The 68,065-nt window shown below is 54.8% G+C and overlaps 4 protein-coding genes across 9 annotated transcripts in view; 3 read left to right on the forward strand and 1 right to left on the reverse strand.

Annotated features, from left to right (window-relative positions):
* Positions 1–1,633: 1,633 nt before the first annotated feature.
* On the forward strand, positions 1,634–22,044 carry ITGA5 (integrin subunit alpha 5). Its single transcript, XM_006203098.4, has 30 exons — positions 1,634–1,999; positions 8,305–8,435; positions 9,664–9,776; positions 9,892–10,012; positions 10,198–10,259; positions 10,351–10,396; positions 10,654–10,779; positions 11,015–11,059; positions 11,203–11,246; positions 12,982–13,038; positions 13,183–13,235; positions 13,524–13,732; positions 13,970–14,161; positions 14,381–14,426; positions 14,600–14,701; positions 14,896–14,951; positions 15,082–15,236; positions 15,514–15,651; positions 15,781–15,848; positions 16,226–16,376; positions 16,461–16,553; positions 16,700–16,779; positions 16,911–16,991; positions 17,103–17,208; positions 17,578–17,730; positions 18,647–18,733; positions 18,843–18,956; positions 19,539–19,640; positions 20,186–20,308; positions 20,942–22,044. Exons 1-30 carry the CDS (start codon positions 1,770–1,772, stop codon positions 21,023–21,025), a joined length of 3,168 nt encoding a protein of 1,055 aa, XP_006203160.2. The 5' UTR covers positions 1,634–1,769; the 3' UTR covers positions 21,026–22,044.
* Positions 22,045–25,620: 3,576 nt separating this feature from the next.
* ZNF385A (zinc finger protein 385A) lies at positions 25,621–45,993 on the forward strand. 6 transcript variants are annotated; one of them, XM_031682887.2, is made up of 9 exons: positions 25,621–25,737; positions 32,202–32,338; positions 37,351–37,410; positions 39,578–39,688; positions 41,354–41,516; positions 43,427–43,669; positions 44,050–44,219; positions 44,431–44,526; positions 44,662–45,993. In XM_031682887.2, exons 1-9 carry the CDS (start codon positions 25,728–25,730, stop codon positions 44,890–44,892), a joined length of 1,221 nt encoding a protein of 406 aa, XP_031538747.1. In that variant the 5' UTR covers positions 25,621–25,727; the 3' UTR covers positions 44,893–45,993. The 6 variants fall into 6 exon arrangements, with proteins under 6 accessions (XP_031538747.1, XP_072828798.1, XP_006203156.1 ...); XM_072972697.1 differs by lacking the exon at positions 37,351–37,410 and having other exon boundaries at positions 39,565–39,688; XM_006203094.4 differs by lacking the exon at positions 37,351–37,410.
* A 3,212-nt stretch (positions 45,994–49,205) lies between these two features.
* GPR84 (G protein-coupled receptor 84) lies at positions 49,206–51,171 on the forward strand. Its single transcript, XM_015238031.3, has 2 exons — positions 49,206–49,331; positions 49,752–51,171. Exon 2 carries the CDS (start codon positions 49,760–49,762, stop codon positions 50,951–50,953), a length of 1,194 nt encoding a protein of 397 aa, XP_015093517.1. The 5' UTR covers positions 49,206–49,331; positions 49,752–49,759; the 3' UTR covers positions 50,954–51,171.
* A 9,434-nt stretch (positions 51,172–60,605) lies between these two features.
* COPZ1 (COPI coat complex subunit zeta 1) overlaps positions 60,606–68,065 on the reverse strand; it is an 18,524-nt gene continuing 11,064 nt past the window's right edge. The window contains exons 3-9 of the mRNA XM_006203091.4: positions 67,838–67,919; positions 67,130–67,221; positions 65,675–65,730; positions 64,294–64,371; positions 64,083–64,134; positions 62,845–62,883; positions 60,606–62,044 (exon numbers count right to left, since the gene is read on the reverse strand). Coding sequence (XP_006203153.1) covers positions 61,997–62,044; positions 62,845–62,883; positions 64,083–64,134; positions 64,294–64,371; positions 65,675–65,730; positions 67,130–67,221; positions 67,838–67,919 — 447 coding nt within the window. The 3' untranslated portion in view covers positions 60,606–61,996. The remainder of the gene's footprint in view (positions 62,045–62,844; positions 62,884–64,082; positions 64,135–64,293; positions 64,372–65,674; positions 65,731–67,129; positions 67,222–67,837; positions 67,920–68,065) is intronic.

The raw sequence follows: 68,065 nt of genomic DNA on the forward strand, positions 1-68,065 counted from the left end.
AGCTGAGTCACACAGCTCCCTCCCTGCACCCCTCCCCACCCCCTCCCCAAGCTCCCAAATCCTGGGAAAATCTAAAAGCCTGTGCCTGGGCTGAAAAGGAGAGAGCTGGGTTCACACCCATGTGCTCTGCTGGGTTCTACAGCAGTCAGGCATCAGCCTCTCTCCTCGCAGAAGGGGTCTCAGCTCTTGGCTTGAGGAGTTTTCACCTAGCAGTTACCTTCATGGCAATGCCGTGCTTAAGATCCTGACCCAGAGAGTCCTTGGGTTCCTCACCTAAGAAAGGGTCAGGACCTGCAGATGTGAAAGTGGGATGGGAGCCAGCATCACCCCACAGTCTGAGCAGCTGGCGTCTGCCTTGGGCTGCATCTGGCTTGGGAGAGGGGCTTTTAAAAAAACAGCTGGGTGATTTGGGACAGGAAGTAGAGTAGCAGCATGAAGAGGAGACTCATGACAAGGAAAAAGCATTGATTCTGGGCACTTTCATTCTGAGTCCTCCCAGCCAGAGTGGGGCAGGGGCCTGGAAAAGAGAAAGTGCAGGGATCTGATTTGGAGGATTATTATTCTGGAAGGCGAGGAGTCCTGGAGGAAAAAGGCAGGAAGAAGGCCCGAAAGGAGAGGAGATTGGGAGAGAATCTAGGCCCCTCGGTCCCCCTCCCCCAGACTAAGATAAAGACTAGAATCCTGAAAGGTGATCTCATCACACAGAGCCAGGGCTGGGGGAAGGGTTGGGCAGGGGGTCACTGCCTTCTCTTGCTACAGCCCCTTCCTCTCCATCCACAGGGACTGTAGGGAGAATGGGGTCCTGGGCTCCAGCTCCCAGAGCCAAAAGACATAGAAGTTAAAGTTTGGGCCCCTTTGCAAGACACCACCACCACCCCACTCCATGCTACAATTCTCCAGGTTGTAGGAATCAGTCTAGTGTGATCAAGAAGACACTGAGACCCTCCCTACCACTACCAGACCCTTGGGCAACGCCAGATTCTAGGAAGGGACTCAACAGAGGTTTCCATATCCTACAGCCAAGAAGGGGGAGGCTTTGACCATAATCCTTCTGGTGAGTGACCCCCAAACTCCTGAGTTTTCAATTCTAGTAATTTGGGGTGGGGGGAAGGGCGGGGAGCGGAACTCCAGGAGCCGAATGTAGCTCCTCCATCAGATCAGACTGACTGTACCTCAACTCCTGAGTCCCAAATCCAGCTGGCTGGAACCCAGGCACCCCGTGGCCCCGGAAGGCAAGGGGGAATCCCAGTTGGCCAGATGCCAGGGGAGTCTCCAGTCTATTTAGACCCCGAAGTCCCCTCCCTGAATTAGTGAGGGAGACCCCCCGCACATATATAGACTCCCTCCGCCCTCCAGAGGTGATTCCTTTCCTCATTAGGAAATTCTCCGCTCCTTTTTTCCGACTCCTTTTCCGAGCGTTTACGTTGTACATCTGGAAAGGAGGCGGGAGGAAGGAGGGGGAAGCGGAGGGAAGGAGGGGGAAGAGCCCAAACCCGCCCAGTCCGACCCAGTCCAGACAACCGGCCTCCAGCTGGGGCTGGGGAGAGGAAAGTGGAAAGGTGCGGCCCCCCCACGCCCCTTCGGGGTGGGGGGCGCGGGCTCAGCGTTCCAGGGACCCAGGAATGCCCCCCCGCCCGCCCCCCCGGCAGGCGGGGGGAGGGCTCAGCCGGGAGTTTGGCAAACTCCTCCCCGCGTTGAGTCATTCGCCTCTGGGAGGTTTAGGAAGCGGCTCCGGGTCGGTGGCCCCAGGACAGGGAAGAGCGGGCGCTATGGGGAGCCGGACGCCAGCGTCCCCTCTCCACGCGGTGCAGCTGCGCTGGGGCCCTCGCCGCCGACCCCCGCTGCTGCGGCTGCTGCCCCCGCTGTTGCTGCTGCTGCTGCCGCCGCCGCCCAGGGTTGGGGGCTTCAACTTAGACGCGGAGGCCCCGGCAGTGCTCTCTGGGCCCCCGGGCTCCTTCTTCGGCTTCTCGGTGGAGTTTTACCGGCCGGGGACCGACGGGTAAGTTGAGGAGTGTTGGCGGCGGGTTGGCGGGGGGCGGAGGGGCGCGCCCGGAGACTGGGGGCGCGGCTGGAGTCTGGAGGGGACCAAGGCTTGAGTTTGGAAGGCGGAGTTTGGAAGGACTAGGGCTGGAGTTGGGGGCCCACGCTAGAGTTGGGGGCCCGTGCTGGAGTAGGGAGGGGACAGTGGCCGGCGTGGAGCGGGGCCAGGAGTTTGAGAGCGATCAGCGGGGAAACGTGTGGGGTGGGGAGAGGACACGAAGCTAGAAGCTGGAGAAGCCTGGGCAGGGGTCTCAGGGCCAAAGGAGAGGAGGGCGCGTGAATGGAGAGCAGAGGGTCTCTGGTTGAGATCCTTGAGCTGCCGGGACCGGAGGCGGATGGGGACCGAGAGGGGGCGCGGAGGCCAGGAAGAAGCTTTTGAAGCAGTGGGAGACCCCGGGAACCCTGAGGGCCATTGTGCGGGGAGAGAACGGGTCGAAGTAGAATGAGGTGTGTGTAATAAGAGGGGGAGTCGGAGACTGAGGGAGTCTGGAGGTTAAATGGGGGCCAGCCCCATCCTCCCCTCCCCCTCAACTCAGACTGGGAAAAACCCGGAGGGGACGGCGGCTCCCTCTCCTTTTTCCTCGGTCGCCCACTCCGCCCTTCACCTCCAATCTCTGTTCCGATGAGGGGATACGGGAAGTTGGGAGAGTCCCGGGACCCTGGTCCTGAGGGGGCTGGGGCTGGGGGCTGGCTCAGCCAAGGGCGAGCGCTCGGATGTGTCGGGAGGGGCGTGTGTAAGCGCGTGAAGCGGGGTGGGCGGTTTCCCTCTTCCTCTAGCTCTTGGGAGGAAGAGAGAGGCTGATTTCCTGTAGCTTGTCGGCTGGAGCTGAACTGAGACTGGGACTTCTGGGGCTGGGGTCGGGAGCTGGGGAGACGCGGGCTCGCAAGGCCCCAGAGCGTCAGAATACAGGACATCAGAGATTGGGGAAGTCTCAAAGGAGGATCCTCACTCCCAGCTCAGCAGGGTGACCAGCAGACTGGACCCTGAGTACCAGGAAAACGGGGAGACAGCAGGCTTGGGGAAGAAGCTAGGCAACCTTAGAGCAAGGGTGCTTGTTTAAATGTGGCCGGTGAGGGGAGTAAGAAGGGAAGGAAGCTGCTCCCCGACTGGGACAGGGACTCCCAGACGCCAGATGCTGACCCTCCATGGTAACTGGAGGAATCCTCTTTCTTCTACATCTCTGATCTCAGAGCTTGCCACTGCTCCCCACCACTACCCAGCAACCAGGTTTTTAGGACCTCTGCCGGAGGTGAGCTGTTTTTACACATCATATAGTTAAATGATCTCTACTCATTTCCTTTAATTTGTGGAGAAAATGGGTTAATCTAGGTAATTCAATTAGGGAACAGGGGCAAATTTCTCCTTTGTCTGGAGGACTTGGGGATGTGAAAAAAGAAAGACGGTTAGGCCCCAGCTGTTGGTTCTGGGCTATTCAAGGTCCCCACCCAACCCCCACCCACCCCCCTGGCCTCTTGCCCAAACCCCATTGCATCACCCTGGTCTAGAGCCTCTGCCAGGCCTGGCCTCCCCCAGGCCCCCTCAAACTGCTTACCACAACCCTAATGAAGCAGAGAAGAGGGAGGGAGGGGATGGGATCCTCCCCCACATAAGGGTATCCAGTTATCTGGCTCTTAACCTTCCTCTTCCTCCACCCCCACCTAACAAGAGTGTCATCTCCCTTTTAAAACACTCCTCTAAAACATCTGGACTTTCACACACTTCCGATTCCCTAGGTGTCTGTCTGGCCCCTAGCCTGATCCTGCAGTCCCCAAAGCCCTTTTCTCCAACAGGACCCAGCATTCTCATCCCTCCCCCCTCCCCTTCTGCTCATCTCTCCTCCCAAGAGAACCCAGGTGTCCAGCTTGCACACCTCCCCCTCTCATTTTCGCTTTACAATGCACTCTTAGAGCAGGACTCACTCAGAACATTCCACCTCCCCAGTGACCTCCCTCCCACCACAGCTGGGCTTTCAACCCCCTCCTCCCTGCAGGCGACAAACATAGCGCCTCACCTGGGTCTCTCACCGGAGAGGGAGAGCCTCAGTGTTCTTGGCCCCCTTCACCACCTCTCATCGGGCAGAGCTGGGTGTGCGTCCTGGCTCCACAACGTACTTGTTCTTTGTGTGATCTGGGGTGAGTTGCTTAAGTTCTTGGAGCCTGGTCTCCTCATGAAAATCAGACATCTAACTTATGCAGCTGTTCTGAGGACTAAATGAGACACTATACATATAAACGGTTCTTGGTCCATAGTGGATGAACAATACACAGGAGGCATGATTTTTCTGAGGTAGCTGTTTTCTGTTTCTGGTTCTCTCTTCCCTGGACACCACCTAGTTCTTTGTCTAAGTTTTCCCCCATGTCTTCTTACTTGCTTTTAATATTTGCTTATAGAAGTGACAGTAATAATAGTTCCTCACATTCCTTAGTGCTTTCATATCAATTTTTCTGTTGGATCATTACAAAAATCCTTGTGATTGTGTGTGCGTATATATATATATATATATATACACACACACATACATACGTATATATAAACTGAAGCTTCAGGAATCATAGACGTTTAGAACTGGAAGTTTGTTTATGGACCATTCAAAGGCAACCCATCATTTTATGGGCAGAGAATCCAAGTCTTGGAGAGGGGAAGTGACTTGGCCCAAGACACGAGCTTGAACCGTGCGGTATCCTTAGCCCAGCTCCCTAGTGCCTTCTGGTACTGCCACAGCGGAGGCAACTCTCCCTCTCCAGCCAGCCAGGCACTTCCCTTGAGAATACACTGGGGGACCCAGAACCTGCTGTCTCCTCAGCCCCGTCAGGGCTGCAGTGGGACCTGCAGGAATTGGCCCGGTCCACTTGCTGCTCTCCACCCCGACCTTGTCAGGACCACAGTCAAACAGTAACCATGTATTGAACAGGAACTTGGTTAATCAGAAGCCTGGCTGTGGAGATAGTGGGGAGAAGAGGAGGGGACAGATTGGCAACAGGGTAGACCAGGACACTGGCCTAGGTAGCAGGATTCCTAGCTTCTGGCTTATTTGTTGGGAAGGATTCTGAGTGACCCTGTACATGTTAGTTAACTTCTCTGGGACTCAATTTTCCCATCTGTATAATGAGGACATGGGGCTTGGTCAGCAGTTCTCTTAATTAAAGTTTTTTCTTTATTTCCTTTATTTGTGTATTTATCTCAAATGCAAATGATATCTTACCAGGGCATTCTGTATAAAATAGAGAAAAGAGGTTGCTTGAAAAGAAGATGGGGAAGAGGGGAGGGTATAGCTCAAGTGGCAGAGCACATACTGGGTATGCACAAGGTTCTGGGTTCAATCCCCAGTACCTCCTCCAAGAATAAATAAATAAATACACCTAATTACCTCCCTCCACCAATAAATTAAACAAACAAACAAACAAACAAATAAAAGACGATGGGGAGGAGTGTCAGGGCCATACTGGCCTCCCCTTACTCAGTGTCTGGTGGCTGCTCTCCACGGTGCCTGCCAGCTGTGGCAGCCTGGGTCTCCAAGAACGAACTCTATAGACTGTCAGGGTTCTGAGGCTTCAGAATAAATGGTGGCAATTATTTCTTCCCTTGGTCTCCATATTTTGGGAGAGTTTATCTGCCAAACTGCATTTAGGAAGGAATAATTAATTCCTTTTTCCTGTGTTTTTTTTTTAATCAGCTAGAAGTTAGAACAAGAAGACATCTATAGTTGCCAATCAGAGCTTCTGACCAAGATAAGATAGCCAGTTTCCCCACATGAGTTGATATAATTCCAGCCCAAAGCAAATACATTTGAGGTTTTAATTAGCCTGGGCTGCCTTATTGGGTAAATGCATGATTTCCGTTAGGCTTTCTGAAATATTGAAAATAGAGCAAGGATCCCCCATTGTTACCTTCTTGGACTCCTAGTAGGGCCCAACTGCTGCAGGATTTAGGAAGCAGTCACTAGGAGGGGGAGAATAAAGATAAGCTATGTGACGCGCCATCCCTGACACCGGCACCTCACTTGGTATGTGGGGGAGGGCACTATGTATCGGAATGACTTGAGGGATCTGGGAAGGAAGGGCCACTGAACCCTTAGGTATAAGGTATAAGGGTACTGAGGGGGTCTAGGCCTGGGTCTGTGTCCCTTGCCTGTGTGCCAGGTCTCCCAAACCTTCACACAGCTGCAGCAGATACCCGGCCCATCGGTTTGTGGAATTTATGAGCCTTGTGAGGTCTCTCTCTCTCTCACCTTCCAACCCTGGCAAATGCCAAGCTTCTTCCTCAGGCCATCCCAGGAGCCCTCAAGCTCAGCTCCTACCCCAGAGCAGGGAGTGGTGGGAAAATTGGGGATGGGAGCAGGGTCCCTTGGCCACAGCCCTGTGCTCTCCTGGAAGAGTATCGGAGCTCCCGGAGACTTCGAGATAACTTCTTCAACCTCTTCACCCAGAGGAAGAGGGACGGGGTACTGTCCAAGTCCACAATGAGCTAGTGCCCAACTCAGAACTCCTGTACCACAGCTGTGTTCTGGGGCTGCGCCTGCTACCAGAGGGTTGCACCCCTCTCTCCTCCCCCAGCCCCGAGGTGATACAACCTTTCCCCACCACCAACCTCACCTACTATGCCTGGCAGCCAGCCAGGTCACTGTGCCTCCAAATAATCGGCGTCCACCCCCCAACTGAATGTACTGCCTGAGTGAGAGGGGTGGGGCCCAGCAGGCGGGTGGGAGACAAATGGAGAAGTGAGAGGTTGGAAACAGACAGGAAGCCACAAGCAGTAAACATTTCCTGTCCCCAGGGGCACCCCACCCCCATCACTCCAGTAACTCTCACTGGGGGGGGTTCCCCCCTCCATCCTATTCCTCTGGAACCTGTCTTCTCCCTCCTCCATCCTCATCCCCTGGCCCTACTGGGCCACCCTCACTGCCTGCTTCAGTCCCTTGGGGCTGTTCCCTCTGCTGTCTCCATTCCTATTGGACCCCACCCCTCTCACCCCTCTCCCACTCAATGCATCTGTTGTCACCCGTTTTGCCTCCCCTCCTGTTCCCCATCACACCTACCCTTGCTTCTGTGACCTCTACCATAATCCCTGACTTAGGCACTCCTGGTAAGAAAGGCTGATTAAAGGATCCAAGTATCGGGCCGTAGTGGGGGTGGGTACAGGGAATGCTGAAAGCTGAAAGGGGCCAGAAACCAACAGAGAGGGAGAAGCCCAAAAACTGAGATCAAGATGGGGGGGGGCCTAAAACAGGAGCCAAGAGAGCAAGCAGTCTAGGGGCAGAGGGACAGACTGAGAAGCAGTGCCAGAGACAGATATGGGAGGAGAGCTGAGGTCAAGGCTGGCAGGGACACTGCTCCAGTTGCCCCGGCTGCCAGATGCAGTCCTCATGGGAGACTCTGGAAGAGAAAGACCAGAGGGCTGACAGCTGTGGAGAGGCCTCGTCAGCAAGGGACCCAGGGACGATGGAGGCAAAGCCAGAGGCAGGAAGATTGCCCAGGACCTTGGCTATGACCACCCCATTACATAGGACCCTCAGCAAAGGCAACCTTCTCCATCTCTGTATTTTTACTGTGTCCAGAACTAAGACCCCAGTAGAGCAGGATCTGAATTCAGACTCCTAGGGATGGTGTTTGGGAAAAGGATTCAGAGGCTGAGACAGACATCCAACCTGGATCGGGAGGTCCCACCAGATCCCAGGGTCAAGGCAGGCCCAGGCCCAGGCCCAGGCCTAGGCCCAGGGGAACAATCTGTTTTCACCATCCTCCAGCTCCTCTCTCCACTTCTGCGCCTGATTTCCAAGACTCACATTTTCCTCCTACACGCTGCAGGGCTGGGCAGCCAGGCAGCCGGACGCCTGGGTCTTGCCCAGTGAAGGGCTTTGGCTTGGGAGGAGAGGGTACTAGCTAGATAAGAGGACCCTGGGGTTTCGGGTGCTGTGCAGTCTTGGCAGGTCCATAGGGAGATGGAGGAGCTGGGGTCCAGGCCCTCTGGCCCCTGCCCCTTCCCAGAAATGACTCTGGTTCCTCCTCCTAATAACAGGGGAAAGTAGCAGAGGAGAGAGTCGGGGGAGGAGAGGAGGGGTTGTGTTAGTGACAGCGGCACATGGGGACCGCCTGACTCCAGCCTGTGAGTCTGGCATTTGTGGCATCTTCTGAGATATAAATACAACCCAGGGGGCATCTACCCCACCCCTAGCCAGCCCCTGACCAGCCGGGATCCTTCCTGCCTGGGGAGACAGGAAAAGAGCTGGGGGCCACCCTGAACGGCCTCTCCTTTCCCCTCCACAGGGTCAGCGTGCTGGTGGGAGCGCCCAAGGCGAACACCAGCCAGCCGGGGGTGCTGCAGGGTGGTGCTGTCTACCTCTGTCCCTGGGGCACCAGCCCGGCACAGTGCACCCCCATTGAATTCGACGGCAAAGGTAACCGCCTTCGTACGTCGGGGAGGTTCAGGGAGGGACTAAGGGGTGGGACTGCAGCTTGGGGGCGGGGCGGGGCGGGGCGGGGCGGGGCCTGAGTGAGGGGCGGAGCCTGACCTGTTCCAGAGCAATGTGCTTTGGGGGTCCGGCTCCAGCTCTGGGTAGCGGTGCAGCAGCTCCCCGTGGCACTCACACCACGTTCCCAGTCTAGCCCAGCCCAAGGAGGGAGGGCATGATTCAGAAACATGTGGCTCGCATTTTCCTTGAATCACCCGCAACTCAAGGAGGCCAGAGCAGTAACACAGACAAAGACAGGGAGAGTCACAGAGACTATTCGATTCGTTTAAGTACTGACTAAGTAATAATGCACGCCAGGCACTGTGCTGGTGCTGCCGGGGATTGAAACATGATTAAGCCATCGCCCTCAAGGGGCTTAAGGTCTGGGCTAGACGCAGAGATGGACGGGAGGGATCCAGGCAGACCGAGAGGTAAACAATAATGATAGCTAACACTTCAAGAGCACTTCCTGTGTGCTAGGCACTTTACATCTATTAATGCACTTTTTAATCCTTTCAACGACGGCGTGAGATACTATTACCCCATTTTATCGGTGAGGAAACAGACAACATCACACAGCTAGTAAATGGTGGAGCACAGACATGAACTTGAGCAGTTTGGCTCCAGAGAGAGGCTGGGGTGAGGGGACAAAAGAGGAGCGCATCCAAGATGGCGACAGTGCCGGGAGAGACGGTGTAAGAGCATGAAATGGACTAATTTTTTAAAAACTTGAAAGACAGAGGAATAGAAAAGGCTGTCCTATACCACAGAGGACAGAGAGGGTGTGGAAGGAGAGAGACAGCCAGACAGATGCACAGAGAGAGAGAGAGAGAGAGAGAGAGACAGGGGGCAGAGATCCAGAGGTGTGAGGAAGGTCAAGGTCAAGGACGTTGAACAGATGCTGCTAGAGAGCCAGGCCGAGGTACAGACAGAGAAGTGCAGCCAGAGGCTCACCCTGCTGGGAAATAGCCGTTCTTCCCCACTTCACCACATGCATCCTGGTCCCAGCTGGGCGGGGAGGCAAGTGGACCAGGGCAAAGCAACTCTAGGAAACCCCAGGTTCTGTGTGAGCGTGTGTGAGCTCAAACGTGTGCACATGAGGCTGGGGGTGGGGGGCTGCTCTAAGGCTCAGCTGCCCGAGGCTGGCATGCCTCCCCTTTCTCACTTCTCTAAGGCTCTCGAATCCTGGAGTCCTCGCTGTCCAGCCCAGAGGGAGAGGAGCCCGTGGAGTACAAGTCCTTGCAGTGGTTTGGAGCAACGGTGCGAGCCCACGGCTCCTCCATTTTGGTGAGGGCCCAGCAGGCTCAGTGGCAGGGTGGGCCGGGTTGGATACAGCAGGGAGGGAGAGAGGAGAGTCCCTGTTGGACTAAACCTGAAGCCCTCTCCTCCTGGGCCCTCCCAGGCCTGTGCACCCCTCTACAGCTGGCGCACTGAGAAGGAGCCCCTGAACGATCCCGTGGGAACCTGCTACCTCTCCACAGGCAACTTCACCCGAATTCTGGAGTATGCACCCTGCCGCTCAGGTAGGGCCAGAGGGGACATGTGAGTCCCCACAGCCCCCCACCCCCCGTTAGCCTGGATGCGGACTGTCCCGTCCAGGGAAGTCCTTTCTCTGTTCTCCTCCCCACCTCCTTCCCCAAGCTCTCTGTTTCTTCCCTGCACGACCCCTCTGTGCGGAGCACCTTCCCACCACCTTCTCCCCTTGCAGATTTCAGCTGGGCAGCGGGACAGGGCTACTGCCAAGGGGGCTTCAGTGCGGAGTTCACCAAGGTGAGAGGGTGATCTGGGAGGAAAGCCGTGGTGGGTGGTGGATACAAGGGAATCTGGATCAGATGTGGACATCCCTCTTCCCCCTCCACAGACTGGACGTGTGGTCCTGGGTGGACCAGGGAGCTATTTCTGGCAAGGTAAGTCCTCCCTCTGCTACCCCTTTATCCCTGGCACACGGCCTCCCATCCCTCTCCCAGCTCAAGATCATCATCCTTCCCTCCTCTGCCCCTGTCCCAACTCTCTCCCTTTCTTGAGGCTTAACCATCCTCTCCCACCACCCTCCACAAGCTTCACCTCCTTGAACCAGGCTTCTGAAATCCTACCCAGCCAGTCTCCAGGGCCCTCCTCCCTGCCCCCTCTGCCTCCAGCCATCCCCTCCTCATCCCTTCCCCAGGCCAGATCCTGTCCGCCACCCAGGAGCAGATTGCAGAATCCTACTACCCTGAGTACCTGATCAACCTGGTTCAGGGGCAGCTGCAGACACGCCAGGCCAGTTCCGTCTATGATGACAGCTACCTTGGTGAGCAAGCAAATGTGGAGGGAGCTGCAGGTGGAGAACCTCCCATGCCCCTTCTCATGTCCTCGCTCACCCCTTCGCCTCCCTTCTCCCGCTCAGGCCTCCCCAGCCCCCTGCCATATGTGTCACATTGGGGCTGACTATGAAGGCCCAGTATGGGTGGGGAAGGGATTGGAGGAGACCAGGGCAGAGGGTCCCCGAAGCAAGAACACCAATACCCCCCAACCCTGTCCCCCAGGATACTCTGTGGCTGTGGGTGAATTCAGTGGTGATGACATGGAAGGTGAGTTTGTCCCCAGGCTGGGGCCCAGGGAGGGGGGTGGATGGAGACCCGGGACCTGAGGCCACAGGAACTGAGACACCTACCGTTTTTGTCTGTCTCCCCTTTCCCTGCCCTCAGCCTACAACTTTATCTTCCCTTTGCAGACTTCGTTGCTGGTGTGCCCAAAGGGAACCTCACCTATGGTTATGTAAGACCCAGCCTGACCCTCCCTCCCCTCCCCTCCCCTGGCTAATCACAAAGACCGTGCATGGCAGCTTGGGAGGGTTGAAAAAGTGGATCAGAACATGGGCTCCTGGGTCAGGCCAGTGTTCAGGTTCTGGCACTTACTCTGGATGAATCAAGCTGTTATTTTTTCCTACCCCCACTTCATTCCATAAAAACCTTGGGTCTGCTTAACCTCTCTGAGCCTCATTCTTCTCTACATAATGAGATAATAATAGTTCTGACCTCACAAGGCTCTTGTAAGGATGATGTGAGATAATGCATATGAAAGTACTTGGTGAACTGTTAGGCAGGGTGCAACTGGTAGCTGTTATTATTAGACCCCAGCAAGTGCTTTTAAAAGGATATAGATAAGAGGGCCATAGGAGTCCTTTCAATTACCAACATTTATTAAGGCAAGGGAGGGATAAGCAAATGAATGAGACGTCACACCTCATCTCATAAGGCGCTTCTAATCAAGGACGAAAGATAAGACACACGCACAATTGGAATCTAAGGTGCATTCTGTTCACGAGCCCCTCAGTGCGTCAGTCACTGTCCACTCATGATTTCTTTTTTTTTTCCACTCGTGATTTCTATTCTTCACAACAAGCTTATCAGGGTAGCTATTACCATCCACATTTTACACAGGAGAAAGCTGAGGCTCTAAGAGACCAAAGAAGTCGTTTAAGATCACCCAGTTAGTAGGTGGCTGGTTAGAGATTTAAAACCAGATCTGTCTTATTCCAAAGTCAGCATTCTTTCTGCACTATAATGTGTTTCAGGAAAGTGGTAAAGATGATGAGCAGTGTAGGAGAAGGAATAACCGCCCTTCCAGGGCTGCGATGGATCAGCAGAGTTTCTCTGAGGTGTCAGTGGAAATGAGGAGAGAGGGCATCCTAGACAGGAGCATGGAAGGAAAAGGGGGAAATTTAGGCCAATTTAACAGACTCATGGGCTGACTGAGGACAAGGAGAATAAGGCAAGTTTGGGCAAAACCAGATAGGCTGGGGCCAGATTCTCCAGGACCTCAGAGGACCAGCCAAGAAGTTGAGACAGGGCAGTGGCTGCAGGGAACCAGCATGGGTTTCCAAGCCAGAGGTGCCCCTTCGAGATGGGCTCTGGGGCGATCCGTCCTGCTGCAGAGGGGGAAGGGCACCGAAGGCAAGGGGAGGCAGGGGGCCCTCCAGCAGCCCTGGGAGAGGGCTCACACCTGAGGAACTGCAGCTAGAGAGGGGAGGAGAGTGAAGAGTCAAGAGACTCAGGGGACTGGTAGGGCCAGTCACTAAGAGCGGACATGGTGACACGAGTGTGTGTGGTTTGGGAGGACTTGAGAGGTGAGGCCTCAATCATTCAGCTAATAACTGTTGAGGGTCTGCTGCTCACCAAGCACTACTTTAGGCTCTGGGGAGAAAGCCAAAAACAAAAACAAGCTCCTGCCCCCATCAATCTGACATTCAAGTGGGTAGACATGGACAACAGCAAGATAAGTGTGAAGTCTGTCAGTATGTGATAAGTGACATGGGGTAAAGTGGTGAAGTTGCCCTGGGATGGAGGTGCCCAGTGTAGAGAAGGGAATGCGAGGCAAAGCAAAGGAGGGAATTAGGGGACAAGTGGGTCTCCAAGGATTGCCTGCCCCTGGGTATCCTGTACCCATTTGTCTTCCGTCCATGGGCTAGTCTGGTAATCTGGGACCAATGGATGTATGTCCTCATCCCCAGGTCACCATCCTTAATGGCTCAGACATCCGGTCCCTCTACAACTTCTCAGGGGAACAGGTGAGGACAACCCCCATTTGCAGCCGAGCTTGGCACTCTGTCAGCCAAGTCCTGGCCCTGAGCTAGTAAGCTCAGCCCAAGTTCTCAGGCCCCCTGGTCTCTGCCTAGTTCTGACCCAGTGCTGCCTCTTGTCCCCCACCCCAGATGGCCTCCTACTTTGGCTACGCGGTGGCTGCCACAGACACCAATGGGGACGGGTGAGTAGTGGGGGAAGGGAACCACACAGTGCCCTCTTCACCTCTAGGAGGGAAGGGTTGTGGGGAGGACAGGAAAATGCAAACCTGGATTCTCCTCCTTGTGCCTGCATCCCCTCTGCTCAGGGGCAAGGAGAGAGCTGAGAGCTAGAGACCAGGAGACCTTGGGTCTCTCACTTGGGTGGGAGGGAGCCCGGGATCCGGGATGCCTGGGATTTCCTGGCACTGGGATCGAGGACGGGATGGGGCGAGGCAGGGTCTCAGGATGCCTGGTTTTTCCCACATCCCCAGGCTGGATGACTTGCTGGTAGGGGCGCCCCTGCTCATGGAGCGGACGGCAGATGGGCGGCCACAGGAGGTGGGCAGAGTCTACCTCTACCTGCAGGGCCCCGCCGGCATGGAGCCCACGCCCACCCTTACCCTCACTGGCCATGACGAGTTTGGTCGGTTCGGCAGCTCCCTGACCCCGCTGGGGGACCTGGACCAGGATGGCTATAACGGTGAGCACCGTGGGCTCCAGCTGGTGAGGAGGAGTCAGGGGCCTGAGTCAGAAGGGATGTGAGGAGAGATCGCTGTCAGATAAAATACCCAGACCCCCAGTGACGTCCCAGTCAAGTCTTGGGGCTTGAAGAGATTAGAATACTAGAAATGACAGATGGGGAAAATAGGGTCCTGGGGTCTGGTGGTAAGATTTGGACTCCTGGCCTGCTGACTGGTGTGTGTCGTGTGTCTTGCAGATGTAGCCATTGGCGCTGCCTTTGGTGGGGAGAACCGGCAGGGAGTGGTGTTTGTATTCCCTGGGGGGCCCAGGGGCCTGGCCTCTAAGCCTTCCCAGGTTCTGCTGCCCCTGTGGGCAGCCGGCCACACCCCAGACTTCTTTGGCTCTGCCCTTCGAGGAGGCCGCGACCTGGATGGCAACGGATACCCTGGTGAGTTGTGCCTGAGGCCTCTTTAGAACTCCGTGGTCACAGACCCCCAGCCCCTCCAATGCACTTTCCTAAGCTCCCGGGTGCAGTTCCAGGATGGTGCCACCAGACGGCGCTGTCCTGTCTCTTCGGCCTCCCTGAGCAGTGAAACTAGAAAGGGTTGGGAGGGAAGGATCCTGATTTGGGGCTTGCTGTAAAGGGTAGTTTCCTGGCTTCTTGCAGATCTAATTGTGGGGTCCTTTGGTGTGGACAAGGCTGTGGTGTACAGGTATGAACTCAGGCAGAGGGGCAGCCTGGGGGAAGTGGGGAACTGAGGGATTTCTCAATAGGGCTAAGTTTGGGAAAGTGTAGAAACTGGGATCCTGAGGCTCGGGCATCAGCTTCCTGTGCCCAGGTTCCCCAGGAGTCTTAGTTCTTTGACCCCATGTCGACTCTTGGCAGGGGTCGCCCCATCGTGTCTGCCAGTGCCTCTCTCACCATCTTTCCCGCCATGTTCAACCCGGAGGAGCGCAGCTGCAGCTTGGAGGGAAACCCTGTGGCTTGGTGAGCGGGGGTCCAGGAGATGGCGGGGATGGAGTCTGCAGTACCTCATCTGTGCCTAGGAGTGGGGAGGGAGACCAGGTCTGTGGAAGGGGACCAAGGGGGCTGTCCTAGTCTGGGTCTGTCTGGGAGGTAGGGAGAGGGGAGGATGCCTGTTTCCATTGGATACATCAGCTTTCCCTTCGGTCTTCCTCCAGCATCAACCTCAGCTTCTGCCTCAATGCTTCTGGAAAACATGTTCCCAACTCCATCGGTGAGGGAGACAGCCTGAACCTCTCAAGCACTTGGGACAGGAGATGGAGGGGTGGGGACCTGGGCACCTCTTCTCTGGATCGACTAGGAAGGTGAGGAAGGTTCTCCTTAACATGCGTGCCTGGCTGCAGGCTTCACGGTGGAGCTCCAGTTGGACTGGCAGAAGCAGAAGGGAGGAGTGCGGCGGGCGCTGTTCCTGGCATCCAGACAGGCGACCCTGACCCAGACCCTGCTCATTCAGAATGGGGCCCGGGAAGACTGCAGAGAGATGAAGATCTACCTCAGGGTATGGGTGACTGGGAAGGTGGCCACATAGATCTGGGGGCCCCTTCTGGAGGGAAAGATATTGGAAGATTCCCATGAAGGGCTTGGGACTTTGGGGGGCTGGCGAAGGGGGCCCTTCCATCAGAGGAGCTGGGAACCAGGCTGCCTCTGAAACAATGAACATGATCAGGTTTGGACACCTGAATTCTTGAGGGCCCCGAGTGGACAAAGATGTGAGAGGATGAGAAGCAGGGCCCCCAGGGTCCCCTGACTCTGTGAACCCTCTCCTCTGGCCCCAGAACGAGTCAGAGTTCCGAGACAAACTCTCCCCAATTCACATCGCCCTCAACTTCTCCCTGGACCCCCAAGCCCCTGTGGACAGCCATGGCCTCCGGCCAGTCCTCCATTACCAGAGCAAAAACCGCATAGAGGACAAGGTGAGGACAGGGTGGGGAGACGGGCTGGGAGGAGAGGGCCCGGGACCCCGGGGGTCAGGGCTCTGGAGAAGGGAGTCAACCGTCGGGAGGGGGTCAAAACTCCCCCTCTCAAGGCTCCCTGCCCCCCAGGCTCAAATCTTGCTGGACTGTGGAGAAGACAATATCTGTGTGCCAGACCTACAGCTGGAGGTGTTCGGGTAAGTGAAGGCTGACGTCATGTTGGGAAGTTCAGATGCCAAGGTCTTGTAGCAGGACACGTGGAGCTTGGAAGCACTTGGCTCGCAAAAAAGTAGAACAGGGACATATTAGCTGGCAGCGTGACCTTGGGAAATTACTCAACTTCTCTGAGCTTCAGCTGCTTCACCTGTATAGTGGGGCTAATAGCACCTATTTCTCTGGCTTTGTAGAGGGATCACATGAAATAATCTACACAAAACGTCTAGCCTGCTGCCTGCCATAGAGGCGGGACTCCATAAACGGTGCCTCATACTTAGTATATTATTACGGATATAGCCCACTGTCCTGGCTTGGGGGTTAATTCTTCACTGTCCCTGACCCTCTGTGTCCCCACCAGGGAGCAGAACCACGTGTACCTGGGCGACAAGAACTCTCTGAACCTCACTTTTCACGCCCAGAACGTGGGTGAGGGTGGAGCCTATGAGGCGGAGCTTCGAGTCACGGCCCCTCCGGAAGCTGAGTACTCGGGACTCGTCAGACACCCAGGGGTGAGAGGGGACTCCTGGCGGGGCTGGGGAGGTGACACTGCCAGAGAGACACCAAAACCTTACCTGCGCCCACCCCACCTCCAGAACTTCTCCAGCCTGAGCTGTGACTACTTTGCTGTGAACCAGAGCCGCCTGCTGGTGTGTGACCTGGGCAACCCCATGAAGGCCGGAGCCAGTGTGAGTCTGGGACGGGAGAGGCCCCGAGAGGACAGTAACGGGCTCATTCAGAGCAGAGCTGTGGGATCGGCAGGGAAGGCTGCCTAGTGAGGCTGAGGCAAAAACCCAATCTAACAGCCCCCTCATCCTCCCTCCGTGTCCCACAGCTCTGGGGAGGCCTTCGGTTCACCGTCCCTCACCTCAGGGACACGAAGGAGACCATCCAGTTTGACTTTCAGATCCTCAGGTAGGGAGTGGGTGGGGCCAGGCTGAGTTGGAGGCGGGGCTGAGGAGGGCGGGGCGGGGCGGGGCCTGAGGCAGATGGAATTCTTCCTGGCTTGGCTCCAGCACCTTCTCTGTCTCTCCTCCATCCCACAGCAAGAACCTCAACAACTCTCAAAGCGAAGTGGTTTCCTTCCGGCTCTCGGTGGAGGCTCAGGCCCAGGTCTCCCTGAACGGGTCAGTGCCCGGGCAAAATGGGCCTCTCCGGGAGGGGAGGCAGACTTCTAGGAAAAGATGTATATGGAATGGAGTCCCTTCCACTGTTCTCTAAACCACCTTCCTCTTTAGTGTCTCCAAACCTGAGGCAGTGCTATTCCCGGTCAACGACTGGCATCCCCGAGACCAACCACAGGAGGAGGGGGACGTGGGCCCTGCTGTCCACCACGTCTATGAGGTGAGGAGCAATAGAGGCAGGAAGGGCCAGATCCTAGGCGGGTGACCGCGAGTGGGGGGCGTGGCCAGATGAATGACAGGGAAGGAGGAGCTGGTATGAGTGACAGATGGCTGGGACAAGGACTGAAAGGAAGAGAGGGGGAGGGTGGAGGGAGAGGTAAACCCTGGCCAGTTGAATAACTTAGCAGGGAAGGATGGAGCCACCTCCAGGACTATTGCCTGGAGAAGAGTGTCTCTGCCTGTTGATTTCCTTCCTCACTCCTGAGACGGGAGACTCGCAACAGGGAAGAGGGGTCCCTCAGGACTCAGGTCTCAGTAGGGCAGAATCGCTACCTCCCTTCCCGTGATGATTGTGCCCTCCTCTCCTCAGCTCATCAACCTGGGCCCCAGCTCCATTAGCCGGGGTGTGCTGGAGCTCAGCTGTCCCCAGGCTCTGGAAGGTCAGCAGCTCCTCTACATTACCAAGGTCACAGGACTCAGCAACTGCACCACCAGTCACCCCCCCAACCCACAGGGCCTGGAGGTGAGGTGGCCTGGGGGTGGGGGGAACCAAGGCCGACGGTGGTTGGGGAAGATCGCTGGGGGCCTGGAAGAGCCAAAAAGGAAGGGCCTGGAGTGGAGCTAGGACTTAGGCCACTGGAAGGGGGGTCGGGGGAACACAGACACCTTGAGGCTGTGGGAGGGAAAGACTGTACTTCTGTCTTTCTACCTGAAATGTCCTCCCCTTACTTCTGGCCTGGGCATACTCCTAAGTCCCAGGTCGGTGCCACCTCCTCTGGAAGGCCTTCAGACCCACTCCCCTGGGCCCAATGCCTGTTTTAAAGTTTGTTTATTCATAAACAACATTTAAATTAAATGAGTGCCTGCACCAAATGATGCTACAGATGTTACAGGCTCGGGAAATAGCACACTGAACCAAACTCACAAGGTCCCCACTCTCAGGGAGCTGACATTTTAGTGGAGGATAATAGACAATAAAAATTAAAAAGAGAGGGAGAGAGAGGTACAGGTATTAAGATGTGTTGAAAGCACAGTGCTAACCTGCTGGGGTGGGGTGGGACCAAGCCTGTTTAAGTTGAGTTATCAGGGAGAAACCTCTTGAGGAGGGAACAGGGTGAACTGAGGCCTGAAAGAGAAGGATGAAACTGTTTGTGAAGACTCAGGGAAGAGCACTTCAAGCAGAGGGAACAGCCAGTGTAAAGGCCCCAAGGCAGGGACGGAGCCCTAATTACTTACTGACACATCCCCTCCTTGTAAACTGCAAGGACCAAGTCTTACTCGCTTCCGTGTTTCAGCACTGAACTTAATGCCTTGCCATAGGAGGTGGTCAGTTGGATGGATGGAAGACCAAGTCAAGGCTGCTCTGGACCCCTGGTGCAGGCTGACTGAGATGCTGTAATGAGGTGGGAGAGGCAGCTAACAATTGTTTCCTCTTCCAGTTGGATCCTGAGGGCTCCCAGCACCACCGGCTGCAAAGACGGGATGCTCCAGGCCGGAGCCCTGCCTCCTCAGGGCCTCAGATCCTGGTAAGTCGTCCTGGGACCAAGATCAGGGCCTAAGCGTTGAGTACCTTCCTGGGGCCTCAGAGCCATCAGAAGGGCAGGACTCTGGTTCCAGCCTCTGCTTTCTTCCCAGAAATGCCCAGAGGCTGAGTGTTTCAAACTGCGCTGCGAGCTGGGGCCACTCCACCGGCAAGAGAGCCGAAGTCTGCAACTGCATTTCCGCGTCTGGACCAAGACCTTCCTGCAGGTAAGGGAGCCTCACCTCAGCCCTGGCCCCCGGCCTGTGGGCCTGCCTGGACTGACCCTCCCTTTCCCCACTGCCCTAGCCACCCGCTTTGGTGACTGGGACCCAGACAGCCCAGCTCCCCTCCCTCACCCTTGTTTAGACAAGGCTGTGTCCTTGGCGCCCCCTAGTGACCACACTGGGGCTGACAGCTTCCCCTCCTGCCCATTCAGAGGAGGGAGGGCTGGAGGGAGACGTGCGGGAAAACAGAAAAGGAAGATGAATCCACCTTGAAGAGGCAGGCAGATGGAGGAACAGTAAAGAGCAGTCATTACTGAGTGCACACTATAGGCCGGGCATTTTCCTGGGTGCTTAACACATTAATGATTCAAAAAAATTTTTGTATTGATGTTACCTAATTATACATTATTCAGTTATAACTATTCAGTTATAAATTTATTATCTCATGTAAGGAACATAGAGAGGGATTCAGGAGAGAATGCGTCCAAAATAGGAAAAGACCATAACTGGAGCCAGACCATGGGGAGCCCTGTGTCCTCTAGGTGCCAAGAGGCGCTGCCCTGAACACCTTTCCCCCACCCGCAGCGCGAGCACCAGCCATTTAGCCTGCAGTGTGAAGCTGTGTACGAAGCCCTGAAGATGCCCTACCGGATCCTGCCTCGACAGCTTCCCCGAAAGGAGCTTCAGGTGAATTCAGGGGCCTGGGCCAAGGAAGACAGAATGCCAGGCCTGGTGCTAGGACTGGGGCATGAGTAGAGGCTGGCCTGATTATGGTAACAAATATTTATTGAGCCTCTACTATGTGCCAGGCACTGTGCTAGGTCACAGGAATGCGATGATAAGCAAGATGGACAGGGGAGTGAGACGTGTGCCAAGTGGCAGGATGTTTGTGGAAACACATCATAGGGACAACTGAACACAGGTTTGCAGGGTCAGGAAAGGCCTCCTGGAAGAAGTGATGTTTAAACTGAGACCTGAAGAATAAGTAGGAACCACCAGGCTAACCAGTGAGGAGAGGGATGTTCCCTGGGGAGAGGGAATTAGCCGGCGTGAAGACCCAAAAGTGAGAGACGATCATGCCCACTTTAGGAATTTGAATTTTGAAGTTCAGAATTCTGTTAGCCCAAGATGGGAGGGGAGAGGTGGGTCTCGGTCCAATGGCAAGTGGGAGCCGAGTGGAGGGGGAGAAGAACTAATGGCTTTTCAGTGACGTCTCCAGACTTGCTCCCCAGGTGGCCACGGCTGTGCAGTGGACGAAGGCCGAAGGCAGCCACGGCGCCCCGCTGTGGGTCATCATCCTCGCGGTCCTTGTTGGCCTCCTGCTCCTCGGTCTGCTCATCTATATCCTCTACAAGGTCAACCGCATCCTGCCCATGACTTGGCCACCCTCCCATCAAGTCCTGCCCTTGACCCAGCACAGTCTCCAGCATCTGCCTCCAGACCAGTTCTCTGGCCACACGCCCCCACCTCTCCCCAGCCACACGCATCCCATCTTGACACCGCCTCCAGGATCTTTTCCTTCATTCTACAGCCCCTAACTTAGAAAGAATTCTCCTGACTCAAGCTGATAAGTTTGCCAGTACTTTAAAAGTCAGTGTTACTCACAGGCGGCCAATATGTAGCATTTGTGCTGTCACTTCCTGCAGAAACCCATGGCAGCCATCACTAATTGATCATACCCGAGAAGTCACCTCAGACTCCTCAAGAGGCAGCCACTACGAGGCAATGAGACTTCAAACTTGAGTTCAAACCGATTTGCCACGCCTGGTTGAACTGGGGGCATTTTTATGGCACCAAAGCACCCTCACCCTTAGCCCTCCTGGCCCACCGGACTTCTTGGAGAGATAGTCTTAACAGCCTGAATATGGGTCAGTTTTTTCAGATGGGGAGATTGGAAGCACTACTCCTCTTCACCCCCTCTTGGAATCCATTCTGGGGAGAAATGGGAACCAAAATATCTCAACTCTTCCTCTTTTTCCCCTCATTAGGTCGGATTCTTCAAACGCTCCCTCCCATACGGCACCGCTATGGAAAAAGCTCAGCTCAAGCCTCCAGCCACCTCTGATGCCTGACTCCTTTCGATCCCAGACTCCCAATCCTGAAGGCCCAATCCGCTCACCCTCAGTCTACTGACTGGGAGGGGGCTGGGCACTTTCTGAAGGTGCTGAGGGCCGGGGAGAAGCTCCTCTCCCCAGCCCAGAGACATACTTGAAGGGCCAGAGCCGGGAGGTGAGGAGCTGGGGCTCCCCTCCCCCCACGCACTGTGAAGGACCCTTGTTTACACATGCCCTCCTCATGGATGGGGGGCCTCAGATCCAGGGACAGAGGCCCCAGGCTCCCTGCAGCCTTTGCATTTTGGAGTTTCCTGAAAGCAACTTGGAACCAGAACTGGGGAGTCCAATCCCAGTTCTCTGGCCCAGACATGCCACCAGGACTCCCTGTCCAGCTCCAGCCTGCAGAGATCTGTCCCCAGCCTTGCCAGAGAGCCACAGGAAGTCCCCAGCTAAGAACCTGGAACCTGGGGAGCAAGACATGGCAGCTCTGGACAGCCCGCACCCTGGTGGCCAACGAGGAACACTAACCGTGGATGGTGCCCCAGGCCCAGCTCAGGACAGATATCCCACACCAGGATCGACGCTGGCCTGGAACCAACCCCAAGGGGAATCAGAACTCTAACGGGGCCAGATCGAACCTGGGGCCCGGGGTTGATCTGGGACCCAGACTCAGACATTGGTAACCTAACGAGGCAGATCCAGGACTACATTTGAGCCTGCTCCAGACCTGGGCCTGGAGGCCCACTCCACCTCTGACTCAGGAGAAGTCAGGAACTGCCCGGGACCCTGAAGGGGCCGTGATGGCACCAGATCTGGTAACTTAACCCTGGCCAGATGCAGGCCCTCCCCAGTCCCCGGAGAAAGGGGGAGCCCACTGTCCTGGGCCTGCAGGATCTGGGTTCTGCCCGCCAGCTGCACTGACGCTGCCCCTCCGCTCCCTGCCCAACTCTCCCTCCACCTCGGCTCCAGATACCCAGGACTTATTTAAACTCTGTTGCAAGTGCAATAAACCCGGCCCAGTGCCCCCACTGACCAGAGCTGGAATCTGTCCTACCCCACTCTTTCCAGACCCATCCTGGAACCAGACCACTGGGTGGGTAGGAAATGCCTGTTTCTTACAGCTTCTTTCCATGGGGAACCAGGAGTATGACCCCCAGGAACTGTGGAGCTAGTTTTGTGGTTCCCTTTTCTTAAGTGAAAGAGATGATGGAAGGGGTGAGAGAGGGCTTGAATCCTCTGCCCATCACCCAGCCCCACCAGGTCTGGTCCCAAAAGGCTCCAGAAGAAGGGAGAGGAATCCCTTCTCTTTGTGTTGGAAGATTAGTGAAGAATGCAGAGGGGCAGGGGACCAAGCTAAAGGTGGGGGAAGATGGTCCAGAAGACTCACCTGGGCTTCCCTAAACCAGAGCAATGAAATGGGTTGAGAGAAAAGGCCACAGAACTAAATCAGAAGAAAGCTGGTTAGATTTTTGTTTTGTTTTAATTGCCTACTGTATACTGGTGGGTAGACATTATCTCATTTAATTTTTATCCATCATCCTGTGGAGTAGGTACATTTACACGAGGGGAAATTGAGGTCCAGAGAGGTTATGTAATTTATTCAAGGTCACACAGAGTCAAATTCAGCTTTGCCAGACTGTGAAAGCCCTCGTTCTTAACCAACATGGCATAGGGTTCGGGTCTTTGGGAGAAGTCAGAATGAGGGAACCCCTCAGGGTCCTCTGTCTCCTCGAGGTCTGTCCTAATGTCCAGCAAGAGAACGAAGAGGGGTGCTGAAATTCTAATGAAATTTTAAGAGGCAAAGATGTCCATGTCCTGCTAGACCAGAATTGAGCCACCAGAGGGCAGCACAACCACAAGTTCGTAGGAATTTGGGGAAGGGAGGGTCCTCACTCTTTCTCCATCACCAGGGCTATTCTTATTAACTTAGGCTCCCACCTAGCAGTGCCTGCATGATCTCAAAATACCTCTCCTGAGACACCAAGCCTGCTCCACACTCCAATCTGTGACTTCTGATATTTCCATACTGCAGGAACTTCTTCCCAGAACCCATGCATGCAGAGGGACCGATTGGGAGGGGGAGTCCTGATGAGGCAAAGAGCCACGCAGTATTCCCCAGGATGACAGCTGTGGCACATCAGGGCACTGGGAATTCTTGAGGAAGGAAATCCCATACTCTCCCCCTCTGGGGGGAGGGGTGGGAGTGGCATCAGTCAAACCCCAGGGGCCAAATCTGAGATGTCTTACACTATTGTGAGGAGGAAATGAGGAGGGGAAGTGGGCTGTAAGTATTGGGCTGTTCTCATGGGTGTGTCTGTGTAGTGCCTCCACCTCTGAGTCTCAGAGAGTGACAAGGTCTCCCCTGAGGATGCACAATACAAGGTAGGAATTCCTTGGGCTCAGAAATGCTGCAGATGTAACCTAGCACCAGCCTCCCTGTCCCTGAACTGTAATTCTCAGGCGCTGGTCTGTTTCCCCTTCCAAATCTCCCAGACCCTCCAGAGCATGTCTGCCTCCCATCTTGAGACTTCAATGATGCAGAGGGACATGAGGGTAGAGGGCTAGAGGGTCGGGGTCAGGCCTGAGTCCTAGCTGTGTCTGTGTCAGTGGAGACAGAAGGGAGGCCCCAAGAAGGGAACAGAGCAGCTGGGGGCGCAGGAGGGGGAGGGGGCGCAGAAGAGGCAGCTGGCAGGCGGGAAGCTGATCGGGGGTCTCAAGTTTCTTGACATCAATTAGAGCAGCCGGCCTGGGCTCATTAGTAGCCAGGGGTGCAGGGCTCATCAATAATGAATTCACCCTGCACCCTGCCCCCTTCCAGCTGCCTGCAAGGTCACCCCGCCCTCTAGCCAGCTGCCTCCCCTTGGTGAGCTAAGCAGCCCCTCTTCTGAGACCTCTCTAACTCCAAGTCCCCAGGGGCAGTGGGGGGGGTGAACAAAGCTGAGGGCAAAGGGGTCTCTATCACCTATCGGCCACGCCTGATGCTGACTCTAGTTTGTTCTCTGAGTCCACCCACGAGAAGAAAGAACGGGAAGAGGCAAGGAGGAGTATATGTGTGGGGGATGGATAACAAGGTCTGGGAGAAGCAGGCTTTGTGATTCTAGGGTCAAACAGCATAGTGGTAGGTCAGATCTGGAGCAAGAGGACCTCCTCTGATGGGCTTGGAGACCCTACCTTCTCCCCCAAGATCAGACTTGGGCAGCGAAGCCACAGTTCCCTGAGATCTCTGAGCCTCTGGATCAGAAAAAGACCAAGGCACTGGCAGCCCCAGAATCCTCTTGCCCTCAAGCTGAAGCACCTTGGCAGGTGCAGAAACATATCTTGTCTTCAGACCAGATCAGTGGGGTAAGAACAAGAGACTGCTGAGGCCCAGAAATAGGAACTTGAACTTCCTGTACCTTAATTAGCCATCTAGTCCCAAATTCCCTGCAGGACCCAGGAGTGCAAGTCCCCAGTCCCTTTCCAGTTTCCTAGACTGTTCCAAGACTCCAGTCCCACCCCTCTTCCACTGACTTCTTCCTCCCTGGCTCCACCTTCCCTAAGTCCCAAGCATTATAGTTCCTAGTCACAGCTCCTTTCCCTTTGGCTGGGGTTGGCCTGAAGCTGGCTGCCTGGCATTCTGGGATATCCTCCTGCTGCCCTCCCTCTTGGGCAGGTACAGACAGGTCCAGGCTGTAGCAGCTCTCTCTTCCCCAGACACCTTGCAGACTCCCAGACTCCAGCCTCTTGTTGCCATCCCAGCTGCCCGCCTCTAGCCAAGGCCCCCTATCAGTGCTTAGAATACATCCGGTGTGCTGTACTTCGCCTTCCCCCCGACATTCTCCCCAGCCCATACATTCTTATCCTCCGTCCTCCCCTCCACTTCATCAAAGACCCCCCAGCAGGCCTCTTCAATCCAAGCTCACCTTAGTAGGGAATGCCCTGGATAGATGCTCCCATCCCCACACCAGTCCACGACATGTCTACAAGGTTGAGCCTCAGTTCTGGATCTTCTGTCATCTTCTGGTTGTCCTAATGATCTCAGTTGCAAGCTTCTATTTCTACCTCTTTGGGTCCTTTGATTGCAGTCTCTTCCCTCAGACCTTCCCTAAGGACCTAAGCATTCAGACCCCAGCCAGAGATCAACCTGGGGTCCATCTTCAGCCCCACGTTTCACCACTGAGACCCAGCCCCTAGGCATCCAACTCCAAAGTCAGAGGAACAAGCTAGGACCCAAATATTCTCTGCCCCACCCCCTGCCCCCACCCAGCTCATCACTCTGGAGAGGATTCAGGTGTCCAACCCAGGCCCCATCCCTCCCCAGAGTATTTAGGCATCCCTCACCCCATATCAGCCCATGACCAGACTTCCCGCCCTCAGACTCAGCCCTTCGCAGAAACCCAGGCATCTTCGTTTCCAGCTTCCTGTATCAGCACACACCGTCTTCTAGATGACTTGCTCCCCTAGCCCTGACTGCAGTGACACTGTAAATCCAGGAGACTCAGGGGCAGCAAGCAGAAGAGACAGCGGGAGGGGGCGCGAGGAGCCGCCAGGACGCCCCCTCCTGGAGCCCTGGGTGCCCGGATCCCCGCTCCTCCCGTCTTCACCTGCTGCGGGCTCCGCCCCCGCTCCTCCTCGGCCGGCCTCGGCTCCTCCCCCGACTCCACCCCCCCGTACCCCCAGCCTAGCCAGAACGGCCCCCGGGACAGAGCGACGCGGAACCCCGGGCGCCAGGGTCCCCAGCATGATCCTCGGTGAGTGGGCTCTGCGGCTCCAGGCTCCAGGCTCCTGGGTCCCTCTCAGTAGGTCACCCCCGCCCAACCTCCGGCACCGCGGTGACTGCGGCCGCCCGTCAGCGACCGATTCCCCCTCCCCCTTCATCTGGCTCCACATCTGGGGCCCCCTCTTGCCCTCTTCCCCAGACTGCTGCTTCTTCTCCCGGGAATCTAGGGAGTGGTAAAGGGGGAGGCAGAGACAAGTGAGACCCCCTGCCCCATAATGAGAACATTGCGTATTCATGAGGCTCATGAATATTATATGACAGTCTACGAGAGGCTGGGGGAGGGGGCTGGTCCCGGCCTGGTGGAGTTGAGGGAAAGGTTCGGACCCGTCCTCTCCTCACCCCCCAGCGCCTCCCCTCACCCTTGGCTCAAACACTCCGACATCCTTCTGGGCCCAGGATAAGAGGGAAAGGAGGAAGTGGGGGGCGGGCGCGGGGGGGTGGGGGGAAGAAGATGGTGGGTGTAGCTTCGAGGTGTGTGCGGTGGGAGGTGGAACCTGCAAGCTGAAGATAAGGGGCCTGGGGAGAAGAAGGGGTGGGGAACTCTGCATCCCCGGGCCCCTGCAGCTTGGATCCTGTCTCCGCAGCCATCCTGCCCCAACACGCTGGGACCTGCCCCTCTCTCTCCCTGCTCCGGCTGCCTGGGCCCTTCCTTCCCGGCCTCCTTCTTCTCCTTCTTCCCCTACCCCACCCCCACCCCTGCCCTGGGCCGGGGGCACCGGGAGAGGAAGGGGCCTTGGAGAGAGTGAGGATTGGGGAGGGAGACTCCCGCCAGGCTCCCACATCCCTTCAGCCACAACCACCCATGACCTACATGGGAAGGGAGCCCCGGGTGGGGGCGGAGAGGGACTACTGCACACTGGACTCATCAGCTGGGCTCCAGGCCCGGGCCTCCACAGTAGTCCCTGGGTCTGCTCTGTCCTCTGACCTCTGACCTCTGCCCTGGCTAGGCCGGTTCCTGGGCCTTGTTTGTGGTAGGAGACCCCCCCACCAGGCCCAGACACCTGCGGTCTCCCTGCCCCCCACCGGGGACACTTGGCTCCAAGCTGGCGCCCCAGGGCTCCCCTGGCTCCCGCCTCAGCCCTCTGCTGGTGCCTCCTTGGCTCTTTTGCTTTTCTTCTTTCACTTGACCCCTATTGACTCCCACTAGGGGTCTCTCTCCCCTTCTGCCCTCCTTCCTCCATATCTTCTCTCCCCCTCCTCTATCTCCTCACTCTCTCACCGCTTTATGTCTGCCCTCCTGCACCTGGCACTCCATCAAATCTATTAAATGAATGAGCGGATGGAGGGATGAACACCGGCTGCCTGCCTCCTTCCCAAGAGTATCTCTGGCAGGGAAGAGACTCCCCACTTTTCTATGAAGACTGTCCCTACTCTAAAGTGACCCCCACCAACACACTGGGACTCAGGTCCCCAGAGGACAGGCTCCATATTCCTTTAAGCTGTGCAATCCCCACACCCTGGATCCACCCTGGGCACGGGCCCCAGAGGCAGCATCACGCTTGTTCAGGAAAGGCCAGTGTAAGCCATGCTCCCCCTGGGCAGTAGGCCTTGGAGAAGACCTCAGGAAGCTGCTCGGACCAGACCAAGACCTCCTACCACAGGCAGAATGCCAGGGGCCACCAGCTGGACCCCCCACCACATCTCCCTGAGGTCACAGTAATTAACTCCCTGCTTGTGCCTGGACAACGGAGGGTCAGGAAGCCTGGCAGGCCGCACACCTTACCCCTCTTTGAGGAAGGAAAGGAGAGAGGCAGGAAGCTTCCAGGCAGGGCTCGAGGCCCATTCTAAGGCTTTCAGGTTCCGAATGCTGAGGTCCACTGAACCTGGGTGCAGGTGAGGCCCAGCCCACCTGTTCAAGAACTAGTCTGTGGGCCAGGTTTAAGGTGGTGGTTTGGGGCTCAGGTTTCCCGTTCTGAGCCCTTCCTACCCTTCTCCCCAACTGGGCCCCTGCTGGGCTGATGTGGGTGGGTCGGGGGAGGGCATTGAAGGAGGCCTTTCCCGTCAGCCTGGGGAAGATTTCCCAGGGGTCTTCCTTCTTCCTTCCCAGGCTACCTCCTCCCTTTAGGCCCTGCCCCACTGACATTCACCCCAGGGTTATTAAGGATGATGGTTTGAGTAGTTGTTCATAATCATCCCCTTGTTGCTTTCATCTCTGACTTCAAAGCCTTCCCAGCACTCAGCCTGCCTCTTGGCAAGATGGGGGAAATTGAAGCAGAAGGAGACAGATACCTGGGACTTGGTGAAGACGGCAAGGTCCAGGATTTGAGGCCCGCCCTCAACCCCCAGCTTTAGGCATTTCTGGGGTTAGAAAAGGCCAAAAGGCCTGAAGAGAAAAAGAGATGGATTAGAGATGAAATTCCAGTCCAGATTCCAACCCCGTTTCTCCTGTGGTCCCGGAGCATAATTCCCACTTTAACCCAGTGCTGACCCTGTGCTTTTGGCCAGTTTGGGCCATAACATGACTTGCAACCCTAACCCCAATGCCTGTCTCTGATCTGAATCTCATCCCTGCCCGATCTCCAGGCCAGCGCTAACCTGCAGCCCTACTCTAACACCCTTCCTGGCTCCTGTTCCTACACAGACGCTGCCACTCCCTGAGCCAGCTCACAGCAGACACTCCCATGCTTTGCCACGAGGGCTTCAGGCCCCAAGCCCAACCTGAGACAGCCAAGGGGCTGGGACTCCCACCTGGGCAGAACTTCTGGGGGAGAGAGGAAGGAAAAGACCAGCCCTCAGTGGGATGGAAGGAGTCGGATGGGGCTTGTTGTGGCTTGGTCCTGGAGGGAAAACCTGAACAGGGTCAAAGTGCCCAGGGCTAGGTAGGGCGCCGAAATGGACAGGTGGACATCCATCCAAGGGACTGAGAGTTCACCCACTCTAAAGTGTGTTAGGAACTGTCTTTAATAAAGCGTTTGGCTGTTCCCCACAGAGCTGGGTGGGGCTCTAGCTGCTGGAGGTAAGTACTCTAATGAGCTTCCCTCTGGAGTGGCCTGTCCCAGCCAGACCCCAGCTCCTCCCTGCCCTGCCCCACATGTGTGTGCACACCTACACGCGCACACATACACACACACATGCACACTCCTGTTTGCTCTCCGCCCCCTCCTGCAAACCCACCTGAAGTCCTCATCAGAAGCCCTGAATTGCCTACTGCATTTCCTGCTTCTCAGCCCTCGGTGTATTCTTGTCTTTCACCCCTCCCATCCCTAGAAAAGTGTGGTGCGTGAAAGCCACGTCTGAAGCCAGACAGACCGGTTCAGATCCCTCACCAGCTGTGTGACCTTGGTCAAGTAACTCCCTCTCTGAGCTGATGGTCATCATCTATCAGATGAGGATTTGTTTATTCAGCAAACATTTATTGAGCTTTCTTTGTGGCAGGCCAGCACTTTATGTGGATGTATTCAATCTTCCCAACAACTCCACGAGGCAGGTACCATTGCTCTCATTTGACAAAAGAGAAATGAGACAGAGAGTCCAGAAAACGAGCTGGTTACCCAGCTAGTGAGCGGTGGAGTCGTCCACAGGGAGGCAGTGTGCATAAAGTGCCTGGCATACAGGCAGCCCTCAAAAAGTGACAATTGTTATTGTTCTCAGGAAGTAAGGGAGGGAACTGAGGCTTGGGCTACCTAATGCCAAGGGCCCTGCTTCTGCCCACTTGGTCCATAAGCTGCCACCTTCCCCCACCCCCTCAGATCTCAGTGGAGGGGACCCAGGGATCTTGGAAAAAGACACATGAATCTCCAGTTGCCCATCTTGCTTCCTTGCCTCACTGCATCCTTACTTCACCCCTTCCTCCCACTTCCCCTTCCCTGCCCCCACCCCAGGGCGCATGTCAGTGGAAAAGATGAGTCGCTGGCCAGAAGGAACTGAGTGGCTGCTACCTGTTTCCTTCCAACCCCAAGCAGCGCCTGGAACTTGTTCTCCCCTTCCTCTCCTCGGTCAGGATGGAAGCTTTGCCCAGGTCTCTGCTCCAGAGTTAGACTGGAGCCCTTTGGGGTTAGATAGCAAGAAAGAATTTACTACAGAAGGCAACAGATCTTGATTCAAATCCCAACTCTGATACTTACAAACTGTGTAACATCAGCCAAGTTGTTTGTTTTTAACTTCTCTGAGCCTCAGTTTCTTCATATGTCAAACGGTTAAACACTAGTATCAGCTGCGCCATAGAACAGCTCCCTCAGAGATTAAATGTGATAATACTCAGAATCCATTACCTGACACAGAGCGGCTCCCGAATACATGCTTTTCTGTTGCCTTTTGCAGAACTCACCTCTCCCCTCTGAGATGGGTGTTTGAGGGGTGGGCGTCTAGAGCCGGGAAAAGGGTCAAGGAGCTGAGCTGCCACCCTCTCTGGGCCTGGAGCTATGGGGCGAGAGCAAGTGCCAGCCCCCAACCAGCTGCTCGGGGTGGGTGCTGGGTGCCGGGGACTCTGGGAGTGCTCAGGTTTCTGTCACCATTCCTGATGCCGCCTGGGGCTCGTTAAGGCTGCCCTGGCCTTGTGTGCCAGGCTGGAGGGGGCGGGGCATGGAGGGGAGAAGCCATGAGGGGACAGACAGGAAGGGGAGATGGTCACCCTGCCCCATCAGTCTGTCTGTCCCTCCCTCTCCTCTCTCCCTCTCTTGCTCTCTGTTCTCTGTCCTTCGGGCTTTCTGCCCTGGTCTCTAGCTCTGCGTCCAGCTTTTCAGTGGTGTCTCTGCTTTTCTCCCTCAGTTCAGTGCCTCTTCATCTCTCCATTGTCCTCTGTCCTCTTCTCTCTGTGTCTATGTCCCTTTTCTCACTCGCCTATTCCTGCTTCTGTCAGTCTTTCCCATTCTCTCTCACTCACTTTTGTCTGTCTGTCTGTCTGCCTCTCTCCTCTCCCCTGATCCCATCCCAACCCCGAGGTGGCGGAAGAGGGACTGGCCATGGCATACAGACCCCCAGCTGCCCAAGGGCCAAAGCCAAGCATCCTGCCCCTCTCCTTCAACCCTTTGATGTCTGGAGCCCAAGCTCCCAGGAGCCTTGACCCTTCTCTGCCTCAGGCCCCCTGGCCGCCCAGTCCTATCAGTGGGTGGAAAGGACAGACCCCTCCAGACCTTCCTGGACCAGCTCCCTGCCCCCAGCTGTGCCTGAGCCCTCCCCACCCCCTCCCTCTCGCCTCCGATTCCCCTAATCCCTGCTCCCCCGCCCTCCCCTCTGCCCCAGTTTTCCAGGACTCTGATTGGCTGATCCTACTGACTGGACTGGGGGGGGGGCTGGCAAGGGAGGGGGCAGGGGGCAGAACCAAGGGAAGGGGACGCTGTCAGGCCCAGGCCCCTGGGGGGCCAGGGCCAGGCCACTGCCTGGGGGCAGCGGGCACCAGACACTGAAGGTATGGAAAGGGACAGTCTCTGGAGGGAGCAGGAAAGGATCCTGGGGGGGACCCTCTGCCCCAGTAAGGTCAAGGGAGGACGGGGCTAAGCTTGCAGACTCCTGGGTTTGCCTTTGTTCCTGGGAACCCCTGTTGCTGGCAGGGGCTTGCTCGAGCAGTGAAGGGCAGCCAGAGTTCCCTGACTGCTTGACAGCGAGGTTGCAGAAGGGAGCTGGACCGGCAGAAGCTCAGAGGGGTCCTGGGGGCTTCTGGGCTTCCCCTGTGGAGTCTGGCAGGGTTCCTCCCATGGGTCTAGGGGAGGAGGAGAAGGTTTCAGGGGAGGGGAGTGGAGTGGCTGGCCTGGACTTTCATTTCCCCTTCAGGTCAGACCCAGGCATTCCCCTCCCAGAGGCCAGGTCGCAGTTCCTCCTGCAGAGCTGGAGCTGAATGTCCCACTGCTGCCAGAGTGGCGTGGGGAAGACAGGAAGGCTGGGAGAGGGGCGCTGAGAATGGCCCCAGGCAATCCACCTCCCAGAGCAAATGTTGCTCACCTACCCCCAGAGATGTCGGCAGTTAATTAAGAATTATGACTGGGACAAAATCATAACTCTTGAAGGAGCCTTGAAAGAGTCAGTAACCCTCGTCCAGATCTAGGCCTCAATATCTCCCCCAACTCCTCAGGCAGAGAGATGAATCACCCACCTGACTGTTCTCCCTGGGGTGCGACTAAGGCTTTGGGATTCCCTGGGGGAGAGCAAAACCGGAAGAGGGGAGTGGCCAGGAGCCTGGGACTCCCAGGCCTGCTGGTCCAGCAGGCGGCCCACAGGGAAGGTCCCTGCTCTTCCTTGGTCTGTAAAAGGTCTTGGGGGAGGGAGGCTGGAGAAGGGGGAAGTGAAAATCACCCAGAAGGGAAGAACGATGGGTCTGCACCCTCCCCCAGGCCCACAGGGCACCGTGCTCCATCGCTCCGGAGCCAGAAGCAGGGGAAGTGTGTGTGATGGGGGCTTCTGAGCATCGGGGCCCCAGCTGGGGAGTGGGACTGACAGACCTGGGTGGGGCTCCCAAGCTGCAATCTTCCTACCCCACATAATGTTTTCTTTGCCCTGTAGGCAGCTTGAGCCGGGCAGGGCCCCTCCCTCTGCTCCGGCAGCCCCCCATCATGCAGCCCCCGCTGGACCTCAAGCAGATCCTGCCCTTCCCATTGGAGCCCGCACCCACCCTGGGCCTCTTCAGCAACTACAGCACTGTGAGTAGCAGCCTGCTTGCCGGCCCCACTCTCCTGTGCCCCTGCTCTTTCTCTCCCTCGGATCCATCCCTGCCCTCTTCTCCTCTTGTATCTAATTCCTCATCTCCTCTTAGGACCCCATCTCCCTCACTTCTAGTCAGTTATGAGGGTCGTTGGCTTCTGGTATGCCATGGACAGCAATAACAGCAATAGCTAATATTTGCTGAGGTCTGGTTCTGGGCCAGACAGTGTGCGAAGCACTTCATATGAATCATCTCATTCAGTTCACCATCAGAAAAGTCATGAGACCTAGGCTGGCAGTAGTGACTACAGGGAGGTGGGAAGACGGGCGATGCAAAGGCATAAGCAGCCTGTCTGTAAGTTCCCACTCTCCGGAGCCCACAGTTGGGTGGGTCAGGTCAGTGGGGTAGGGCTTGGAGGGCTGGCAAAGTTGTCTAGATTTACTGTAACATGAAATAGGAAGCCATGATCTGTTCTTGAGCAGGAATGTGACTTGGTAGGGGCAGTGTTTGAGGAAGGTGAATGGAGCAGCAGGATGGAAGGGAGGAGAGGCTGGAGGAGGGTGGCCAGTTGGAAGGCTATCCCAGCAACACGGGCCTGCAGGGGAGCCTGGAGCACCAGACGGGGCCCATGGCAGCGGCAGAGTGAGTGGAGAAGAAGGAAGATGGACGAGGTGTTTCCAAGGAAATATTGACAGGCCATGGTGACCAACCAGTGTTTGGGGGTTGGGGAGAAGAGAGAGGATGAGTCAAGAATGACTCCAGGGTTCTGGCCTCTGCGGATGGGAGAAAGAAGTCACCGTGACAGGGGCAGGGGGTTGGAGGAGGAAGCTGGCCTGGGATGAGGCTGCTGAACACGTCTAGGACATGGTGCGTTGGTGGACCAATGGGACACTGAGCCAAAAATGTCCAACAGACAGTTGGAATTCGGGGCCTGGAGAGTGGGCTAGAGCTAAAGACTTGGGGGGAAATCAGTTTATTCAACTTAGGTAACCCACCATCAAACCAGATTCAGCTGCAAGCATGCACTGAGCATCAACTACGTACCAGGCACTGCAGTAGATGTTTTTATACGTGATCGCATTTAACCTTCGCCACTACCCAAAGAGGTAGATGTTATTATTCTATTTTGATATACTGGAAGACAGAAACTAAGGCGCAGAAGGGTTTAGAAATTCATCTAAGTAGACACTGTACGTGCCTAAGGTATGGTTTGAACCCACAGCGTCTGACTACAAATAGAGTCCTCTTTATGCCACAGCTGTTTCCTCCAAATGTCTCCCAGAGAATCCAAACCAACATTTGCATTGCACTTTGAGGTTTACGAAGCATTTTCCATATCTCAATCTTTTTAGCAACCCTATGGGGTAGCTGTCATTTTATCCTTGTTTTACAGATGAGAAAATCGAGTACTGATCATAAGGAAGGCACTGTCCTAGATACGGTGGAGACATGAGGGTAAATGTGATACGGTCCGATCCTGAAGGTGCTTATGTTCAGGGAAGAAGTATAGAAACGTACACAGCGATCTATAAAATACTGAGGCAGAGACACTAACAAAAATTCAACTGAACAAAAAAAATTTTGAGCACCTACTATGTCCAGGGCACAGCGCCTTGTGTCAGGGACACAGGACTCAGTCTGTGCTTGGAGAGCTCACGGTTTAGTAAGAATGATAACAAATTAACAGCTACCCTACAGTGTGGAAGGAGCTGTGTCGGAGGCAGATAGCTTGTAGGGGAGCCCAAGTGAGTATCAAGAAAAGGCTTGCTGGATGCGGTGGTGCCTCAGGGATCAACCAGAGCTGAGCAGAAAAAAAAAAAAGAGCAGAGGAAAAGGGGATTGAAGCTGGACCAGGTGATGTTATGATTTGAGCTTTGAGGAATTATTAGCAGGACTTTAAAAGGGACCTTAGAGAATATTCCAAGTTGAAACAAGGGCTAGAAAAGAGCATTTGAGAATGTGCAGTTGACTGGGCGTGACTGGAGCAGAAGGTGCTGGGAATACTTCCCACCAGCTGCGTATTTGATTTACACTTAACCTCAGGTCTCCCACCATTGTCCCCGTTTTATAGATGAGGAAACGCAGACCCAGAGAGGTTGTGACTTGCCCAAGGTCACAAAGTTACTTAGACAATTCACGTGGATAATCCAGGGTGTCTGAGTCCCTCAGGGTTCATGGCTCCAGCCTCTAGTGGGGACAAGCTATTTAAAGCCAGGAGCGTGGATAAGCTTGGAGAGTGTGACCGAGTGTTGAGCAGCATCAGCCTTGGCATCTGACTGGCAGGATTTGAACTGATGTTCCAGAAGTACTGGCTGTGTGACTTAAGGCAAATTACTTAACCACTCTGAACCTCAATTTTATTAGCTGTAATAGTACCAACTCACAAGGTTGTTGTGAGAATCATAATGCATATCATAACGCCTAGCACAAAGTTTTCCATCAGTGTTAGCTGCTATGGTTATTGTGTTATTTCTATTATTTTTTTATTTAAGAGAGGATCAGGGAGAGAAAGGTAGTTTGGCCAAGGTCTGAGCCTTGGGGAATAAGCAGAATTAAGCAGTGGGAACAGGAGGAGTCTCCAGCAAAGGAAATGAAGGAGCCACTGGAGGGGGTGGGGACACAACCATGTTCCTGTAGAGTTGGAGAAGCCAAGGGAGAGAGTGTGGCAGGCTGCATCAATAGTGTCAAATTCTGCAGGGGAACAAGGACTGCAGAAAAGCTGCAGGCGGGCCTTGGCAGTTCCGTGCAGCAGTTAAGTACATGGCTTTGGAGTCAGGCTGCCCAGGTTTAAATTCAAATCCCAGTTCAGCCACTTACTAGCTTATGACCTTGGGCAAATTATTGAGCCTCTCTAAACCTCAGTTCCCTCATCTATAAAATGAAGATAATAATAGTACTTACTTCGAATAGTGGTTGTGAAGTTTAAATTAGATAATCCATGCAAAGAGCTCAGTACAGAGGCTGGCACATTCCAAGGGCTCAGTCAACATTAGTCTGTGGTGGTGATGGTATTATTATTCATGGCAGAGTCTCTCCTTCCCTGCACTAATGCTTCCAGATCTCTCTCCTACTCCGGCTGGTCTAACCCCTTAGACCCCTCCCTGCTTTAGGCTTCCCTCTGTCCTTGGATGTCCCTCACTGTCTCCCAAAGACAGCCTCTCTCTGCATCCAGTGCCCTGTTTCACTCACCTCTTGGCCCTAAGTGGAATGGAGAAGATGAGATCCAGAGATGAGAGCGGGAATCCTAGAACCTACTCAGAGAGAATAAGGAAGTGTTTTGGGAGTGGGCTGCTCTGCCCTCCTGTGCCTCGAACCGCGGTGCTGCCCCCACGCGACCGCCAGAGGGCAGCAAGTGCACGAAGCATAACTCTTCGCGAGCCTGGTTCTCCAGCAGGTGGCGGGCGAGGGGAGGAGGTGGGAAGAGGTTAAGGACCGTGTCCCCAGACTGAGGTCGCTTCTGCCCTGGGCGTCCCCAGCTCCACCATTCAGAGGAGTCACTGACAGAGCAGTGCCTGCCACCTGGGTACCTGGGCTTGGTTTCCCATCCCTAGCAGAGGAAGTGAGGTAAAAGGGGCACCGGGGCCGTGTGCAGGAGGAGCAGGGGAAGGGTCGTCTGGGGACTCGAAAGAGAAGCTGTCAGCAGGGGAATTAAGTGGAAGGGATGAAAGAAAGGAGAAAAGTCCTCACTAGAGAACAGGGTCGGCCACTGGATTGGTGGGGATACTGGACCCTGCAAGGGTCCCCAGTGGAGGAAGCCGAGCTCATCTGGTCCATGCTCCGTCGTTCGGCCCAGGGGCCCCTGTCCAGAACCAGGTCTTCCTGGAACGAGTGTCTGGACATAGACACCCCCTCCCCTCCTTCCCTCCTCTTTTCGCCCTAGGGCCCCTTCATCCCTCCCAAGCTCCCTATCCCCGCCCTCATGTTCGGCCCTCCCTCGGCCCCGCCTCTGGGGCGGGCTCCGGTCCCGGCCGGCGCCGCCTCCCCTTCTCCCGGCCGGCCCGGCCGCACAGCCCCGAGCCACCCGGGCAACGAGCGCCGCGTCCCCGGCCTGCCCGGCCCTGCCAGGCTCGGCCCCTCTGCCCGGGTCCGCTGTCCCGGGCCATGGAGACGCGTCCCCCGGGGTCCCGCAGGGTAAGCCACCCGGCCCCTCCTCTCTCCTTGGCTCCCGCCGCTGCCGCAGAGCCCCCACCCCCCACCCCATCCCCGCCCGCCCCTGCCCGGCTCCCTACCTCTCTCTTCGCCTAGTCCTCGGGTTATCCGGCCCATCCCCCACTACCGGCGCGTCCCCAACCAGTCTCTGGGTCCCAGCTGGCGCCCCCAGACTGCTGCCACCATGCTGGATACCCCGGCCTCTGTTTCTCAGATCCTCGGAGTCCCTCAAATCTTCAGACTTCCCATCAGGTCCTACACCTACCCTCAAATTGCCATGCCGCTCAGATCCCTTATCCAACCCTGACCCCATCTCAGCCTCAGTCCCCTCCGTAGCATCCCTCCCCCACCAGCCTCCACCTGCTCTTTACACAGCCTCTAGCTACCTCTCTTTCCTGTTTCAATCCTTCCTGTCCCTAAGGTCTTCCCATCCCTGAGATTTCACCCCCTTCTCTTTTTGCCTTTATTTGGGGGGGGGGTGAAGAAGTGAGGTGGTCACACAGGGGCAGCGGTGCCATCAGATAAAAGGCAATGGAAGGAAATATAATCATAGCCCCCCCTTGTGTTCCTGATCTGGTTTCCCCCTTCCCTCCCCTTTGCCCTTCCTGATTCATTTTGCCCCAGCTTCGGGGAGCTATTCCCTTTCATGTCTGCTGTTGGAGGGCAGGTGGGAGGGGACTGTTTCGTGAACCTTTCCAGACAGTGTCTAGGCCAAAATCCTAGGGAAGAGACTCTGGAGTGGGATGAGCTCTGGGAGATGCTGGCCTCCACCCCTCCCCTGAGAGCCCTCATCTAGGTCACCAGGGCCTCTTGACCTTGGCCTGGAGCAGCACTTCAATGGCTCACATTCCATCTGCGCAGGGATTGGGACCAGGGGCCCTCACCTTCAGCCTGGTATCTCCTCAGTTCCTGGAGGAGAAGGTGAGAAGGACCCACCTGACTGGGTTGCTGCTTTCTTCCCTGCCCACCCCCACCCCTTGTCGGTGTTTATGGACTTAAACCTGAGGAGGGGGTTGTGCAAAAGAAAAGGCTCTCACCCTGGAGAACTCAAGTGGAGCAGGGATCATTTGCAGGGGGTGGATGTTGGGATGGTCAGCCCACAGGTCATCCTCAGGGCACCGGGTCCTCAGCCACTCCAGGGAGCTGGCTGAGGTTCTGGCGTGGAACAGAGACAGAACCAGGGGCCTCTGGTCTCCCTCTACATCCCACTCCTCTCTCCCTACTGTTTTCATCGACTTAGGTTTCCTGGCCCAGATTGGGTTTCTGTTTGGGCTGAATTCCATTCCCCACCCAGGATGTGAGGATGTCCAGGGGCTGAGGAGAACCCTGGGGCAGAGCTGGGGGTCTCTGGTTAGGGAGGACTGATGCTGGGAGACTGGGAGCTGAGAGCAGTCATCTGCCTTCCCCTTTCTGATTAAAGCCTGTCTCCAATTCGGTCTGTCTGTCTTTCTGCCAAACACATCATACAATCACACCAATAAACACACAGCTGAAGATTGCACAACCAGACCATTCACGGCTTCGGCAGAGCCCCTGACACAGAAATGTTGATACATAAGTGATGTACACACAGCACATGACATGCCTTCACACCCCACCCCTGCACAGATTGATCGTACCCTGCCTAGACACATACTGACACACCCAGTCTTCCCGTGTTTGGCTTTTCGTTGAAAAGGACCTGGGCTTCCAGAAGGTGAAGAGCAAGCCACTAAGAGGGGCTGCTTCCAGCCAAGGGCAGACCGAGAGATGGACACTTGTCAGCCAGACTGGTTATCTGAACTCCTGCCTCTGTCACTGCCAAATGGGGCAGCCCCTTTTCCAGGGATGCTAACGCCCCTCTCCTAACATTAACCCAGCCAGCCAGACGACCTGGGGGGGAGCAGAGGGGAGCCGGGATGTGTGGGCTTTCCAGACCACCTTCTTCCCCTGCTGCATGTTCCTGTCTCTCACCAGTGTCTCACTGGGAACCATGAAGACCTGGGCCGAGGAAGGGCCTCAGCTGAGGAGCTAAGGACCCCCCAAGTCTCCAGCAACTATTTTTACTTGATCCTTCTGCCCAAAAGATAAGGTTTCAGCTCTAATTTGGTTCCCTGCTTCTGAGAGATCCCAGCCATCACCCAGTCTTGCTCAGCCTCAGCTGCATTCCAGTCTCGCCTCTCCCTGGCTGCCTGGGGGCCAGAAGGGAGGAGGACTGAGCAGGGAGGCAGTTTTCATGCCTCTAGGCCCCTGGCTTCATCCCCTGATAGCAGAAGGCTTCAGAGAGAAACTCCCAACCCCTTCCCTCCTCATGTGAACTCTTGGCAGGAGACTGCAAAGACATCTGCTGACCCAGGGTGGGGGCAGAGGCTGTTCCTAATCCCGCCCAGCCCCGCAGCCCTGCCCTAGAAGCCCTGTGATCAGGGACAAGGAGTTCAGAAGATCTCCGGGCTGCCTCAGGCCAGCCGGACTTCTTAGGTTCCCCCACTTATTCCCCATTATTCAGTGGAGCCACCTCCCCTCTCCTGAGTTCTTTTACTCTCTCTGGAAGCTGCTGCTTTAAGAGGTCCAGGGAGTGAGTGTGTTAGGGCAACCTGGGGCCAGGGATGGGAAGCTGGGAACATCTGTCTCCTGGGACCAGGAGTTTGGCTTGAAGGTTTTGCCCCATAGTGAAGGCCAAAAAAAGGCTTCAGCCGAAGGCCCTAGGATCCAGGGTGCTTTGGGACTTCCTGTCAGTGGGCCTCTGGTGGATCGACCCAAGGGATCAGTTAAGGTGACAGGGTTGGATCTTCGTGGTATGTTGGATGGAGAAAGGGGTCCAGATTCAAGTTCCAGTTCTGCTGTGAACTCATGCTGTGACCCTGGGCGAACGACTTCTACATTCTGTCAAATGGGAGCATTGAGTCAGTGGACCCCTCAGCTTCCTTCCAGCGCTGTGAAGACTGGGCTGGGAGAGAGTCAGGAGGCTGAGGCTCACAGCCCTAGGGCAGGCTGGAGGGAAGAGGGGAGGCTCTGGGGACTTGGCTTCAACCCAGCCGCCACCAGTGGGGGGATGATGGACACGAGTTTTGTGCTGGGGTCCCTGGCTCACCCCAGCCTGCCCCCACAGATGGACCCTGTGCAGAAGGCTGTACTCTCCCACACTTTTGGGGGACCTTTGCTCAAGACCAAGCGGCCCATCATCTCCTGTAACGTCTGTCAGATCCGCTTCAATTCTCAGGTAAGAAACCCAGCCGCTCACCCATCTCACGGGTGGGGCAGGGGCAGCCAGAGGGGCCTGGGGGAGAGCAGAGACTGGGAGCTCTGGGTGAGGGGCAGGGATTAAAGGGAAATCAGGGGAAGAGCAGGGAATGGGGATGCTGTAGAGGGGGCAGGCTGATGGAAGGCACTGGGAGGGACAAGAGATGGCTGTATGACAACATGAAGTAGCCCAGTCCTCTAAGGCTGACCCTTCCCCCACTTGGGGACTGAGGCATCCCTAGCTCCGAACTTAGAACACAGGTGGCTGTCATTGTCTGGGTGAGAGTGTGGCCTCTGGCCTCCTGGTCTTGGGTGCGGGGCTGAGTTATGTCATTGGCTCCCCTGCAAAGCCTGTGCCTCCTGGGCCTCTGCTAAACTCCTCCCCGGCCCACCCACTTCCCTCTAAACCTCATGGCTTCCCCATCTCTCCACCATCCTCCCTCCAAGTCACACACAAGGCCTGGCCTGCACTGCTCTCCCATGGGGCTTTCCCATGGGGAGAAGCCACGCAAAACTCAGAACCGAGGTGTCTGGCCTCCCAGATGGTCTCCCTCTGATGCTCCCTCAGGGCTTCTGTGTCGGTCTGGAGGGGGCTTTGTGAGGTGCAGGTTCTGAGAGCTTTTGGAGAAAAACAGCAGAGCCTCATCCTGCTGAGTAGGGGAAAATAAAGCATGTTCTGTTTCTCTACCCAGTCCCCCGGCGCGCGCACGCACACACACACACCCCCCCCCCATGCTGCCAGGCTCTGCACACCACTGCCCCACCCCTGGGCTGTCAATCTTCCTTTCCTGCCTATCCACACCTTTTATTTCTACTTTACCCCTGTCTGGGTGACCTTGTGGTTCCAGGATTGTGTGTTCTTAGCAGAGGGTGCACACGGTGTGGGGGTGGGGCCAGGACCAACCCAGCTGCAGACCTCCCCTTTACCTCAACCCCAGGCGTCCCCTCTCTCAACCCTGGCTCCCCTCACTGGTGGTGAGTGGAAGACTGGAGGGGCAGGCGATCAATAGCAGGCAGCCCCCCCTTTTTGCCCTCCCTTCTCTCCCCCAAAGTGGCTCTGTTTTGACAGCTGTCTCTTCTGCTGTCTCTGTCTCCAGAGCTGGGCTTGGGGCCAGGGTCCTCCAGGGTGTCCGCAGAGGCTACAGGGAAAATGAGACCCAGGGGGGAGTAGTCAGGGTGGACTGCAGGCCTCAGAGCTCCTGGGACTCCCGGCTTGAGGGTGGAAGCAGCGAAGACTGGATCCTGAGGCCAGGAGACACAGGCACATTAGGCGCTGGGTGAAGAGGAGGCGGACTGGCTGGATTGCAGGCCCCTGCCATTGGGGGCTCCATCATAGGTGTGAGATCCCCTCCTTTCACCTCAAGACTAGGTGGGAAGCCTGAATCAGCAGCCAGGCCCTGAGCATGGTGGTGCGTGGAGCCTGGGCGAAGTGGGGATCCAGGCGCCCAGCAACTCAAGCTTGAGAAGCTAGTCTGAAACCCCAGGAATCACGAGGGCTCCTCGCATGGGGCTTTACATCTCCCCAGTGTAGGGAGAAAGTCACTGCAGCCTGCTGAGGCCACCCCAGGACCCGAAGGAGCTCCATGGGGAGAATGGTCAGATACGAGGTGATCTCAGATTCCGTTTTCTTCCTCCAACCCTAAAGAGCCAGGCTGAGGCCCACTACAAGGGCAATCGCCATGCCCGAAGAGTCAAAGGCATCGAGGCTGCCAAGACCCGAGGCAGGGAGCCTGGTGTCCGGGAACCTGGAGACCCAGCCCCCCCAGGTGGCAGCCCCCTCAGTGGAGATGGTGGAGCCCCCCGTCCAGGTAGGTCTGACTCCTCCCGCATCCTTCAGCTGATCTTGTCTCCTCCATCCTGTCCTTATGTCCCAGAACTTTCCTCTGCTTTCATCTCTCTCTTCCTAAGCCCCCACCCCACCCCCGCCCAAGGTGAGTCCTAGAGCCAAACACAGTGATGCGAAATTTCCATCCTGTCACCCCCACTCCCGCCCCAGCTCCTCTCAACAGAGTCCCCACTGTCTGTCCTCCCCACTGCCCAGTGACTCAGAGAGGGGCTAGGGTGAGGCCACCTGGCAAACTTCCCTTTCAAGAAAAAGGGAACCATCCAATCCAGGGAGAGGCCCCTTCGTCTTGAGGAGAGGGGCAGAGGAGGGAATCAGAGTGTCCGAGGACCTGCCCGTGGGGGCAAGCCAGGCACCTCCCTAGGTAATCTTGGATAGATTTTCTGACCCCTTTGGACCAGAGTTTTCTTTCCTGGGAAGTAAAAGAGTGAGACTTGAAGATCTGAGAGGTCTTTTCCAGGTGTACAAAAAGCAGCTCTGAAATTCTTTCTCCCTCATGGCTGGTGGCCCTCTTCAACCATATTCCCAGTCAAGAAGCTGGAAAGAAAGAACATTAAGACAGGAAGTAGGAGCCACCCCCATCCTGGAATTGCCACCTCAGATGTCAGGGCCAGCCTGCGAGGGGCCCGGCATCCCCGTGTCCTCCTTTTCCTTGCCTGTCCTTCCTGCTCCAGCCTAAGTAGAATGAGAACCAAGCTTGCACCACTAGCTTGGGGGGCAGGCGCACACTCTTACCACTCACCACACACACACACACACACACTGTCCCTCAGGGATGCACAGATAGGGCAAGTGGGTGAGCTGAGTCCTAATTGTGTTCTGGCTGCTTCTTAGCCCGAACTTCTTGGGTTGACTGGGTAATGTCTCTGCAAGACGGGGATAAGGATGGTGGCAGTGTAGCCAACAGTTCTTGCCTAGCCCTGTTCTAGGTGCCTGATGCATATTACCTCACTTTGTTCCTACGGTATCTCTCTAAGGAGGTAACCATACCTGCCCTGCTTTTGAAAGCCAGGAGGTCCTGTCCAGATTGAGATGTGAATGTGCTATCTGGATTGGGATGGAGGTGAAGGATGTCACAAATGAGGAAGACTTAAAAAAAAAAAAAAGGGAGACATGAAAGGAGGGATGAGCAAAATGGACACCTATAGGGGTCAGGAGGTTCCCTCCCACCAATTCCACACCCCACCCCCACCAGCCTCCCCCTGACCCGGAAACTGGATCGGCTGCTGGAGCAAGAATGGGAGCGCTAGAGTTTCCCCTGTGCAGAGGCCAGAGCCCAGCGCTGAGGCCTGGGGCCTGTGCATCTTTAATCGAGCCATGAATTATAGAGCAGCCCACATCCCTGCTTCTTCCCTCTCTGGTTCTGCTGTTTTCTGTTTCCCTTTTGCCATGTCTGTATCTGTCTCTCCCAACCTCCAGTCACCTTGCTTCTGCCCCTTCCTCGAGTTCTTTGGCATGCCTCCCCGGGGACTGCCCAGCCTCTGGGAGGGAGCCTGGCCAGGTGGGAGACCCAGGCTGGCTGGCAGGCCTTGGAGGGGTGAATCCCTGTTCCACGCCTCTTCCCCCTGCCACCCTCCCACCCCCAGGCTAGGCTGGCTGCCAGCTTCACCGTGGCTGAAGGGGAGGCCAGTGTGGCTGGCCCCCTCAGCCCTTCCCAGCTTATGGGGAATGAGCCAGGCATCGGAGTCTCACACCCAGCCTGCAGCAGCTGGACCACATCTGGCTCCAGCCCAGGGCATGAGAGCATGCATGTTGTCACAGGGTGGGGACTCCTGGGCCCTCGCCCTCAAGGAAATGGGGGTAGTTCTCCTTCACATAAAGAATCTTCTCCGAAAGCCATCTGGGGTGACCCCTATATTTCTCCCCCAACAACAGTTTCCATGGAGAATGGACTGGGTCCAGCCCCAGGATCCCCAGAGAAACAGCCTGGCTCCCCATCCCCTCCCAGCGTTCCGGAGACTGGTCAGGGTGCGACCAAGGGTGAAGGGGGAGCTCCAGCCCCAGCTTCCCTGCCTGGAGGTAGCAAGGAAGAGGAGGAGAAGGCCAAGCGGCTGCTCTACTGTGCTCTGTGCAAGGTGGCAGTGAACTCCCTGTCCCAGCTTGAGGCGCATAACAAAGGTATGGGCTCCCCGCCCACCCCACCCCCACCCAGTCCTCAACCTGCTCCTGCTCCCCACATCCTAACTCTCCTGGCTCCCAACATCCCTGGGTCCTCCCAGACCTACCAGCCTATCTCCCTCCCTAATCATCTTCTTCATTCCTCAGCCCCTTACCTCTTCAGTTCCCTCCCCACCCCACCCCCACATTATTTCTTGTAACTGTGACTCTCCCCTGATCCACCTTGTGTTTGGACGGGTCCCATGGGGCTTGAAAAAAACCCACACTTGATGCACCCTCCCCCCACCCCCAGTATTTTAATTGGAAATGTGGGCATTTGAGGCCTAGTAAGCCTGGATAATTTTTCTCCCCCCTTACCTTCTGCCCTCTGTGGGCTCCAGGTACTAAGCACAAGACAATTCTGGAGGCCCGAAGTGGGCTGGGCCCCATCAAAGCTTACCCTCGGCTGGGGCCTCCCACTCCCGGGGAACCCGAGGCCCCTGCCCAGGACCGAACCTTCCACTGTGAGATCTGCAACGTCAAGGTCAACTCGGAGGTCCAACTGAAACAGGTGGGTTCAAGGCCCTTCCCAAGAACTCTGGGGAGTCCACCCGCTAAGAGCGGAGGGAGAACAGGGAGCTTGGGTGAGGGCTCTTCTTCAGGGCCGTCCACTGGGGCCCCGGAAGGAGCGGGGCTGGGTTCTGGGGTGTGATTTCTCTGCTCGCTGGTGGTCCCTTTGTTCCCCGTGTGGCTCACAGCCCCCCACCCTCTGGTCCCTGCAGCACATTTCCAGCCGGCGGCACCGAGATGGCGTGGCCGGGAAGCCCAACCCGCTACTGAGCCGTCACAAGAAGCCTAGGGGCGCCGGCGAGCTGGCGGTGAGGCCTGGGCGCTGGACAACTTGGCGACGGGGGACTGGAGCCGGGAGGACGGGCCGGCCCTGGGAAAAGTGGAGTTTGCAGGGCCACAGAATGACTCTTCCCTCTCTCTCCCTGCCCCTCTCCCCACTGCAGGGCACTCTGACTTTCTCCAAGGAGCTGCCCAAGTCCCTGGCCAGCGGCCTGCTCCCCAGCCCCCTGGCGGTGGCTGCGGTGATGGCAGCGGCAGCAGGCTCCCCGCTGTCTCTGCGCCCGGCTCCAGCCGCTCCTCTTCTCCAGGGACCGCCGATTACCCACCCCCTGCTCCACCCGGCCCCCGGGCCCATCCGAACTGCGCACGGACCCATCCTCTTCTCCCCCTACTGACCTGAACCCTGAACCCCCTCCCATTCAACCCCCCCCACCTCCAGCCGGGACCCAGGCCTCCGGGCTCCCAGCCCGCCCCTCCTCCCGGCACTCCCTGAATGATCTCTCTCCTTCCCCCCCACCCCGAGGTACGGGGTTCCAGGAAAGGGGAGGGGTAGCGGGGGAGGGGGGCTTCAGAAGGGGGGGAACACCCCAGATCTCAGGGAACCCCGCCCCCTGCCCTTCCCTCTCCTCTAGAAAAGGGGGGGCCGTCTCACCCCCGAGCCCCCTTGGAGACACCCCCCTCCCAAAAGCCATGTCCATCCAGCCCTTCCCCCCTAAACCTAGCACAAAACGGGGTTCACAAGCCATGGTCGGGGTCCAGGGGGCAGAAATGGATTTTCTTGGCAATAAGCGGACTCTGGGACTCCGGCCCCCTACCCCCAAACTGAAGCGCTTCCGTGAACACCCCCGTCCTCCGCAGGGGGAGGGGAGCAGGCGGGATCCTGGGTCCCTCATAAGCACTTTGGTTTTACCGCCTGCAACCTCACTGTGCCCGCCCCGCATCACGCCCCAGCCCAGGTCTAGCCGGGCCCATGGGCAGCACTTGGCGGCATCTCTGGCACTTGGGTGGGACCAAGTAGATGCCCCTATAGACCCTTCCCTCACCTTTGTCCTCCCCAGTCTGGATTCCATTCTTTTCACCAGCACCCATCGCCCAAGGGGTACCAAGGGGGGCAAGGGGTGTCCAGTCCAAGCCCACCCCCGCCTCGCCTTCCGCAAAACTGTGAGCAAAAAGCAATAGAAGCCTCGCCCCCGCCCCGCCCCATTCCGCAGGATTCGCAGTCTGTAGCCTCCCCCATCCCAGTTCCTAGACCTCATGGCTGTCCCCTCCCACCAGACACCTCCACTGCACAACTCGGGCGGGGTCGTGACCTCCCCCTACACCCCTGTGGTTTCCGTATCGTCAGCCCTTCCAGCACCAACCCGGGAGGGGGACGGGCCCCGCTGGCCTTCCCCTCCCCATCAACTCTTTCTGCTTGACGATGTAGCAACCCTGGCCCCCTACCCACGTCTCTCCCTTTTCCCTGACAATAAAGTCTGGATTCGTTGCCCTCCGTCCCCCAGACTCAGACTCTGAATCTTTGCCCGCTGTTTTGGGAGCAATTCCGCCAGGGGATGTATCTGTGTGATGAGGGGGGCCGGCACACAGGAAAGAGGGCCAAATGAGGAGGGGGACGGGAAAACGGAGGCGGGAGGAGGCAAGATCCGAGGCTTGCGCCAAGCGAGCAGAGCTCCCCATCCCTCTCACCCTAACTCCGGCCCGGCTCAAGTGTCAACTTGGCCCTGGGGAATCATTTCGAGTCCAGGTCTCGGATTGCAGCCATGGCTGTTGAGAATTCGCCGCAACTCCACCAGGCGGCGCCAATGACATGGAAAAGAAGACTCCCGTAGGCTAAGACGCTCCTGTGTGTGTCTGGAGAGTCTAGGGAGACGGGTCTAGACCCGGTCTCAGACAAAGAAAAGAATCCAGGCTTTTGTGGGGAAAACCCACGCCAGCGACACTCAAGGAGTGGGAAGAAGTGGAGTCAGGGACTTGAAAATCTGAACCAGGCTCTGCTCAGTCCTATACAAATAGTAACCTTGGGTTAGTAAGTCCTTATTCTCTCAGAAGCTCAGTTTTCCCATCTACAAAATGTTTGAGTCTCTTAAAAGTTCATTGAGACTTCACAGATCCAAGACCAAAGAGCTGGGACCGTGCCATTTACAGATATACTAGAATGCCTTCTTATCTGATTCCCTAAATGGTCTGCGGAACAGTAGAGCACACTCTGCATGCTGCTTTGCAGATCATGTGAGGGCAAGGGGTCTTCTCTTTATCTCCAGAATTCCATTCAACCACACACTCCCAAGAGCAGCCAGTGATTCTGTGACCCCTTGCCTCTAGCCCTGCTGGGTGGCAAGAAGTTCAAACAAGAAAGGCCAGACCAGAACCCAGCTACGTGGGGTCTTCCTGAATTGCATCTTCATTGCTCACTTCCACCTCTCTACCCACTTCCCAGTCCTGCAGAAGAAAGGGGGAAGGAAGGTGGAATGAGGACTGTTAAAGAGGAAGGAGGGGGGAATATGGGCCTCCTGGGTTAGTCAGTGATGAAGTTGGGGGTCGGAGTTTGCTGTAGGTTCAGAAATGAAGCCAACAAGCAGTTTAGGGGTTGTGTTTGTGTGTGTGTGTGTGTGTGTGTGTGTGTGTGTGTGTGGTTTTTTGTTTTGTTTCCCCTTTTTTTAACCCAGGTCGATTTAGCTAAAAAAAAAAAAAAGCAGAGACTGCAGATCTAGAAGTCTGAGAGACTGGAGTGGCCGGATAGGAGAGTAGACAGAGAAAAGCAGAAACTAGGGTCACATGTGGGAAGAGAGAGGGGGGCTGGAAGAAATTGGGGTTAAAGGGGCTGAGATATTAGCATGTCCCACTGGCACCTCAAAACTGGTGTAAAGCTGAGTTGTGATTTAGCCATTCCCTAAGCCTGCTCTGCATCCCACATTTCTGATCTCTAAATTTTTTTAAATAATTTTTTGGAGTGGGGAGATAATTAGGTCTATTTATTTATTTTTTTAAATGGCGGTACTGGGGATTGAACCCCTGACCTCATGCATGCTAGGCACACACTCAACCACTGAGCTATATCCTCCCCCCCAATCTCATTGATTAAGAGAACCACCATCTACCTGGAAAATGGCATCCGTCTAGTCTCCCCTTCTCCTAACCCTTCACCCAATAAGTCATTAAATCACTCCTATTTGAACTCTTAATGACCTATGGATCCTGATTGTTGTTCTCTGTTCCCACAACTACTGCCCTAACCAGAGTCAGCTACATCATTTGTGGGGCCCAGCGCAAAATGAAAAAGCAGGACCCTATGTTCAAAAAGGATCTCAGGGCTAACAGCCTAGTATTAAACCAAGCACCAGACCCTTCTTAGTGCGAGGCCCTGTGCAATTACAGGCTCAGGTGCTCATGAAGCCAGCCCTGGCCCTGACTCAGGCCCTGCCCACCCCTCATCTGAACTAGTGCCTCTTTACCGCTCTCTCCCTTCTGGCCTGCATGCTTTCACTCCTTACTCACAGCTAGCTGAGTGTTAATCTCCCCATCACCTCTATGCGTCTTATTCCCTTTGTCCCGGGTGTCCTTCTACGTGTCTCCTCCAAAAACTCCTGTTCATCATTCAAAATCCAGTTCAGGTATCTCTGTGAACCCTTTCCTGATCCCCTTGTAGGCAGTTCACTCCTTCTCCCTACATACTCTGATATACTCTACAGCAAGAGTCAGCAAACTTGTTCTTAAAGGGCCAGATAGTAAGTATTTTAGGTTGTATTGACCAAGAGGCAAAACTGAGGGTATCGTGTAGGTACTTACACGACCATTTAAGGTGTGGGTACAGCTCAGTGGCAGAGCATGTGCTTGGCGTGCACAAGGTCCTGGGCTGAATCCCCAGTGCCTCCCTTAAGGGAAAAAATAATAATATATTAAATTAAAATAAATATGAAAAAAATTTAATAAACAAAATGTAATCATTTTTAAATGAAGGAAAACATTCTCAGCTCACGGGCCATATAATGACAGAGGGTGAGGCAGATCTGACCCAAAGGCCAAGATTTGCCCACCCCTGGTTTGGAGAACCAATTAGGCATTTATATATTTGCCTATCTGTCTCCTCTGCTAGACAGTGCACAAGCCCACATACCATACCTTCTTGTATCCCCAGGGTCTAGTTCAGAATCTGACACATAGTAGGCACTCAATTCTTATTTTTGGTGAGTGAATGGATGAACAAATCAATGACTGAACGGGAGCCTGAGCCCCTGTGGGGATGGAAAGTCAGAATCCTAGCTGTTTCATTTCCCACCTTTCTTCATCTGATTCCTCTTCTCAGATGTGAACCATCTCCAAGTTCTGGACAGACAGAAGGCAGGGTTCTCCCAAAACAAACGCAAGGCTTCTGGGGTGCCTAAAGTCACACCTGGAACTTGGTCTCGTCCTTTGGCCCCCTAAGAAGTGGCCCAGATATTCTGATGTTCTCTGTCTCTGTGTTCCTACAATTCTTGACCATGATCTTATAGGTGTTCTGCCAGGCAAAGAGAGGAAGGAAACAGAGCTTGGGTTTCAGGAAGGAGAAAGGAAAGAGTGAGCCACCTCTGAGGTAAGTAGTAGGGAAATTTCAACAGGGAAGCCCAGACTTCGCTAGCTAAAATCTAGATGAATAGAACAGAGGCAAGGGAGGAAGTGGCTGAGGTTGAGTAACTGGGGAGTTTCGTATTATTTCTGTCCAGTATAATAGGAGACATGAGAGCAGAGCACCTCCTTGTCTGAAGCCTGGCTGCCCACCAGAAAGAACTGCTCTTGGGCGCGGTGGACTTCTGGAGAGAGATTTGAAGACTGGGAGACTTGGGTGACTACTTTTGTGGTGGGTGTACTTTTACATTCCCTGACTCCTCATCTCCCAGGTGGTAAAAACAGAAAAAACTGAGGCCTGGATGTGTGTGTGGCAGAGCAGGGCAGAGTCAGGGCAGCATCCTGACTACAGAGGAGAGGGAACTCCTGGGTGGTCTTAAGGGACAAGGAAGGAATTAGAAAGGACAGAGGGTGCTGGTATTACTGAGAGGATCTGAGTGGATATTGAGAAGGCCTGGAGTATGGAGTAGACAGAAACTAAGAGTTAGATAAAAATTGGGGAAAATCTTTGAGAATGGGAAAGGAAGGGGTTAGGGATCCTGTGATGAAGAGGCCTGGGAAAGGCTCCAGAGGCTAGTGAGCTCCCGGAGCAGTTCCGGTTCAAGGTTAGGTTCTGACTCCCTCTTCCTCTTCTGTCCCCCACCCCTTCTAGCCTCCGTCATGTGGAACACTTCTGATGCCAACTTCTCCTGCTACCATGAGTCCGTGCTGGGCTATCGTTACGTGGCAGTTACCTGGGGAGTGGTGGTGGCTGTGACGGGCACCGTGGGCAACGTGCTCACCCTCCTGGCCTTGTTAATCCAGCCCAAGCTCCGCACACGCTTCAACCTGCTCATCGCCAACCTCACAGTGGCCGATCTGCTCTACTGCACCCTTCTCCAGCCCTTCTCTGTGGACACCTACCTCCACCTGCACTGGCGCACCGGTGCCACCTTCTGCAGGATCTTTGGGCTCCTCCTTTTCACATCCAACTCCGTCTCTATCCTCACCCTCTGCCTCATCGCCCTGGGACGCTACCTCCTTATTGCCCACCCTAAGCTCTTTCCCCAGGTTTTCAGTACCAAGGGCGTAGTGCTGGCACTGGTGAGCACCTGGGTGGTGGGTGTGGCCAGCTTTGCTCCCCTCTGGCCTGTCTATGTCTTGGTGCCTGTAGTCTGCACCTGTAGCTTTGATCGCATACGTGGCCGGCCCTACACCACCATCCTCATGGGCATCTACTTTGTGGTTGGGCTCAGCAGTGTCGGCATCTTCTATTGCCTCATCCACCGCCAGGTGAAGCGAGCAGCGCAGGCGCTGGATCAGTACAAGCTGCGCCAGGCGAGCATCCGCTCCAACCATGTAGCTGGGACAGACGAGGCCGTGCCTGGTCGATTCCAGGAGCTGGACAGCGGGTTGGCATCAGGAGAGCCCAGCGAGAGGATTTCGTCTGAGCCAGCTAGTGCTGCCACCACCTCCCAGACCCTGGAAGGAGACTCATCAGAAGTGGGGGACCAGAGCAACAGCAAGGCAGCTAAGCAGATGGCAGAGACAAGCCCTCCGGCAGCGCCTGCCAAGGCCAGGCCAACCAAAGGAGCCCAGAGAGCTCAGGACTCTCCTTCAGAGTTTGGGAAGGTGACACGGATGTGTTTTGCTGTGTTCCTCTGCTTTGCCCTGAGCTACATCCCTTTCCTGCTGCTCAACATCCTGGATGCCAGGGTCCGGGCTCCCCGGGTTGTCCACATGCTTGCTGCCAACCTCACCTGGCTCAATGGTTGCATCAACCCTGTGCTCTATGCAGCCATGAACCGCCAGTTCCGCCAGGCCTACAGCTCCCTCCTAAAACAAGGGCCCCAGAGTTTCCGTAGGTTCTACTAGAACCGTATCTCCAGTCACCAGAATCTGGGACTGTCTCCTCCAAAACTAAAGGAACCGAATGGTATGGAAATAGATGAAAGTAAGACGTGTGGGAATTTTCATAGACAACCTCTCCCCAACCCCCCAAACCAGGCCCCTCCATCCCTTGCTCGACATTTAAACCCTAGGCTGCACCAGGTGCATTATTAATTATTAATAAATGAATCCCATCCTTTTCATGATCAGGTGTGATTTGTGGGGAAGAAGGAAATAGGCCAGAGTTGGTTTGCTGCTGGAACTTAATAGTTAAAGATTTGGGAGACCTAGGTTAGAGCAGGGGCAGGAAGCAGGCGGCCTGGGACATGGTCATCAGCTGAGGAGTTTCCAGGTATAAAAATGTGAGCTGATTTAAGAGGATTAGCCCAACTTTCTGTTTAACTACCCAGAAATGGCCCCTGCCTCTAACCACTGCTGCCAGGATTCCCAATCTCCACGAACAAGTTTCTCCAGTGCAAAAAGTTTTGTAATCCAGCTTTGATGGCCACTCCAGTGAATGCACCCCTACCCCCACCCCACCCACCGGCCCTGGCCCTGTCTTAAGAGAATGGTCATGGAAGAGGACTCCTTGCTCTGTGAGATGGAACTGAACTTCACTGAGGCAATAGCAGATGTTCTAGGCAGGACTCTAGCTGCCTAGCAGGAGCAAGCTGATTGGAGCTAATTCATCTGGGCTCTGGTCTCTCACTTCCCCTAGACTTGCCCTTGTCATCCTGGGTTATGAAAGCAGAACAGAGACTCTAGTTAAGAAGGCTCAGGGGCCAGGCTGAGGGGAGATCATACCATTCCCTTCCTTCAGCATGACCGACATCCTGTTTCCCGTATGCGTGTGCCTGTGCATGCATGTGCCTGTGTATGCACACGCGCGAATTTAAAGCACCTGTGGCCACCAGGTGACGCTAGTTCTCTGTGCTTCCTTTCTGGCTTCCCTGTTGAGGACGAAAGGTGTCAGCAAGGCTGAGAGTCCAGAGATACCACCCCTCTCCTGGCCAGCATGGGTAGACCCAGGGATCTGCATCCCTCCCTCATCCCTAAAGCTTAGGAAGAAAAGTGAAGAATTAGACACTTATCATTCACAAGACACTTGTTGTCTACTTGGCTGGGGTGGAGAGAGCAAGATGGGCATTGGGAACAGAATGCTGAGAGTCCTTTTGATGGTGACGCTGCTCTGGGTGCATGCTGTCCCCTCCCAGCCCCCAAGTCCGTGGTTTGAGAGAACAAAGTGAAGTCCAAAGAGATTAAGATGAAGGGAGAAAGAACTCTAGTTGGGGTGAACAGATTGATACCCTCACATTTCAGGGCCCGGGAATCCTGCCTCCTAATGCAGAATGTGTGCTTCTGAGTGTCCTCCTCCCACAAAAACCACAACAGCCTATACTGAGTCAAGTTCAGGTGATGGAGCCAGGGGCTCAGACAGGTGGGGTGAAGAACACCAATAAAGAACATCAGTCTGGGAGTGTAGAGACCAGGGCTTCAGTCAAGGCCTCTCTGATTAGTTCTGTGAATTTGGGCAGGACCCTGGATCATTCTGGGCCTCAGGGTTTCCCATCTGTACAAAAACAGAGGTGGGGTGCACTTTTAGCATGAGCTCAATGCTGTCCTAAACCCTGTAAACATATTGTTTTGTGTAATCCTCACAAAATTTACCGTATCTATTATAATCTCTTTCCTACAAATGAAAAAAATTGAAGCACAAATTGGGTAAGCAATTTGTCCAAAGCCAAAGGGCTAGTAAGTGGTATGATTGTGATCTGAGAGCCAAGAGTCTAACTTTAGTACCAGTTCACATGTCTTAAGTATTACAGGACCACAGCCTTTCTGCAAGTCGAATCAAGTGACCAGATGATTCCTAAAAATCCTTCTTGCTCAGACCTTCTAAGATTCTGAAAGTTGAGAGTCCTCTGAAGGGTTGTAAAAGGCTTCACTTTTCATATTCCTTGAAGGCAGTTCAAAAGCTTTGGCAAGTAGAAAGGAGCAGCAATAGGGATTGAGGTTAGACCTCAGGAGGGACTTCCCGATTATCAATCACTGGAAAACATGACTCAGAGGACACAGGAGGAAACCCTGGAGTCTGAGATCAGAGGGGACAGATCTTAGCAAGTAAGCAACCACATCCTCTCTCACCCTTCAGAGTCCACGCACCTATCTCAGCCCCCCGCCCGCCCCTCCCTCCCCCCAAGTCTCGATAGCCTCTGAGTGAGGGAAAAGAGGCAAATTCTCTCTCAGGCTTTCTCCCTCTTGCGAGTGTGCCTGGCGACTGTGTGCCCGCGCACGCGGTCTCTCGTGGTGCCGAGCTCACGCGTGTCTCGGGGAAGTGTATGCGTTTGTCTTGGGGAAGCGCATCACGGGGGCCCTCCCGAGCGTGTCGGTGTCTGTCTCTGTTTTCTCTTTATCTCTGTCAGTTTCCCTCCCGAGCCCCAGCTCTATCGCTGACTTTCTGACGCTATCTCTCAAGGCTCCTCTTTGTCTCTCTCCATCTGTCCGTCTCTCCTGCAGGCTGTCTTCGTCGCTTGTACCTACGTTATCGCCTTTTTTCTCCTGAGCTCGTTCTCTCCCGCCTGCCCCCCGCCCGCTCTCCCCGTGCGCCCTCCCCGGTCCCCCGCCCTGGCGGCTCTAGCTCGTCCGCACGCTCGCTCTCTATCGCTGTCGCTTACAGGCAGATTTATGGTCAGCCCAGGGCCTTTCATTGGCCAAGCGCTGACAGGACTTGATTTAACGCCGCCTCTCATTGGCTGAGCTTGACAGGCCGATTTACGAGTCACTCTGCCATTGGCCAAACCGCCTTGACCCTGATTTATGGCTCGGGGGCGGCGGGGAGAGGGGGGCGCAGCTGGGGAGTGAGGATGCCCCTCCCCCTGCACCGCATCCGTCTCCCTCTCCCCTACTTTTTCTCCCCTTGCTCTCCCTCCCCTCAAGGAACCACACTCGCTCTACCTGTTCCTCAAGCCCTCTCCTCCCTTCTCTTTCATCCACCGGGAGGGGAAAATGGGGTGTGGTGGTGGTGGTGGGAACTGAAGCATACAAGGGGGTCAGAAGGGGTAAATAAGAACAGAGGAATCTGACGGATGGGGTAGGGTAGGGCAGGGAGAGAAAAGGAGATTGGAGAGGGAGAGAGGATCCTGAGCTGAAGAGCGAAGGGGAAACTGAGGGGGCGACAGAGAAAAATCTAAGCTGAGGAGAAAAGAAGACTGAGGGAACGAGGGGTGTGAGGAGAAGAAGGGAGAGACTGAAAAGAAAGGGCTCGTTTGAGGGGGCAAATGGGCAGAAGCGCGGAGATCTGGGCACTGACAGAGACTTTTCTTTCCAACCCTCTCTCCCCAGACTGAATGAGACGAAAATTTCCTCTTCAGACAATGGCTCTGAAAAGGGAGAGACTTGCAGGAGCAAAGACGTAGAGGAAAGCGCAACAGAGAGGAGAGAGAGGGGCAGGAAAGAACTGGAGGGAATAGCAGGAAAAGAGGGAGGGAGAAAAATAGAGAACTAATGGAGAAGACAGAACTGAGGTTGGTTTTTATTGGGGGTGAGAAAAGGCTCATCTCCAGAGGAACTACTGAGAGCCACAACTCCTGCTCCTCCTCTCAGTGAAGACCCCTGGGCGCCTGCCTGGGGGCAAGTCAGACACCTCCCCCAGGAGATGTTCTGCTTCCTCAAGTCTGCAATAGGCTCCCCTTCCCTACATCTCACTCCTTCCCCTTGCCCACCTCCCCAGTTAAATTTATGAGTTCAGGGCTGGCCTTCAGGAATTAGGAATATTTATGCTTCTTTGAGAGTGAGGTTTCGAAGGTGATAAATAAGGGGCTATGGGGGGGCAGCTGGGGGCTCCTATTTTTAGCGTGGCCACTTTCCCAAGGCCCCCACCCACCAATTCCCTCTCATCCTGAGCCAGAGAAGGGAGCATTGAGGGAGGTGGGGAATGGGTTTCAGATATCAGGAAGGGGGTCTGACTATCCTAAAGAGCCCCTCCAAGGACTGCAGCTTTGCAGCAGAAAGGATTGAAGGCAGATGGGGGAGGAACTTTCCAATGATCCTGGCATTCTTATAGCCCCTGGAGTGCAGTTACTGCATTTCTGCAGAAGATGGAGAGAAATGGGGGAGAGGCCAGTTTCCCCTCTGCCCCCCTAAACTCAGTTGCTGAGGAATAAGGGAGAGGAGCCAGGAAATTCAAAAGCAGGCCTCTCTGGCTTGTCACCTCCCTCACAGGGAGAGGAAGATTTGAAATCTCCCACCCCCCACAGACACAGCCTGGGTCCCTGGGAAAGGAGGCTAGGAATGTGGGGCTCAGGACATCTCCTAGGAGTCTCAGCCCCCAACCTGTCTTCCCCCCACTGCTGGCTGAGAATTAAATACAGCTAGTAGTTCATGATACCCCTTGCCCTAGGCCTCCAAGAAATGAGGGAGGGAGAGAGGATCTGTCCTGTAGATCCACATGATTTCAGCCCTCAACTCCAGGAGCCATGTCTGTACAGCCCAGCCCAGGAGCTTGCTCTGGGCTTGGGAAGGTAGTGAACAAGAGGGGTGGGTGTCCATGATATAGGGGGATCTAAAGAGAACAGAGAGAGCTGGGGAAGAGCCACCGCCTCCCTATACACACACACACACACACACACACACAATGTGCTTTCCATCCACTGTGGCCTCAGCAAGGGCGGCCACAGTGTTCGTTCGTGCATGTGCATGTTTGTACTGGTGCACACATACACACCAGACTGTGCTGCCTGGAGTGGAGGAAGGAGGGAGAGAAAGGTCTAGACTGGCCCTTTAAGAGCCACTTAGGGTCAGAAAGCCTGGGATACAGAGAGGGGAAGGAGCTGATGTCAGAAGACGGATGGGCAGCAAGATGGGGATTGATGCTAATGGGGGAGTTAAAGCTAAGTACCCAGACACTCAGAGGGCAGAACTGCAGATCTGTCTTCCTTATGCTCACCCCCTCCCCAAACCTAGGCTGTAAATCTGCCTTCTCAATTGGGGGAAGGGGGAGTGAGGAAAAACGAGATGCTCACTTCTCTCTTTTCCTGTTTTTTTCTTATGCTGTGCAAACCTCCCCAATTCTTTTGTCCTCTCCTAGTCTCTTCTCTCAACCCATGAAACCTTCACACTGAAATTTCCAATTTTTGGCTTTCCATCGGGATTTGAGGGGGTTGTTTCAGTTTGCAGAAGAGTTTCAAAAGAAACCCCAAGAAGGTCCCCCTCACCAGGCCCTGGGTGGGAATAGCTTGGTGGGATTGTGGTGAGAGACTTGGAAACTGGAAGCTCCCAGTTGCCTTGATTTGTCCTCCCTCCATCGTCATTTCACTTGGAGGTAACTCTAGGTAGGAGCCTTTTCCTGGGACAGGAGGGTAAAGGCAGGAAGCAGGATGTTGGGTGCCAGGAGCCAGCAGGGACACAAGAGCTTCAGAGCTGGGTTGGTGGAGGCCTCTGACACACTGAGATTCTGGAGGGGCCAGTGGGCCTCCGAGAGCGGCCAGGGAAGCCGCAGGAGCTGTCCACCAAAAGATATATGTCTGCTTTCTCGGAAACTCCTGGATCATACCGTTCCCTCTCCTTGAGCACACACCCTGCCTGCTGAGTAGAGACAATTTCAGGCCAATAGTCTATTTACTGTAAAGGCAGGGTCCAGCTGCTCCTCATACCTCTCAGGAGACAGTCGGGATGGCAGGGAGGAAGGCCTTCTCAGAGGGGCCAGAGCTGGTAACCCTTGGGGAATTCTGGTTCTTCTTGTACTTCCTTTTTCAGGACCCATAATCACCCTTCTCTCCCTCTTTATAGCAATCAGGACCTGTTCTGGAGAAGTCCCTCTGTGTTAGAGAGGTTCCTCTCCATCTCATCTGTTGCAGTGCTAAACCTGAACTCCTTTCTAGTCCTGGAAACAATGGGTGCCTGATTGCTGCCTGGTTTCCAGATCCTCCCTGGTATCTGGTATCTGTAAGAGAACGACCCTAAAACATCAATCTCATCTCTCTCCTCCTCCCAGGTTTCCCTTCAGAGGCCTACAATCACCTCAAGGCCATCCTCTCTGTTTCCTAAGTCTTCAGGGACAAAGGAGAGAGCAAGGTTAGGATGGGAGAAGGGAGGGGGAAAGTCGTGAGCAGGAGCCATTGGAACCCAGGCTTCCAGCCTCCCAGCATCTGGGCAAGCACTCCCTCCCATCCCAGGGAGGTCAGCCATTGCCCTCAGCCCTGGTCTCGGACTGCTTCTCTATCCTGGTGATAAATCCTGTCTTTGTCTCCCCTCCAACCCAGGCCCCAGGCGGCTGGGGGTCAGAGGCTGGGGGAGGGGTCAGTGTGGAGGAGGGAGGGATACAAGGAGAGGGGAGGAGAAGATGGACAGGAGCAGCTGGCGAGCAGGCATGGGGGGCGCGCAGTGAGGGGATAGGGCCTCTTGATTCTACAGATCCTGACTGCACATTCCAGCAGGTCTGCATTCCAAGTGAAAAAGCCAGGATTCCTTGGAATCCTGGAAATACCTTGGGAATGGTCCCTGGAGCATCAGGAATACTGGGGTGGGGGGGTTGGGGAGTCAGGGAGGGGGCCTGCTGGGAGAACAGGGAGAATGAGAACATTGTGGGGATCATCTCTATTCCCACCACAGATCCCTATGTGCCTGTGCCCTGCGTGTATGCACATAGACAGACACACAGACACACAGAGCACACATGTAAGATTTATGGCCCAGCAGGGTGAGGGAGCCCAGAAGGTCCAGCCTGCCCACTGCCTGGCCCCTCCCCAGCTGCCTTCTCTTGCAGTGACTTTCGTAACTCCATCTCTCCATCTCTTTTTCCCTGCTCTCAGCCTTGCCACTCTCTCTGTGCGGGTTTCTCTCACTCTCCCAGTTTGCTGTGCTGCCTTTCTGCTAACTCTCAGCCTCTGTCCTCTTGGTCTCTGTTACTTTTTCTCTCTCATTTTGCTTCTCTTTCCATCTTCCTGTCCTTCTCCTCCCACCTCTTCTAATTCTTTGGACTCTCCATCCATCCTGTCCTACCATCCCCTGATCTCACTGATACCCCAGAGCCCTCTGTCTGGCCCGGGGAGGGGGTAGGGGGGACAGTCAGTTTGCAAGGAGGAACAAGAAGGAGAAAGAGGCTGAGGGTGGGGGGACGGTATAGCTCAAGTGGTAGAGCACATGCTTAGCATGCATGAGGTCTGTGTTCAATCCCCAGTACTTCCTCTAAGAATAAATAAATAAACTTAATTCCAACCCCCCAAAAAAAGAAAAGTGGCTCTAAATGAGGCCCTGCTTTGGTGGGAGGTCTGGGATCATACTTCGTTATGATATGGGATGGGAGGAGGTGGGAGGCCAGGTGACCAGGAGAAAAGTTCAACAAGGGGAGGAGGGGTGAAGTGGGAGAGAAGAGAGATTGACAGTGAAGAGACACAGAAGGGCAAACACTAAAGAGACTAAGGGTTCCCTTGAAGTGTGTGTTTTGGGTCAGCCTGAAGGGGAGGAGCTGATGGGGGCATCTACTGAGTCCTGTTGAGACACAGATCCAGACACAGGAACGGGAGACCCAGCCAGAGAAATAAAGACATGATGTCCACCCGGCAGCCACAGTTCTGAGCTCTCTTGCCTACCTGGGAAGGTCTCACAGACCTCCTTCTCCTCTGCAGACAGTCTTGAAGGGCTGGTTCCCTCCCCGCTCACCTCTTACCCCACCTCCCCCGCCCTGGCCCATCAGGGAGAATGACATCAGCTCTGGCCGCCAGTGTCCTCGGCCTGCTGATGTACTCTCTCCTGGGTGAAACACAGGCCAACAACCTCTGTCCCACCCATTTATTCTCCAGTGCAGGAGCTGGGGTTTACACAAGCCAGCACCCCGGGGTGGGAGTGGGAGGATGCTGTGCCAGGAAGGCCTTTGCAGGATAGGTGGAAAAAAAAGGGGGGCCTGGGTACCAGGGGGAGGGAGAGGGACTGGAGTGGGGCATGGAGAAAGAGGGGCTGCAGCACTAAATCACCCTGTGGGGGGGCTGTCTCTGCCTGAGCTCAGTGGGGTGGGGAAAGGATAGATATTTGGGGAGGGGGAGAAAAGAATGGGGAGTCGCCACATCTGGCAGGCAGGTGTCTGGCACTGTTCGGGCTGTAGTCACTTTCCCAGCCAAAAGGGAGGATGGGGGAGAGGGCAGGAGGGGCTTCCCAGGGTCCCTTGCAGAAGAGGGAAAGGCTCACAAACAGAGACAGACGGCCAGAATCAGACAGCAAGAGACCAAGGGAGGGAGATAATCAGACCCTGCTCCCCAGTCTCTGCTTGTCAGTACTGGGGACAGGTTTGCTTGTGGTCCTAAAAGAAAATTGTTGGCCAGAGGACTGGGTAGGCCAGGGCACCAGACTCCTATTCCTAGTGGGAAACAGAGAAGGCAGGCAAAGTTCAAACCAGACCAGGCTGGGGAAACAAGCTCAGAGAACTCAAGTGTGAGGACTGGATAGAACGCCATTCTCCACACCATCACTGATCAGCAGCCCCCAACTCTCACACTGACATGACCCCCCACACCAGGGTCAGTGCAGGGTAGGAAGATTAGGATGGGGAGGCTGGACATTGCTTTTCCCCCAGCTCTGACAGGCAAAGACAAAAATACCTAACCCTTATCCCTTGGACCCAGACTTTCAATGCAGGACTGTGGGGGTGGTATACCCGAGCGAGCATCCTTCTTTTTCTCCGTCTGCTGAGGGAAAACCCAGGCACAGGTGCCCCACAGTTGCTGAGCTGAATTGCTAGGTTCTCACAGAAGAGCAGGCAAGTCTAGACAACTCTAGATTTCACGTTGATGCTCGAGAGTCTCTTCCCGCTCCAGTTACTTTCCTTCCCTCATCCTTTCCTAACTCAGGTCCTGATGCCGTCCCCCTTGCTTAATCCTGGAATTACAGGCCCATCTCATGAACAGTAGAGGTGACTGAGGAGACCTTTAGAATGGCAGTGCAGAGAAGGGCTCCCCACACTCCCCCCTCCTTAAAATCCTGCAGAGGAAGGGGGAAAGAAAACCAAAGCATTCTCCTGTCGCCGCGGCAACCATAAAACCCCCAGCTAAATCCATCTTGTGAGCTCACCGCCCCATTAAGATGCAGGGCCAGGCTCCGCGCCAGCCCAGCCACATTCATTTGTGCGAATAAAGGTGGAGGAGGGGGAGGGGAGCAGGCTCTGGAGGGACGGGGAAATGGCGAGAAGAGGTTATTTACACCACCGTCCTGACCTTCTGGAGCAGCGCTGGCTCCGATAAATAACCCGCTCAGCGCCATTTCAGAGCGGGAGTGGGAGGTGCAGGAAGGGAGCCGGGGCTGCAGGCGAGCCCCCACGCAGGTGCGCGTCTCCGGGTTACTAATGGCTGAGGCGGGAGCAGGCAGCTGGCTTTGGTGGTGGTGGGGGAGAACTCAGTTCCCTGGGACTCCCACTGAGAAAATACCATCCCCACCCCACCCCTGGCGCCAATTTCCAGGCGAGTGGCCGGAGAGATGCCAAGGAGGGAAACAGCTCCGTAAATTAGGGATGGGGAGTGGAATGCTGGGGAGTCTCTGAGGTAGGAGGGAAGAAATATTATAAGATGGGGAGCGAGGAGGGGAAGCTAGAGGAATAGGAGCAGCTGCCAAAAAGAGAGGAAGAGGAACAGAGAACATCACACAAAGGCAGTTTGGAAAAAGAAATGTTTTATTCCTCTTTGCACAGAGCAGTATATGAAGGTGGCCATCATCCTGACCCCATACATCACTGACACAAAAATGCCCCCTCAAGGATGCCCAGTTATCCGCCCCACTTGAGTCCTGGAGAGTTGTCAGTGAGTCGGGCAGAACACTAAGTCTCAGGAAGGCTTTTTGAGACATTTTTGTGGGAAGTTTGGGGCCAAGGGGAAAGATGAGACCCACGAGTGGGTGTTCCATCCTCCATCTTCCTGGGGACATCCAAATCCCAAAGGTTTTCTGAAGAAAGGCACCTCTCTCAGCAACCCAGGGAGGGGAGGCGCCCAGACCTACCGCCTGGATGTGAGGCTGAGGCGGAGAGAGGACAGGGTAAAGCCGCAGAGATCACAGACCCCAGGCTGAGGAGTGAAATGCATGCGGGGGAGAAAAGGGGACCGAGAGAGCCCAGAGGCCCAAGTCATAAATTCCACCCTGTCCCCAGTATGGAGCAGAAACTCTTCTTCCCAAGACTAGAATGGAGTTTTAGTTCAGGGACTGGCTTTGCTCCAGGGCACAGAGAGGACAAGCCAGGCAAAGATCCCATGGGTGGTGAAGGTGGAGAGTTAAGGTATCCGGACCAAGCGATGGACACTCCCACAACGAACACTCAGACCACAGGGGGTGTGGAGCTATAAGCCAGGGTCGGGGGGGGAAAAATGCAGCTGTGTGTGTCTGGAATACAGAATTTTTTATCAGCCCTCTCCAATAAAATTTAAATCACTGCTTCTTCGACCCTGTCCCTTGCCCATGAGCTGTTTCCAATCCTTTTTCCCAAGGCAGGAGGACTGGGCAGTAAGAAGGAATAAGAGAAATTATCAAGGCCAGCAAGCAGAGCTGCAGCTGAGACTTGCCCTGCCTCTCCCCACCCCCACTCATTCTATAGAAAAGAATTCTCTCTCCCTCCCCTTGCTGGACATATGGGCTGTTGGGATGAAGGCCGGTAAAGGCAAAGGGAGGAAAACACTCAGCACATTCTTTCCCCTGCTTTGATCTAAAGTGTAGCTGCAGCAAAGGGCACAGAAGTTGAGGAGAAAATATGGGGGACAGGAGAGCTTGGGAGCATAAGCCCGTCTAGAAAGGAAGAGGGTGCTTCCCCTGCCCTTTGTCCAAATTGCTGAGAGCTTTACTCCCACAGCTGCAAAAAGGAGTGAGAAGGAAGGGGAAGTGTATAAGGGTTGGAGCAGGGAGAGAGGGGGTGGGGGGCAACCACAAACAGAACGGAGATTGAAGGATCCTTGTGATCCCCCAGATGACCCTGAGAGCATCAGCTGGGGGACTGGATGAGAAGTCACAGCAGACATGTGGATTTTTTGAGGGAGTGAGAAGCCAGGAACAGTGGGGTCTTCAGCGAAGGAGTGACCACTTGATCTGCTCTTTGGCTGACTGCAGCACCTGCAGGGACAAGGGCAGCACTGAGGGCGTGCTGGGGGCAGAGTGGGGATGGGGACTGCGGCTCTCCTTCCCCTCACTTGCCTTCCCTGTCCTCAGAAGAATGGCAAATAAAAAAATCCCCAAGGGTAGAGGGATGGGAAGAAGCTCTCTAAGGCCCTAGAGGATTGTCAGTTTGGGAAATTCCAAAAACATTCAAATCCACTGGGGGGATGAAGAAAGAAGAGGTATACCTGGGAAGAAAGAAAAAAACTGGGGGTTACTGGACATGTGTTGGGGGGGGGTTTACCACATCCAGATGGACTTCTTGGTGATAATTCCAAGTGGGTAGAAAACAGAATCCCTCCTCTGCCCACCCCACGGCATCAGGTAGACAATCTATCTGCAAAGTAGCAGGATGGATCTGCAAAACCCGCATATTCTAGAATACGCATTTCCAGCTTAGCCCTCATTTGAATAATAAGAGAAAGAGAGAGAGTGTGTGTGCACACACATAGACCATCTGCTTAAGGCAAGCCTCTGCTGGGGAATAAATCACTGAATGAGGCATCAGGCAGGGAGGGTGTGAAGGGTACAGAACAAGGCTGACAGCCACTGCTCACAGGAAACTGGGATGGGAGCTGGGAGGGGCAGGGAGCGGTGGGCTGTACAAGTCCCCATTCTCTGGACTAAGAGGGAGCCAAAGAAGATTTGTCTGCAGTCTCCAGTCTCCTGCAGGCTGGCTGGGTGGGTTGGGGTGGATGCTACGCTAGCCTCTTTAGGGACCCAGTCCATCTGGAGAGGAAGAAGGAGGAAAGTCATACCTGAGACACAGTCTGCTCCGTAAGGGGGACATCTTCTCCCTACGGCACAGAGAGACAAGCATTCAGCGTGGAAGAAGGCTGGAATAAGACCTGACTGAGACTGGGCAGTGCAGAAGGAGGAGGTGGTCCTTTAAACTGAAGCGAAGGGCAGATGCCCTAAATGTCTCAGTCCCTCCTAGGGACTAGTTAGTACAGCCACAATTGTACTTGGCCAGAGGGACCCTGGAGCAGAAAGGGGTCACTTCATCCATCTTCTGTTTTAAGGCAGGAGGACTTCTTAAAAGATTTATTCCATTCCAAGTCATCAGCAGGTTATCTGATCCACAACTTGGAGGTGGGAGACCTGATTCCCTAGTCAGAGAAGACCTTCCCTGAATATCAATATCGCTAGGGAAAGGATGAGGGGGAGCCCGGGGTAGTTTAATGGATCCCGCAAGGCCTGATGGGTAACGACAGCATGTTAATTTGAAGAAATAAACTGCTGCAACAGCAGCCTGAGAAAGGGAAGGAGGGAGTTGGTGAGGGGGGAGAACCTTCTCTCTTGCCACATAGAGACATATGTTAGAGGAGAAGATTAAACTATGCAAATGGAGCCCACGGCAGTTAAGGGAGAAGATTTCCCATTACCCGGCACTGTCAGCCTTCACTCTGTGGAGGTCAGAGCCGGGGACGTTCTACGAATGGGGAGACTGGCTTTGCTCAGACAGCTCTGCACATCTACAATTTGCTGGTGGGCTCTTCTGCACCCAGCAGAACTGGGGCTCGCTATGGTTAATTCAGAGGCCTCTTTCTGATTCCGCTAGCAAACAGGACAGAGGTTCCGGCAAATAAGTACTTCTTGATGGAAACGTGTTATTCTCCATTAGATAAGACTTTAAAAGACAAGGAAGACATTCCTTTGCCTCAGATGATTGGGATTCATCCCCAAGGGAAGAATAAGCTAACCTCAAATTCCTTTATAGTTTCAGAACCATCAATATTACAGTTCCTTTAATTTCATCTTTGATTTCATAAGTATGTATTAAATGTCCACTGTGTGCAAAGACTGTATGAGATGCTAGGTACCAGGTTAGGGGCAGAAATACATTCCTTTTGCTTCTCTTCTTTGAGACAGTGAGAATTTGCAAGGGAAGGAGACGTTGCATGGATTCCATAAGCCGGACCCTTAGATGCATTTAACAGGTCTGGCCCTGGAGGGCGAGCAGACAGGGGAGGGAGGAGAGCTTAGTCCCACTTACCCTTAATGCTACCCGGTGCACCACTTGCTGGGGATCACTCTCTAGGATCACCCTGAAAAGACAAAGAAGAGACCACTGTTCATTCGGTCCTGGAGGACCAACTTGCTGTGGGGATACTCTGGTCACTCAGCCCACTTGCTTCAGAACAGGGGCAGTGGCCCCACTCCCTCACCCCAGGTTCAGGGAGGTCCGTGGATGTCAGAGAACTCACCCTCCATCTACGATTTCATCCACAGCCAAAAAGAGCCCCTCCATGTTCTCCAGCAGAGCTCGCTTTTCTACATTTTTCCTGAGTCCACAAGAGAAGAGAAAAACCAGCCTGGGTGTGAAAGGGATCCTAGGACACCATCTGAGTTGGGGATCCTAAACTAGACCAATAAATGTCTCCACTAACCACACAGACAAAGAAGTAAATAAGCAAATAACTTTCTGGCTAACCCACTCTAATCCCCTTCCTACTTTTATTTGATGAGAAAGGATTAGAGATGTCAGGTAAGAGATTCAAAATATACAGTCAGTTTCTGACTGTTCAAGGGCTGATTTCCAGAGCTAGTGTTTCTTTCCTACCTGCCATGACGCAGCTGACAACATTGCTCATGAACACTGACATCAGTGGGTGGAAAAAAGGAAATAAACAGAGCTAAAGCTCAACCTGGAGGTGGCGGGAGATGAGGAGGGGTTGAGTGCAGTCTATTTGCACTCAAGCTCCGACAAACTTTCTAAGCTTCTCTCCACTCCCCCTCCTCTCCCTCCCTCCCCAGCTCTGCTCAGGCCTTGAAAAGAAGCCCAGCTAGGGGGCTGAGACCAGTCGGGCCCAGCACCCACCAGCCTCAGATCCGGTGGCTGGTGGGTACTGCCGGTCACATCCGTCAGTTTGACTCTTTCACTAGATCACCGAAATGAAGTCTATTCATTCACCTGGCTAAGAAATAAATCATCCCCTTCCTGAGGAAATCTGAGCCATTCACCCTGCTGATTTTGTGGGGCCGAGAGTGCCTGCTGCTCTGCTCCGGACGGCTGTCTGTACGGGGTTCACTTGAGAGCCCGGGAGGTTTTCAGGAAAAGTATCTTATATCTCTTCTACTGCCCATCTATGTAGGGAATAGAGGGCTGGTGGGGAGGTGGACGGGGAGGAGAGGGTAAAAGGCACATTCCTGTTCTACAGAAGGAAAAACTAAGGGCTAGACATGAAAAATTAAGAGTGCTGCCTTCGTCCCCACGGTGCCAATGTTTCATCTGAGACATTTCCCTATGCATGTCTCTTCTCTACGTCTGATGCAAAGAATGAAGGCCAACCAGGAAAGCACCTTGAAGGTGCTTGGGCCTCTGACAGAGCCACTGGGGAACATGAGAACAGACGCAGAGGTGAAGATTCTGCTCCCTCCCAATCCCTTTTCTCAGGAGAATTACTTTCCAGGAGTAACAGACTCTCCCATCCAGTCCTCCCCATCAGTGCAAATCACTCTGAAATAATAAACCCGACTTCTCAAGGTGAATCAACTCCTGGAGCCTCTGCTGATCCCCTACAAACCCCTGGGCCTGAAGAATAGTGACTTTCTCTCCCAAACAGATGTCAAGAATGGCCTGCTCACCTCAGCATCTGGCTCAATGAGTCGAAGAGGCAGTTCAGAACAGCCATGAGCATTAGCTGTTTGGAGACAGAAGAAGCAGAAGGATAAGGTTCAAGGCCCTGAAAGTGGCTACCTGAAAACCCTCTGATTCATTAAGCATCAAAGGACACAGGCTTTCACAAAGGACCAAAAGCATAAGGTGGAAGTGAGAGCAAAACAGGAAGAGGACCTGTGGTTTCTCACAGAAATAAATTCTGCTACACGAACCTGCAATTAGAAGTCTCTCTTTGACCAGACTGCAAACAGAACTTCCCTGTCACAGTCCACTGCATGTCTTTACCAACAGTATATGTGTTACCCTATGTGAGAAATCATTAACCAAGCAATAGCTGAGGTCAGAGAGCTGTGGGAAAAGCATGGACTTTGGAGTCAGACAGACCTGGGCTTCCCTCCCAGCTGGGCCATTTCTAGCCGTGTGACCCTGGGAAAGTTATCTGGTTGAGGGGGGTGAGGCATATAGCTCAGAGTAAAGCATGTGCTTGGCATGCACGAGGTTCTGGGTTCAACCCCAGTGCCTCTGTTAAGGGGGAAAAAAAGTAAAAATAAGTAATACGTATTTAAAAAAAAAGTTATCACGTCGAACCACATGAAACTGCCACTTTTACAGTTCAATGGTTGTCAAATACAAGTAATTGCATATGGTTCCTCAAGGTTTAGTTTCTTCATCTATAATGCCCAAAACTCAAAGAAGTGCTATAAGGTTTAAATAACAATGTACTCTACAAAGCACTTACAGCAATAAGAGCTCTGGGAGAACTGGTTCTCTCAAACTTCTACTTTTGCCTCAAATTATATGGGGGCCCATTTTTACTTATGTACTCTCCTGGAAGTTGCAACCTAAGGTTAATAGTTTTTCTGCGTATAGGAAGTAAGTTAGAACTATACCCACAGTCCTCTCAAGTGAGCTCCTCAAAATGTATGGCTTCAACATGACCCAGAATGTTGCCTAATTGACCCAAACTCAGCTGGGTGTGGACCCTTCACAGCAGGAGCAAGGATCCCTCTGAACCTTGACCACACCTCAGAAATCCATCTTAAAAAACACTATCCAGGGCGGGAGGGTAGAGCTCAGTGGTAGAGCGTGTACTTAGCATGCACAAGGTCCTGGGTTCAATCCCCAGCACCTCCATTAAAGAAAACAAACAGAAAAACACTACCCAGGGAAGGCCACTGATATTATACGTTGGTATGTATTAAAACACAGACGGTGTGTCCCACATGGAAATAAGAAATCTGGGAAAACTTCCAGTCTAGGTTGCTTCAGTTGCTAGGCCACGTCTGTGAGGCTGATGGATCTCATTAAGCAGGCAGAAGCCAGAGGGATGTGACAGTCCTAGGGCCCAGAACCAGGCACGAGGTCCTGCCTGTGGTTCAGGAGGTGGGAGCAGAGACGGTAAAGAGGGCGGGCAGTCTCACCTCATTCTCATAGGAGCTGCCAATCACGTAGAAATAGAGATCGATACTGCTTTTGTATACCACCGTCAGGCCTTCCAAGAGGGCAATTTCACCTGGGGGGTGGGGAGTGGAAACAGTGAGACAAGGAAGTGGGACAGAGAGAGTTACCATGAACACCTGGAATCCAGCTGTGTAGGGATGAGGTAAGGTAGGTCTTAATGACCCCCCAAGATGGAAGTTGACCTGCTTTTTCTTTTAGGGTCATAGCAGAAGAAGGCAAGTATAAACCTGGTGGAGTCTAACTGTATCTTCTCTGGCCGCGCTACCCCTCCCCACCACTCCCCTTATTTCCCTCCTTGTATATGAGACAGGATACTAGTCGATCCTTCGGAGGTGAAAATGCAGAGCGGTCACCTTTACAGACTTCCATTTACCTGCCCTAATGGATGCGGTACAATAAGCAGAGCTGCAGTTAAATTTGTCAAGTGAGGCTCATAAATCCAGGGACTAGACAGGTAGCTAACAGCCAACCTTCTAGCACGGTATTCCCGCGTGAGGCACACTCACCTCCCCATTACATTTCTGAAGAGTTTATTATACGAGGGGAGGAGGGAAAAAAAAGAGAAAAAGGAGGCAGAGTCATTTTATCCTTTCTCCGCAGTCCTGCCGCGACCCCCTTCCCGCCATGGCTCCCCCACCACAGGGCGCAGGGAAAGGAAAACGACCTACTGTCAGTCCGATGGGTCTTGTTGAAAATGTTCTTCTCAAAGGCCTTTTGCTCCTTGACACTGGGGTAGGTGTCGTCATAGTACTGGTCAGAGGGAAAGGAGACGGGGCGGGTCGTTAGAGCCGGGAGCCCAGAATGATTAGTGGCTCTTTTGCCCTGGATCTTGGATTTCTCTCCTTCAAGGCGTGGGGTGAGGGAGAAATACTGACATGAAGAAGGGAGAACTCCAG

Source organism: Vicugna pacos, chromosome 12 (assembly GCF_048564905.1).
Source record: "Vicugna pacos chromosome 12, VicPac4, whole genome shotgun sequence".
Lineage (NCBI taxonomy): Eukaryota > Metazoa > Chordata > Mammalia > Artiodactyla > Camelidae > Vicugna > Vicugna pacos.

Coding starts and splice junctions, on each gene's coding strand:
- ITGA5 (XM_006203098.4), top strand. CDS start 1,770: ATGGGGAGCCGGACGCCAGCGTCCCCTCTCCACGCGGTGCAGCTGCGC. Junction 13,733..13,969: donor GGACCAGGATGGCTATAACG/GTGAGCACCGTG, acceptor TGTGTCTTGCAG/ATGTAGCCATTGGCGCTGCC. Junction 17,731..18,646: donor CCAACCCACAGGGCCTGGAG/GTGAGGTGGCCT, acceptor TTCCTCTTCCAG/TTGGATCCTGAGGGCTCCCA.
- ZNF385A (XM_031682886.2), top strand. CDS start 36,260: ATGTTCGGCCCTCCCTCGGCCCCGCCTCTGGGGCGGGCTCCGGTCCCG. Junction 39,689..41,353: donor AGATCCGCTTCAATTCTCAG/GTAAGAAACCCA, acceptor CCAACCCTAAAG/AGCCAGGCTGAGGCCCACTA. Junction 43,670..44,049: donor GCTTGAGGCGCATAACAAAG/GTATGGGCTCCC, acceptor TGTGGGCTCCAG/GTACTAAGCACAAGACAATT.
- GPR84 (XM_015238031.3), top strand. CDS start 49,760: ATGTGGAACACTTCTGATGCCAACTTCTCCTGCTACCATGAGTCCGTG.